Below are 72,089 nucleotides of genomic sequence, written 5' to 3' on the forward strand. Positions count from 1 at the left end.
TAGCTACTAAGCTATGTATTTAAGTAGCAAGGAAAATATTAGCTGGTTTCCTCTGTGATAAGAAAGGACAGAACAACCTCCAATAAAACACTGTCAACTCCAGAGCGCTACCTAGGCTTGCATAATATCGCTGAAAAATGAATGTGCAATATTGGAGAGCTTTTCTCCTTGTGGTCTTTGCATACACACTACAGTAGCCTCTTAGTTTATGTAAATGAATTATAATAGTTGCCTTTGAAAAACTTTCCAGTTGTAACTTAAATTTACCTCAGTACCTATAATTGCCATAATTAGTGTACTGTTAAATTCAGCCAACAGAGCAGACTGTTAAAATAAAGTTTACAGAGGCTGATAGCGATAAAGATATTTTACAAGGGATGTACAATTTCAAAAATGAGACTTGTCTCCCAGCTGGTGACCATCTGGCGTCCATGACTGTATGTTTGAGTATTAGTCTAAGTCATTATTGTGTCAGTCTTCCACACACACAGACCACCCAGCACCTTACTGGCCCTACTGCTCAATGCCATAACGGCACCTTTGTTTCTCCCTCAGGAGTGTCATTTGTGCATTGCAGACTACCTAAGGGCTGTTTCCTGCCCACGTGTTCTTTGGCCTTCTGCAAAAACACAGTCTCTCCGGGGGAAGAATGAGGTTTAATATTGCTGCAACAAAACTTTAGGAAATATATCCAGAGTTATAATTAATTACATTAATATACATTTCCAGTCCCTTTTGGAATCTAATTATATTCTTGCCCTCGACTCTCTGTAGCTATGACTTCCACAAGCTAATTACAGGTTGGCTGAAAAAGTATTTCCTCCTATCTCTATCTCAGTTGTTGCTTTGCACATCTTATCATGTCCATCTCCTGCTATGAGTGGTCTGTTTCCAAGTTTCTTGAGCACTGTCAGTTTGCTTTAAATAGCTCCTCAAAATGCTTTCTTCACAAGGCAATAATCTTTACTGCATATAAATTGCAGTTGAGGACACTTCTGATTTACAGAAGAGTACTGTAGTGATCTGCATGTGGATTGTGTAAAAAAATGAGCTGGCTAACTATGTTTGTGTTTCTGATCTTGACTTCAAATTAAGCTGAAAAGTCTTGGCTGAGCTATCTGTGAAGTGGTCCAGTTTATTCTCTTGAGTCATACTGATTCAGCATCACTCCTAGATGACATGTTTTTATGCTACAGAAATTTCATTTGTCAATAATCAGATCAAAGTCCTGCATAAGTGTTAGAGATCTACGTCTTTAATTCAGACACAGGCAGTCCTTGGTTACTGGTAGGACACTTGTTGGCCTCTAAATAGAAGGAATCTTCTCAGGCAGATCTAATAGCTCCTAAAAGTCAAGGCCAAAATGCCTAACCTCTATTGTGTGCATGTTTGTGTAGCTACAACTCTTTATCCCTCCAAGTGTGTACTCCCTCCATTCTGGTGTAAAGTCCTTTCTTACAGAAGTTGACCGATAAAACATTTATTTAAAAATGTATTTCCGTATCCAGATATATTAAGGGTACAATTGCTCTCCATATTCAGGCATGTTTTTCCATACAGGTTTATAAGAGGACTTGGCATCACCCATATCTTTATATATTTGATTTATTTTGAGAACTTACTCATTTCTCCCTAGTCCCCAGCACCAAATAATACGGGAGGGTTCAGTGCACAGAAAACAAAAAGAAGCTAAAAGCAGAGAGAAAGAGGGGCTTAGTTCTTGAATACAAAATAAAGTAAAAAGGTTCACCTAGGTGCACATTTAAAAATGCATTAGCAACATTACAGCTATATATTAGAAATAGATATGTATATAGAGCCTATCTTCACCTTGTGCCTCATTTATACCTTCTCATTTACCGTACATGATACTAATGACATTTGAACTTCTAGCATCAGTGGTTGAGACCACAGATTTAAACACCATGCTGAAGAAAGTTACCTTTGACTGAGACCTCCGTCCAGTGGCAGGCCCACCAGTGCTGACCAATATACCAGTGAATTTCCTTTGAGAGCACATGGAAGTCAATGAGGAACTGTCAGGGCACTGCCAGATCTGAATGTCCCCAATCTGGGTGATAGTATGTGCTCTGTAGGATTTGTACAAGGATCCTTTATGATCACCATCCAAATCTCAAACAGAAGGGAAACAAGCAAACAGTGACATCCGTCTCACATGAGGTATGGAAATGAGTTGTAACAAAATAAACCACTGCTCAGTGGGAGGAAGAAAAAAAAAAAGGATTCAAACCTGGCCACAAAGGCCTTGGGCAAGCATTGTGCAAACAGCAAAACTTGTAAATAATAAACACATCTTTGTAGTTCTGAAGCCAGTTAGATATCTAATGGCATGTTGGTGCCTTATTTATCCAGCAGCATGTGTGGTCGTCGTCTTCCTTTCTTTGGTGAAAGATCAATCAGACTCTGCCACATCCCCTTTTCCCTGTCCCAAGTAAATAATCACATCAAGTTCTCTAGAGCAGAAAATCAGGCTAAAGAGCCTAGGGTCTCAGAAATACTCTCTTTTATGTGGTAGAGGTGAATCACAAGCAGATACCACTTTACAGATTTTCCCTCTCCTTTGTTTTCCGTAGTAAAACTACAACCCCTCTGCCTGTCCATTTGACCCTAACTCCTGGTTCCTCCAAAATCCCAGCAAGACTGTTTCATTTGAGGGAAACAACAGCAGAACTACTAGCTGCAGAAGCTCAAGACTTGCCTGATTCCAGAGTCTCATGAGGTTCCTCTCCACCCACAACTATCTATACACCCAATCCCCCCCAAAACAATGATAAAACATGCTAAAGAACATGCATCTGTCTGTGCAACAGCAGAGCTTACTCTTTTAGAGATGAGAGGGCCTGGGGCCAGTCAGTTCTACACACTTATGAAGGTCAGCTGTTGTTTACTGAAAGAAGTATTAGAAAAGAGATTGCAAAAGAGAAACAGGCTCCTACCACAGGCCCTGAAGCAGGGGGCTCCGAGGGAGGCACTCATAATAAATAGTAGAGTTTCATTTGAGCACTTCCCTGATTTTCATGAGTCAGAAAAATTCCCTTTGAAAGAGATGTGATAGCAAGTGCTCCCAGCACTGAATAAACAACCTGATTGCTCCAAATGTAGGAGGGACTGCCCTTCATTTAGTGAAGGGCATAAATGCATACTGGTCCCAGCTAAGAGGGAAGGGTTTCACCTGGAGCCTGACCACTTTAGCCAAGACACTCTGTGCCAACCCAGCCAATGTTTTACCTGCTCTTGTCCCTGTTTCTAAGTAACTTTTGTGTTGTTAATTTCTGCAGACTTACAGGATGGCACTTTTGAACATTATTCCTCTATACTGTGTACATTTTTTTTTTTTTGTTACACAAACGTCCTATATGCTCTCCATCCTCTAGCTTTCTTACTCCTCTGAAGTAGATAATGGGGCAATCTGGGGCATCTTCAGCTCCTCTTTGCCCCGAAGTCCACTGCTGTGTGACGTGTCACAGGAAAGGAGAAAGATGCTAGTCTGCCTGTGTAGGAAACCAAGAAAGAGTGCTCCAAACTGGTCACTACCTCTTATCATAATCCTCCAAAAGGTCGGAGACCTTTGTCAGTACACTGAAGTATTTCTGATGACTCCCTGGTACTCTCTGCATGAGGTGGGGAAGGCAGGCACAATGATGGGATTTTCTCACAACACTTTTTAAATCCAAGGAAGGATGTAGCTTTTTCCTGTTGGGGGAATTTCCAAGAGCAGGAGTCAAAATCTCATTTCTGGTATGTATAATCTCTTGAGTCAGTAATATCTTACCCAAGCAGATAGAAAGTTGGCTTTGTTTCTTTTCTGGCTGTATTTAAGCTCTCCAGGTTCCCTTTGTTAGCATATTCAGTGGGCATCTCCCACAGCTCGCAGGCATTTCAAGACAGGTTAATACACTTTGGGACTGACCTGAAAACAAGGCCTGAGCAGTCCTTTGAGTCTCTCTTAATGGACCAACTTGGCCTGCATTAGATCAATTTACTCACTATGCACAAATACTTAGGTTGAGTTTGTTTATTAAGCATATCTGCTCTTTTTGCACCATAATGTTGCTAGAAATGCATGGATATTAGATGGTAGACACCACAAATGGGAATCTCTGGGGAATGGCATATTGCAGAAGCAAAATGAGGATGCATAAAATCACACCCTCTCAATTCTTCCCACCAGAAATGGAGAATTAGTAGTCTCAGCATATCAAACAAGAAAGGTGGTGGCCTGCAGGACTCAGCAATTCAGACTAATTCAGCTCTAAGATGAATTTGATTTTAGCATTGTAATAAAAAATTAATCCTCCTTTTATGTGACAATTTTGGGTTGGGTATCTAATATAAGCAAAGCACCAGCTCGCATCTTCTCAGGTGTTATAATTGTGGAGCTGAGCTAACTCACAGCCGCTGAGATCTTTTCCAACCTTCTATTCCAGGGCCGAGAGGCATAACAGATTGAATATAGCTACAAATAGCTATAGGCTTTGTCCTGTTTTCATGCATTTATGATTTCATCTTAAAGTCAATGCTGTTATAACATTGTTTACTGAACGTTTAATTTGCTGAGCACACAGAATTCCAGCTGACGCTAATGTGAATTGCAGGTGCTCAAACTGCTGAAAAAGATACTGTCCCTTTTGTATTTAAATATATGTTAATAGGGATCCATCAGGTTGCTGTGCTTCCACAATGATTAAAACATCAAAGAAGTCAATAAATATATTCATAAATAAGCAATAATTTGGAAAAAAAAAACAAAAACACATTAAATTGTACTTCCTGTCCTTCATCCCAGTTCTTCCTGAAGGGCTTGATCAAAACTTCCTGACGTCAGTTAAAACCTTTCTTTCTTTTGCATTTAGCAGACTTTGAACCAGGCTCTAAATGTCTGAGAAGGGAGATGAGCCTATATCACCTGAACACATGCCAGTTTGGGCCACCACACTCCAGTGCAGAGAAAGTCAGCATCCTCCGGAGGATGGAACGTGGGACACTGCGTGTTGCTTTCCCAGCTCAGTGTTGGAGCAACAAGTCCAGAGACCCTGGCACGTAGCAAAGGGGTTGGTGCGCAGCAAATCAGGACAGGGCTGCAAAAACACGTTTGTAGGCAGGGGCTTGTTCACCCTGCCAGCTCTGCAAGGCAGAGCTCATGGGCTAAGCACGAGGCCATGTTAACAGGATGTCAGGGGAGATTATGTATCATTTCTGCCATTCATTTCCCTTCCTGGACTTCAGCCTAACTCTTCAGTTCTTTTCAGGACATTTCAGAAAGCATTACATAAAGTGAAAACCTCAGGCTTGCATCTAAAATCCAAAATTAGTCTGTTATTCATATCTCCTGGTTACCTTCAGAGGCAGATAAAGAACGAATGACGCCACTGGCCAATACTCACCAACTTTTTGGGGGTCATCTGGCCTTGGCTATGTGACTGAGAAGCTGATCAAGCAAGGGAGGACAGACAAAGGAAAAAAATCTCCCCTACCCATCACAGTTTAGTGTAGGAATGCTATGGAGTAAATCTGTACTTTACACAGTAACTTTACTTTTACAGCCTTGTCTGTGGGAATACATCCTTCAGCCATCCCCCTCACCTCCCTCCCCTCACCACACGTCACGGAGAGAGCTACAAGATATGGGGGTAAGGAGGTGGCTGCTTTGGGCCATAGGTTGGTTGTTTTAAGATTTATAGTTGTGAGAATAGGATCAGCTATTGCCCTTCAAGATTTTTTAAAAGCAGTTATTTCTGCATCTGTGAAGGAAACAGAACATTAATGTAAATTGTGGTCTTTCTCACAAACTTCCAACACATTCATTTCTTGGCCTTTCCTAGAATGAAAACCCAGCTGGTGTGTTGTGTACATCCTAGGACCAAGTGTTCACCATGCCTCTCTACTGATTCAGAATTGCAGACTTCTGGGAGGAAATTTTATTTATTGTAGGGGCAAGAATGTATTGTGAGTCACCATGTTTTTCTGCTGTCTGCATTAAACTGGAGTGAAATTGAAATCATACTTCAGTCCCTATTTAAATGCCTTTTCTTGGCAGGAAGAATGAAAGTTTGGCCGCCGAACTCTGATTGGCAGCATGCTGCTTGGTTGGTAGCTAACTCTCAGCATTATTGGGTCCTCCCCGTTGTCAACAGGACGGATCTTGTCCAACAAAAGCAACATCCTGTCAGCTACTCCTTCTTCCAGGAACCTGCCTTTTCCTCCCCCGCAACTGCTCTCTTTCTCCAGGTTCAGGCAAGAAAACAGTAATGCATGAAAGGGATAGAGCTACAGAAGGAATAGCCATCAGAGCTTAAATTTGTGCTTCTTATGGGCCGTATAACATTCTTCCCCATTCATAAGGTCATTAAGAGTGAACGAAATGCAGCCTCTTTCTTTAGATAAAGGGGAAAAAAATACTTTCATGTGAGGAAGTCATAAGGAAAGAAGGGGAGATATTCTTAGGCCTCTCTCCAAATATCTCAGGAATACAGTCTTGAGAGTGCAGCTACAGGAATCCCGGCAAGGAAAATTGAGTTATTTGGGACAGGGAGGGCAGCCAGCCAGGTAATGCGAAGACAATGCTTGGCTTCTTGCCAGCATCCTGCCATGGAGACAAGATCCCACACTTTAAGGCTCTTAAGGGCATATGATAATTTATTTCCAGATGTTAGAAAACAGCTGTGTAGAAGTGGAGCATGTTGGGAAGAATGAGAAAAGGAGGAGGGAATGAGAAGGGTTGCAGAGGAGGTTTCAGTTTCTCATTGCAGGCTGGACAGGAGATAATCCCTTCTTTGATGCTCTCTTCTCTGGGATTCGATATTCCCCCTTCTTTAGCCCAGCAGATTGGAAGAGAGAAGGCAGAGAGACCCAATCCATCAAAAGGAGGAGGAAACAGAGCCACTCATTGGGATGCAACTGGCAGAGCGATATGAAAGCCCTTCCATTACCCCCAAGGGAGACTCAGGACCTCAGAACATACGGGAGCAGGAAAAGACCAGGTGTTGCCAGCCAAGGAACATGAGTATCTCTCTTCATAAAGGAAATATATGGGAAAGAGATTGCTTTCTTTCACAAGGGGAAAGAAAAAGGCTGAAAAGCTGACCTAGAAACAGGGGATAACACACACAATGGGGAACATGCAAGAGAACTGATGACAGCCTTAGGCATGACTTCAATATAGCCTAATAATTTACAGGAATGGATTAGTTGAGAACATCCCATAAAGAGTGTACAGTGTTTTCAATTAATACTTAGGTATATACCATGATTACAAAATACCTTAGGGCTATCCATTTTTCAATGACGTGTCTATATTAATCCTGTACTTTTTTTTCACTAAGTAATGGCTGCTACTGACTGCTAAGAATGTTCTGCTTCAGTAAACTTTGATTTCATTTGCAGTTGTGCATTTATTAGGCAAGATTATCATCATCCAAGTTTCCAGGGTTGGGAATTCATTTGAAAAATATGGTCTATTTGCATTTAATTATCACATATTTACTGAGGAAAAATATAAACACGCCTGTTTTAGGCAAGGAATGGAGCCAGTAATGTACTGCAGACTTGGGATTGTGCTTTTTAATATAATCAAACTACTGTTATAAATAATTCACAGTTTCCACTGTGGAAAAAACTGAATATAGTTTTCCTGATAGCTTGGGTTTTTAAAAAAAATGTAAAAAAGCAAGGATATTTTACAAAATACTAAAATTACTGGGACAAATTGTTTTATCATATGAGATATTATTAAAATTCACCTTGAAAGAGGATGTAAAGGGAAAAAAATCCCCTCTATGAGAGATAGCTACCAGTTCCAGCTGTTAGAAGAAGAAAAAAGAAGAAATATATTATTATAAGACACCAAAACTAAACAACAAAATGAGAAGATGAGGAAATGTCAAGTTAACTTTTGGGAAACAAATCCTCTGTTCAAAATTCACATAGTTCCAGTCACTGCACAGACCTCTTACAGTGTCCCTGATATAATTGACTCACAAAGTGGAGATGAGGGATTCCGACTTTACATCAGAAAGGCAGAATTATTGAACTGATATTAGATGAGAGAAACAAATCTCATGGCATTTCAAAATTCCTGCATGAGTGATTTTCTTGCCCAGCTGCTGTGGTGTCCTCTGTGCAGATTTTGGTGGGCTGAAACAGAAAGAACAATCAGCTTCTTTTTAACAAAGGACTTTCATCCTTCCACAGTGAGCTAGAGGGACTGCCATTGACGGTTACCAAGCTATTAGTCAACACCTAACCAAAAAAACCCCTCTCTCTATAGAACATGCTGCACTCGGATTGCACTAGGCTAGAAAAGATAGACCCTGTAGGGTACTGGTGGGCTGATGGGTGGGTGCTGGCTGCTGAGTCAAGGAGCAAGTAGCCTGGGGGCAAGTACGTAAGACTGAAGTGAAGAGTTATATGCTGGTGAGAAGTAAAGCTGAAGATGTCAGTAGGGTTTGTGAGGCATTTCATGGGGCCATGTAGAGGTGGACAGAAGGAGATAAGCGGCTCCTTGCACTCCACTGGTAGCCTAGACACCTAGCTCACATGTAAACACCTACACTGTCAGAAACCTAAGCAAGTGTCTTATGATATTTGAGATGCATAAGATGTGCTGGTGTGGCAGACATGACACAGACCCTACATAAGACCTGCATTTTCTCAACCAGCAGCTGAAGGCTAGGCAGGCTAGTCCAAGGTGTCCCAAACAGTGCCAGACACCTATGTTTAGGTAACTGAATCGCACCTTGGGTGAGGAACATAGGTGTCGCTCAGTGGCTCCAGAAAGGAGCCAAGAAGCACTCATATTACTGAGGAAAAAGGAAACATGCCATATCAAACAAGATGGGGAAACATCCCATGTAATCACAGCTATGGAAGGGCCAGATGATCTTTTATGACAGTAAATTCAGGAGTCAGCCCATGAAACTTCCCCAGATACCAGTCATTTCATGCTGATAATTCCCCTGCTGTGATCTTGTTGCATTACAAAAATAAATAATTATTACCTAAAAGTTCAACTTTAAGCAATTTCAAAGTGGGTTAACCCCTTTTTAGTTTGATTTTATTTTTAGACTCCTAGAATATTTGCTGGAAAAGTATTGTAAATATATTTATTGCTACTGGTTTTATTTATTATTATTATTGAACAAATGAATACTAATGCCTGTTTCTGCTACTGCAAGAAGCATAATATTCCCTTTGAATATATTGTTCTATAATTACTAGGGGTTTTTTTTCAGCTTCCTTCCTCATCTTTAGATAGTGTGAACATTGTCAGATTCATCATGTCTGTCTTCCGTAGCCTTGAACTTGGGGTTTGGTGTATCAAGTAAGATAACAATTTCTCTACACTGGTATGTTCTTCCAAAGAAATCAACACTCATCGAGATGCTAATAGCATGAGACAGATCCAATTTTATATTTTTACTAAACATTTCAAGAGCCTCTGTCTTTGCCCTAACCATATCATTCCTTGCTTTTGAAATTACTTGCATAACAATTTTCTACTTCTGAATTTGATTTCTTCTATCTGCCTTTTTAAAAAGTAAAAATGATATAGGAATGTGTATGTTGCCAGAAGCAAGTGAATCTATACCATCAGCTAAAGATTTGTGACAACTAAAACTTCAGTCCTAGGTTTAAAAGACATAGTTGCACAACTCTTTTTTTCCTCATTCAATTCACCACTACTGTCAATAGGTCTACTTAGGTGTGTAAGACTCATTCATACAAATAAGTACTGGCAGTTATGTCCCATGAAGAAAACAAAAAAGGCTTCAGGCAATTGGCCAGCTGATTGTTGATGACTTGACATTTATACAACTCATTCTCCCCATGAACAATAACATTTATTGTGCTGAGAGTTCAGGAACTAAGTATAACAGGAACCAGCAAAAGATGGCTAAAATTAAAGCAAGGCAGAAAGGAAGGCCATAATGCAGAGCCATGGCTGTTATTTAATTTCCCTTCAGAAATGAGAGGGAAAAACAGGACCATTCTTTCATCCATTCTTCTGCTCTAAAAAAAAAACCACAAAAACTACGCAGATACAGACCACAGAAACTCCAGACCCGAGGTCCTGGTTTGCAGAGATTCAGCTTCTGCCAAATGGGCATAATTAAGAGCATGGGATGACTGTAAATGAAAGCAAGACTTAATATTAAGTATCTCATCCCAATATCCAGTGGTACTAAAGAGAATGGCATCCTGAGGACTGAAACACACACCCATCTGTATGCATACCACAGTATTCAAAGGGAATGAGATATGGCAGCCACATAGAAAGACAACAAGGAAAAAAAATTATCACTGTCTTTTTTTTTTTTCTTCACTTTTCCTGAAAAAAAACCTAAAAGATTTTGCTCAATAAGGAACCAAATTCTGAGAGAGCAGATGGTTGTTACTTTTGATGAACAGTAGGTAGTTTTAAAGTTTTTGAAAATCTTTAGATTTTAATTTAGGAATTGGAAAGAAAAGTCATTCAGTGGACCTATAGAACACCTAAAATGAAAGTCTGGTCCCAGTGAGGTCAATGACTGGGCTTTTATTCCCTTCAGCAGGTCCAAGATTTCCACCACAGAACTTTTCAAAAATTGATGTAGAACCTAGATGGCAGATTCAGCCTTAGTTTTTCTCAATACTGGCAAATATTTGGCTAATTCACTTATGATATTCAACCAAAAGAGTCTTTAGTTCTAAGAAAATACGTAACTGATTAGAATTAACTAGGAATAAGAAGCAGAACATATGCCTATGGTTTATGTCAGTAAGTTGATTTTTGTGATTGCCATAGTACTGTATGTAAAACATAAAATTGTAAGTCATGAAGAATACTCCTAAAAATAGAGGAATCAGCTTGATTTTAACCTGGAATAGCTGGAATATCTTGATGCTGGTTTAAGAAGGAGCTTTGTGCAAAAAACAGTTTCTCCTTTAAAGTTTATGTTCTCTTACAGCATCTGGTCTGCAGTATCTTGAAGAGAAACAAGACTGAGAAAATGAAGATACAAAAGGTTAATGTCAGCAAACCTGTCCCTCCACCTGAAAAATATCTTGGATATGTATGGCTTCATATTTAATCCCTTTTCTGATAGTGATTAGTAATTAGCAAAATCCTATAAAGAAGATAATACTTAACTATATCAGTCAGGAAAGATGAAAACAATCTTTCTTGTGAGCTTTCTGGCTCATGCTCACATAGAAAAATATCGTAAGAATTCCTTGTCATACAGCATTTCACAGTCCTGCTTTCAGACATTCTTCAAAACAAAAACTAAACAGCTGTGAAAAAATAAGCTACAAAAAAACCCAAATAAGCAAAAATTCCCTGATGTGTTTTGATCTTATTAGATTGAGGTTGAGTAGTTTGGGTCAATTCTTCTTTTATCAGCCTGATTCACATGTTGCTACCAAATATGCTTTAATACAGTGCATTTACAAACTATCGCTATATAGAACAGAAAAGCAAAACAAAACTGTTAGAATGAGCTTATTCTTACTGCACGCACACCAGCCCTACTTCAGCAAAGAAAAGACTTATTGTTTAACAGATTGAGACATATTAAAGCAAAATCAAGCGACTTGCCGTCTGCTGGACAAACTGTTGACTGGAACATTATAATTTATGCTGATTTCAAAAGGCCAAATCTTACAAAATCTAAATAAAATTCTGCTACAGCGCATTCAAGTTTGATGGAATGTAGTAAGAGCTGGGGATACTGGTTGTGCTATAGCATAAAGCCTTAACTGTCTTGAGGCAATTACGAAAATTAAAAATTGCCCTCTGTTTTCAGTTTCTGTGTGACTCTCCTACACGTGGGGAATAGGAGGGGCGGATATATCCCTTTCAGACCGTGGATTTTGAAGGGGAGAAACTCTGCAATAGTGACTTTTCTATAGCAATAATTTGCTTCCTCAGATCACTGCACTCATCAATTCATGATTCAGGAGCCACAGCACCATTCACGGGACAGCAGGAAGCAATTGTGAGGTAGGAATGGGAAGGGAAGGGAAGGGAAGGGAAGGGAAGGGAAGGGAAGGGAAGGGAAGGGAAGGGAAGGGAAGGGAAGGGAAGGGAAGGGAAGGGAAGAACAAAATTGGTAGATTCAGATCAGGAAGAAGACAGATGACTATGGAGACTGAAGTTCTTTCTACCAGTTTGCTGCATTCCTTCCACCCAAATTTTTATCTTTTTTCCTGTTGGCATTAACACCATCAGTCACCTGAGTCATTCTGCCCCAGAAGCTCCCCAGTGTGAAAGGAAAATCTGTGCGATGAGGCATTTGCAACCAGCTCCTTTCTCACTGGTGACTCTGCTTAACCCTCTTTATATGAAAGGAACTACAAGGAACAGGCTGATGAAATAGCCCTGTGTCATACAGCATAAGAACAACTTGTTCCTCACCGAGCTGAACAGAAGACACCACAAAATGGACTCGGGTTTTGTCTGTATATAAGTACATTTATATAAACACATAAGTAATTTCAAATTGTATAGATATATAAATATATACATTTTAGTATATAGTGTATACTATATGCTATTAATTATATGTGATATTTATGTACATACAATATATTTTAATAACTCTATCTTATTTATAAATATAAATAATCATATAAAATACTTACAATGTGCAATTAAATATTAAAAAATAATATGGTTAATTGTTCAGTACCATGGCCCAAATGATAACGAAACTCAGCATCAGGCACAATTATTTCTAAACACAAGTGTGGAATTTGAAAGAAAACTATCCTCAACATATCATGGGCCAGAAACAGGAGCACAAGTTCTAGGGAGTGAAACACCATTACTCCTGAAGTTCCCAGTGCGAAATGGCCATCTAAGTGTTTTTCAAAATGCCCTGATAATGTGCATTTCATTCTTTTTATCTTTTATTTCTGATGTTTGGGATATTTTGCAGAGGAATACTGAGTTGCAAAGCAATAATGTATATTATTAAAAGCACTAAACCACAAAGCTTTTAAAAACTGCTGCTCTTAAAGGATATAATTTCTAGAGGTCTAGAAATTACAGGGAAGTTTAGTCTCCTGTTCTGTCCTTCTGTATCTCACCTGGAGTGACCAGTGAAAGTTGGCCTTGGACATAGATACCCAAAAAAATGGTGATGGCATGGAACAAATTAACATTTTTTCACAGGGAAAGTACCCAGCCAGGGCTGCATTCCTTTCAGTGGTCATATAAGCCCTCAGCAGTTGAATGAAATAAGATTACAACACAGTAGTTAGAGAGTTGTGATTACAACATTTCTTGGCTTTTGCAGTTCAGTTCAGCTTCAGCACTAAAAATAACAAACAAGTCAGGCCTCCAAAACACACACAGGTTGTTTAAAAACTGTGAACTTTTAAAAAAATAACACATCTGAAGACACTTTATGCATTTCTGTCATTTTAGCTTTATTGTACAATCATAAGAGACATAAATCCAAAGTTTTAACCAGGGACAGAAAGAAAAAACTCCAGAAGATGAGGTCTTAAGAAAAATATTAAAACTACAAAACTTTTGTTAAAAGATGAGAGGAGACAGCACTACAATACAAGCTGGAAAGATGTTATGTGTGAATCTATGAAACCCTTGTATGTGTTGACTGCTGCCTGGGAGTTGTGCATTGCTATGGGAGGGGGAAAAAATGACACAGCAGCAACAAAAAAAAGGGACCGTGGAACGTATCCAGCTGTGTGAGGGGAGGAGACAGTGCTCTGCATTCCTCTTTGTCTAATTTCACATTTTATTTTAAAGTAAAAATTAAATTATTTTTAAAAAATCAATTAACCTCTATTCTTCCCACCCTAATTCTCAACCTCCTCTTCATGAAGGTTGTTCATTTCAAGTAGAAATATGAAGTGAAAGAAACCCCAGAAAGAAGGGTGTTTTGTTATAATTAACCTACCATAATTAATAGATCGGTAAATGTGTACTGCATTAACCTCCAGCAAGTGCTAAGTACAGGCAATTTGCAACAATATCCCTTTACAATAGCATTTCCTATTGCAAGAAACACCATACTGGTTTATAAACGAGAGGACCACATACCTTCACCTTATGAAGATACTGAGTTTGCCCTTGCAACACTTTTTTTCGCACGAAACTATCTAAAGGTTGGGTGGGGGGTGTGTAGCAAAACCGAGCCGTGCTGCAGCACTGCCTCTCAGGGGTCTGCTGAACTACACAGCCCTGCACACCCTGACTGCTACTGCAGTTACAGTGCAGCTGTGGAGACCCCTGTGGCAGCTCCAGCCTGATGCCCACCTGGGTCTGCCAGCTGGCTTCAGATGAGAAGATGCTTTGAGACCCCAAGCAGGGGTTTTGCAGGCTGCCTGCAGCCCACAAGACACCCTTGGAGAATTCTTGCTCTGGAGTATTTGAAATTGGGTCCAAACGTTGGAGATGAATCGATGTGGGCAGCTCATTAGGGCGGCACAGGCACCTTGCAGCCACAGCTTCGTGACCATGACTATCATGACAAAAGCCTTGTTCCTGGCAATATTTCCACTACTAGTCAGGACTGAACATAAATAAATATATTCACAAAATGAACAACAGCAATAAACCCAGCAGAACTCCACAAAACGTCAGTGTGGATCAGGAAGGATCACTGTTGACACTGTCACACCTTGTTTGGTTTTATAAACCAGTAAACTATGCTTATCAAACCAGTAGATTTAAACTTTTCAAAAATCTTCTGCTATTTCCTTTTTCTCATAAATCTGAAGAAGGTGATTGCTTGCTCTTAAGTATAGTAATATAATATGTAATGTAATACAGTGTTGGATATAATTAAAAATACTATTGCTTTAAAAAAAAAACTTCAGAAAATATACTGGATGATTTCTCTTGGACTGATATTCCAAGGCATACTGGGAACATCTAAGATGACAAACAATACATCAATTTATGAGATTTTTATGTGACCTTTTTCAGAGCAAGACCATGAAAAGAAAATTATTCCATTGTTTTCATTTACCCTTAATAGATTATCTTCTGAGTATAGTTGCTGAAGTAGATTATTATATTTTGCTTTCCTTTCAAAAGCTGGGTTAAAACTTGCTTAGGTTCTGTGAGAAATGGGTTTTGCAATATTAGGTCAGTTGCAGCTAAAGTTCATACATAAAATTTGTTCCCTTCGTACAGTAAAACCCCAAAGAATTAAATTAGAACAGAGCAGATGCCTTGTCTGAAGAATAGGAGGCTGCTGATCTCATAAGATAGGACATATTTTACTTGATCCTAAAACTATTCAACCATTCTAACACATTAGTTTTACTTCAATAGTCAGAACGACCCCCAGTCCTAGAGATATCCAGACTTTATTATGCTGCTATATGCAAACATAGAGAAAAAAACCTGTCTTTGTCCCAAAGAACTTGCAATCCAAGTACACGTTTTAATAGGATTGGCGTATGAATAGTTATACTCTACCTTATTATCTATAAATGTATAATTGTATGTATAAAAATACCTGTTTGTACACATACTTCTTTTATTTCCTATGCTTAATGTTCCTGTTCAAGGCCCATGGAAACCAATGAGAATGTAAATTATTACATTGATTTTCTTAGACTTTGTGTCAGGCTAGAAGTAGGATACTGCTCTCCTGATTTCTGGTGACTACAAGGTTGCCATCTATATTTGAGCTAGATGTTTTGGCTCCTGTTTTAAAAAACAAGAGAGTTCCCAGGCAGTGGGTGTAGGGTGCCACTCACCTGATCAAATATCAGTGTCTACTTTGGGATGAGATTAGTTGCTCTGTAGGCTCCACAGGCTGCGCTGAATGGGTCTCCATGAACTGTGCAGGAACTGAGACATCCTTCCTGCAGAAACCTAAAGCTCAGGGGGCTGAAACCCACCCAAGGGTATTTAAGAAATCCAAGGACTGAACTGGTTGGTTCCTTTGTTATTTTTTTATATATGCAGAAGGTAACACAAATTTTCCATTACAAAACTTGTATATTTTCATGGGCAAGGATTTCCTGAAAAGGTGAAGGAGAGGGTCCCACCACCTCCCATCAGCCTCCCTCTCAAACAGTAGGCACAGCATGTTGCAAACCTCCAGCCTACAGAAGTGCCAAACCTTTCCCCAGCTCTTCTTGCTGAAGAAATAAGCTGTGATGATCTGAAGCAACTGGGGAATACGTCACTATTTCCTATTTCAGCTTCTTATCCAGCTTGGTGCAGAGATATGTGAGAAGCAGAATGGTACTGTCCCCCACCCCCTCTCTCATTTAGGATTGTTCATTTATGCGTGTGCATGCACACCCTTATGCACACATGCAGGCACGCAAACTCATCCATCTCCACTTTTACATAAGAGCCTGTTTGCTGAAGAAAGACAGAGAAAAAGTTCCAAGCCTTTATTTATTCAGAATACAATTTTGCAACAGTTACATGTGTGATTCGTCATGGGTGATGGGGTTGCAACATCAGGCATGAACCAGCCAATCTATAGAGAGCTGTCTTGAAGCAATTCATGTACTGCAATACCGTTGGCTAAAGATGAACAGGCTGCCAGGATTTTGTTGCTATTTTTGTGGGAGGAGAGAGTGAATTATATCATTGCTTGGACATCATATCTGTATCAAGGCCGAATCTTACAGATGTAGGCTTTGATACTCTGCTGATAACTGTTAGTTATGCCAGGGTAATACGGAGGTGGGCATACACGAAACACCTGAGCTGCACTGATGCTAAATGGATTTTTTTATATGTCATTTTAAATCTACCATTAGACTTACCCGTCCCAAACCCCATACACCCTTGTGATAGATATGGGGTGGCCCAAGCTGCAAATCCAGCTCTGATCATCAGCTGGGAGCCACACTTATCATTTGTTGTGTCCGCATGTTTAAATCCCAGGAAGCAAACACATTTCAAGCTACTATCATGACACTATTTTCATCTTTGCTTTGCAGACTAAACAATTAGTTTTAGATCCTCAGCAAAACTATAAAACCAAATAAATATTATGTAAGGGCAGTACATAAATAGGTTATAGAAGGGCAGAATAACATCATAAAGGGAAAGTATTTGTGACTCATTTATAAGTGAGTTTTCCTAATGTGCAGAGTACAATTGAAATAAATGGAAACTTTAAGAAATATTCTACATAAGGCAGAGTCCAAAAATGCAGAAGGTTATGCAAGGCTAACTGTAAAAATAAGCAGATGAGTCCTCTAAAATAATATTGCAACATTTTTTGGCTTCCATTTATTGGTTGCCATAGGATTTTTACTCAGTGAGCAACTGCTAAACACAAGGTTGCCTCATACCATAGCTTGGCTTTTAAGAGAAGAAAAACATTAACATTGTTTAATGAACACACTTGTCTGGAGAAGTATTAGCAAATGCTAGGAACTCATTTTCCTACTGCCTAAAACCAGAGAGATTTGCAAGTGTTGTGTTTATTGTGCTGTGCCTGATTTGAATCTTCCTCTCCGACAACACGCAGATCTCTCTTTCAAATAAAAAGCAACTTGTTTTTGAGGAAAGTTGTGGGGGGAGAAAGTCTAAGAGCAAACAGGCTAAAGTGCCATGTACACAACAGAAGGGATCACAAGGCACCTTTAATGAGCTATTTAGTTACACCAGCTACTTCTGGAGCCAGGGAGCACATCCTCTGGTGGACACTGAAGGAAAGAAATGGGAAATGCTTTTCTAAAGCATTTAATTTCTCTACTTAGCAGGCTGTAGTTTTTTATTTCACTAGGTGCACATGTAGGTGTAACAAGAGGAAAATAAAATAGTGACAGGCTATAAAAAGTAAATAAATGCATTTGCTCTTCATCTTCTATTCAGTCTCCCACTATATCTTGATATATCAACATTCCTCATTACTATTTTTTATTATGATGATTTATGCTGTCTCTGCAGTTGGGTTTACTTCTGGGTTTTATCCAGCGACTGCTTGATGTAAAAGGCTTAAAGCAGCCCACGTGTGGCCGTGGCTGAGTGCTTACTCACATATTACGTAAGGGTCAGGCCTCCTTTGGCCTGAAGCCCTTCTGGGCCAACAACGTTTGCAAGCTTGTTTCACAAGTGGCCATTTCTGAAGAGGGAAGGAGAGCATTTTCCCACATAAGTTACACATATATTTACATTTTTAAAGGTACCCAAGTGTTGACACCTAGGAAACTCAAGCTAATGAGAGAACAGTGTTCTGAATCTTAGGTTTTCAGAAGTTAAGGTCTTCTGGACCACCCTACATGCATGTCCATATAGATATGCCCACCCGCTGCCATCTGAGATGCTCAAGGGCACCCCACCACATCTCCAGTGCTCTCTTCACAAGAGGTCCTTCTTCCATAGCTCCTGTGTCACATCTGCAAGCCTTGTGCAGATGCCTTGGATACCTGGTGTATCTCAAAAGGAACAAGACATTTCTGTGTATGCAAATGAATTGGGACTCTGGCAAGCAGGGAGGATTAATCCCATCTAACTTTAGACATCTATGCCTGAGCTAGTCACACTGAGCTCCTTTTATAGTCAGAAAAGAGAAATATAGTTGTCAACATTTAGCTGGACAAATCCCACACCCAAATTCCACTTGTGTAAGCCATAACTCCCAGCTTCAATAGCATTAGATGGTCTGAATCTTGTCCTCCCTGTACATGTAAAGCTGGCAGTGGGTTTCTCTGCCCCTCTGTGAGGAACTTGATTTAAGAGATGAGAGGCAGAACAAAGCTTGGGCTTGTCTATACTGACTCCAGAAGTGCGGTCAGCCTCCCCTGCTGTGCTCTGACAGGGTAACCTTCTGTTGTGAAAACAATCTTGGAACAACCTTTGAAATTGCCCTAAATATCACAGTCTCCGGTCTAGTTCTGCAGCAAAAGCACGATGATTCCGCTCCAGACAATGAAGTCTACAGCCTATCTACTAAACTCCTGAAAGAAGGTCTTTCCTAGGTCTCTAGGGATTATATCTGTTATTGATTCAGCTGACTGGAACTCACAGTAAATTGATGGTGTCAAGAAGTTGCAAAGAAATATTGAAAGATGTAGTTTAGACACTTTTTTTCCGCTTCTCTGAACAATTGGCATCCGACAGCTACAATGTTAGAAACATTACTTATGGATGAGAGCAGCAATATTTAGAGTCTCTTAATCCCACCTACCATTAGAAAGAAGATGAGAAGCCTTCTACCCTTTAGCAAAGTCTGGTGCTTCTGGGGTAGATAGCCTTTGGATATAATACACACATTTCTCCCTTACTTTTATGGTGGACTCGCCATGGTGGCCTCCAAATGCACTCTGAGTGACCTAGCAGCACAAACCCCAAGGTAGCAAACGTCACTTAGAATTGCAGTTGTCCTAAATAAAAGCCAAGTGTACTGGCAGAGTAGAAAAAGTCAGAACATAAAACTGTTTAAACACAATGACCGAGGGATTTTGGTCTTTGTTCTGCAATTTAGGAAAACAGATTACCAGAAGTCTATGTTTGCTTGCATAAAATACCCTATATCTGCTACATTCGTTATCTTCGGGACTTATTTATACGCGAGACCATCCAAAACCTAAAAACTTAATTTCTCTAAGTATTACTAACTACAGAAAATGGTGATGGTGTTGTTGAAGAACTGTAGAAAAAGGAGCAGAATGATACGCATGTTAAATCATAGAGGTATGTTATCAATAGATTTCAAGGCATTTTACAAAATCAGTTATACAATCCCAGCTTACTTGATGGAAAAAAATAAGGCACAGGATTCCCCTTGCTCAACTGGCTAATAACTAGAACTCAGAATACCACTTGCCCCTTGCCAGGTCAGCATGCAGAGTTATTCTGGAACAGCTCAGCAATGCTTCTCTTACACAAGGGGCAAAGGGCATTATCTTTCTTACCTTTACCTATGCAGACAGACTACTCTAAAAGAAAAAAAAGAGGAAGGGCACAATCACTCTGCATCTCCTGTGCTCTGAGGACATAAATGCAACCTTGACCTTGTCCTGGCTTCCTACACACAGGCTAAATTTATCCTGGAAAAATTTCATCCTGCAGCAAAATGTGGGTTATATACTCATGGCCTGATCAATCAGTAGGGATGAAATCAGGTGATTTTGACTACTCCAGTTTTATCAGCTGCAGTCAATAGCAAAATGTCTGTGGATTTCTCTGAATCATGCATTTCATGCTGCCTGATGTTCCTTTTTTAAATTAAAGACAGCACATCGCTAACTTTCTGACAAATCTCGCTGCTGTCCTGAGGTTACATGAGATCACTGGTTATTCATGTTAGCAGCTCCTTAGACAGAGCAAAGACTTGACATTCTACACAAAACCAAGAAAATGTTTTTTTTTGACATTTCTTATCATGTTAAAAAGAAAAAAAAAAAGAAAAAAAAAGAAAAAAAAATGTTTTTTCTCTCTTTGCCATAAAGTCTCTGTTGCAATCATGCTACTGCTCTTCCAAGATATGTTCCTTCAACTGAATTATAGACTTTGTAAAAAGTAACAACTGGTAAAATATGCCTGTACTTCCTCATCTTGAGCATGTTGATTTGATTGGCCTTGATTTGAGCTACCAAGGAGAGTAGGCACGTTACGTAATTTTTGAAGCAACGTTTATTCTAATAAAAAGTTTGTGTGTAGTAAAATCTTTTCACCAAATGCAGCTGGAGCCCTGACAGAAACTCGGTACCCAGAAGAGTTGCAATTTTTACCCACAGATACACTCCATCTTACAGCTGCTCTAAAGGCTGTTCACATGGATCAGGCACATTTCTTGCTAAAGTGAAAACTAAAACACTTAATTAGCAATTACAAACACTTAGAAATTACAAATAATCTGCAGTTATGGTGATTACACATAGGAGGGAGTAGAATACGACAAAATACGAAGTAATAAAATGCCCATAGGTGACCAATAAGGATGAACTCCTCTCTTCTAGCAGGCTGATATCAAGCTTTTAAAATTAAACTGTAACTGCATGAAATTGAAGGTTTTTTCCAACACATGACTGACTAAAATGCATGCCTAAATTTTATCCTTATTTCCAGTGACTGAATTAGATCAAATTTTAACCATAAATTGTTATGAGAGAAACAACAAACTAAATAACTTGGAAGAAAAAAAGAAGATGTCCAAAATAAAGGCTGGATTTCATCCGACAAGTGGTCACTAGTTGGGACCAGTGGTCCTCATGGAGTAATGAGACTCCTCTTGTGGAAGCACACACAAATACCGAAGCCAGGTACTCAAGAGCAAACACTGAAATTGTCCTTTTAAGGGTAAGCATAGAACATAAGTGTACACTTAATGACATCTTTGTATAGCACAACACGTGTGGGTTGTTGAGTCAGGTCTCAGCACGAGCAGAAATCAGACACTTATCCACCTGTGCCCCATACCTTGAAGAACTTGGCTTGACCCATAGAGCACACTACTCCTAGGTGTCCTCTTAGTGCAGGTATTCACAGTTCCAGGTGGAAGTGTCTGGTTTTAAGGATACATTTGGTCACTACTGAAGGGAGGAAGATACCTCTGTTCTGTTGCTGCCCTCCACATCTCCAGCACGCTCCTGCAGACTGGGGAAGCGGAGGCAGCGTAACTTGGACTCCCATGGCAGCAGCCGGTGCTGCCTGCACACTCCAGGCAGCAGGCAGGGGCAGCAGGCAGGGGCAGCGGGCAGGGCCAGAAGGCAGGGGCAACGGGCAGGGGCAGCGGGCAGTGGGCAAGAGCAGTGAGCAGCGGGCAGGGGCAGCAGGCAGGGGGCAGGGGCAGTGGGTAGGGCCAGCGGGCAGGAGCAGCAGGCAGTGGGCAGGGGCAGCAGGCAGTGGGCAAGGGCAGTGGGCAGGGGCAGCAGGCAGTGGGCAAGGGCAGCAGGCAGTGGGCAGGGGCAGCAGGCAGTGGGCAAGGGCAGCAGGCAGTGGGCAAGGGGCAGCAGGCAGTGGGCAAGAGCAGTGCACAAGGGCAGCGGGCAGGGGCAGCAGGCAGTGGGCAAGGGCAGTGCACAAGGGCAGCAGGCAAGGGCAGCGGGCAGGGGCAGCAGGCAGGGGCAGCGGGCAGGGGCAGCGGGCAGGGGCAGCAGCCTCCCGCCCTGCTACTCGCCAGCCGGCAGCAGCTCTCCTGCCTTCCTTGCTGACCGATTACGCACTCTTCGATGAGCACGCAGAAGAGAAGACCAGCATTTGCACTGCTGTGTCACAGCATCCCGTTTCCCTTTGTCACTTTGAGTGGCTTTGAGGAGGCGAAAAGTTCAGATCTGGACTTCCCTGACAGGGAGGCTGCCCAATACCCACCTCAAACAAACTGATGTTTGGAGATTAAGATGGGAAAAAGTCAAGCCCAATGGTAGCTCCACAGATTTTTACAGAGGCCTTATTGAGCACGAAGTGTTTCAGTCTTTCCAGGACCGACTCCGGTGTCAGAGGGCGAGTGGGAAGCACGGACAAACACCCCGTTTCCTTCTTTGTGTGCTGCCTTTGCAGTATGCGTTTTGCTAACCTAATCAGATGAAGATAAACACCTTGCAATATACTGTATAACTGACGTCAGCTTTTTGTGTGCTTGGAATGATGTCAGCACCAGCTTTGCAACTACGCTTTAATCTCTTGAGCAGAAATGAATGCAGCAGCTAACCTATTACTTTCCACAAGCTGCCACACCAAGATTATTTTATTTTTCCCCTGCAGGCTATGGATGTTGTGCGAAGGAGGCAGGAGAGCCAGAACAACGTGATCCACTCCTGTCCTGAGCCATTTTTTGAGGAGTCTAAACGAATTTAAATTGAATAATAACTAGAATAAATGACACCTCTCAGCACACAAGTCAGGCTCATTTAGGCCCTTAAGAAATGGATTCCACTCATTTACATCAGCGCAAATAATATCAAATGAATTTCTCAGGATTTACACTCCCATCACTGTAAATATATTTTTCCTCACATTTATATACACTCACCAATAAACTTAAAACTTTCCAAGCCAAATATGGCCTAGAGTTTCAAACTTCTATAGGGGCCTCTGAGGAGTTATCTCACGAGGATCAAAATTTCAAGCAAATAGCCTAAATTGGCTTAATTCAGAAGTCAAAAAAGCAGAAATGGAGGCATGGAAACTGGTACCAAGAATGTAACCATCAAGGACATTGGAAAAAGCAAAAATCAGTGCCAGAACTGGCCTGATTTAAGGTTTTTTTTTTCTTTTTTTGAGAGAAATTTTCCTCAGTTGTTTTTCATGTTCCAGTGGAATTACACCATATTACAGGTCATTTATACCCCGCTTTACTTACACTTTGATTTCAATTTGTTTCATCGTGTTACCAATTTTCAACATTTGCTTCTACTGAAAGAATAGGAAAGTTACAAGCTAGTTAAGTTGTTAGCTACACTGTCACTTATTAAATTAGCAAGTTTTTCATAGAAACCTTAGACAAAACTTTAAGAATAAAGAACTGATCATTACTAATTCTTTTGCTATTCATTATGCTATTAGTCACAGAGCTCACTCATACATTTCCAAATTTCAACATAATCATTTCAGGATGAGGAGTATTATTTTTTCCCCTTCCCAATAATTTTTCCTTGGCATCATCACATTTCATACCCTTCCCCTCTGACTGCCAGGAAAGTGTGGTTTGGGGTTTTAGGGGCTTGGGTTGGGCTTTTTTTTTAATTTTTCCTTTTCAGAAACACAGGTTTACCAAGGTTATTTCCTCTCTAAGAGAATGCATTTTTAATTGACTTGTTTATCCCCATAACACATGCACACCTCAGTAAGGCTAAGGGATCAGGTTATATGACATCATGGTGCCAAAGGAATAATTGTCACTTGTTTGTGCAGTCCTGAAGAAAAGCCTGTAGCTTGAAATCACACACAGTGCTGCACTGACAAAATAAACGTTGTGGTAAATAACAAAATAAAAAAATTTCTCCTTCTTTTTTTTTTTTTTTAATTGGGAGGGGTAGAGGAGACAGAGGGGCTGGGGGGCCTCTGCTCCCAAAGTCTGCCATAGGGTCACATTCTGTGAAATGGTTTTGTTTGTAGACATGGCTTTTCACCCTGCACAGTTGTGAGAAGATCATCCCTTTCCCCAGGACCCAGAGGCAGCTAAGCCCATCCGACAGTCTCTGCGCAGCAAAATCCTGCATCCCACTGCAGTTGCTACCCAAATCGAGGGTTGAGCAGCGCTAAGAAAGCTGTTGAGGCATTTCTGCAGGAAGCAGTGCTGTACCCCTACTCCATTAACAGCACCCATGAAGCAGGAATAAAAAAAGAGCCAGAAATCAGCTGTTTGAATTACAGATCCCCCTCTCAGGTTTCACTTTAGGGACAAGGAAGCTCCGAAAACAAGGCACCCCTTCAGCATTTTACAAAGCTGACTTCAGCTGCCAAAGGATTCCTCCGCAGCAACACCAAGAAAGCTTTTGCCTCAAATAAAAAATTCACTGCAAACGAGCAATCATTAGTCAGCCGCATTTTTCGTATAATTACTGGCAGTGAAAAAGCAAGCGTGCAGGTTGCTGTAAAATAAGGTCTAACTACTTCCACCCAAACAGAACAGAAGCCGTTCACATAAGTTTTAGTGGGGGAGAGGGAAAGCCTCAGCGCTCCCCCCACCCCTTCTCTATGACTGATTACAATCTGCTTTTTTCTATAAAGCACATTTATTGTGGGAGTTTGATTTGAAAGAGTTTCAAGCAATTTAAACTTTGGCTGCAGGCTTACAGATCATTTAAAAACTGATCTTCAAGTGTTTCTACATGTTAATAACTTTTCTGGTTGGTGCTATAATCAACCTTCTTAATTTTCAACCTACTGACTGAAATATTCAACACATGCCAGGAATTACCTAGGATGAAATCATGTAGCACAAAGTTAGCCCGCCTGACAGTAATCCCTGTGCTAGCAGTTCTGGTGCAATACTTATTTTGAAGTGGAGAGGTTTGGAGCTGGGGGGTTTCTTTAGGGGTGATCATCAGCCACCTATAGCTTTTTCAAACCATAGAGCTGCTGAAAATAGACTGACTGCATCCTGGTTCACATCAAAGCCCAATTCAAATGGTCTTTTCTTAATGGACTAGGATTCATTTGTCCTGCCGTATGTTCACAAAGCACCTTATTACTCCACATGCACTTCTATGTGGTCTCATTACCTGCATCTATTAATTATTATCCAAGATGAATGACAGAAACAGAATCCGGCCTTAAATAAAAGACAGTAAATTAGGAGGTGCTGTTTCAGATTCATCCTTTCTGGAATTGAGGTGCAAATGCAAGATGCACATTTCTCTAGGACTTTGGAAAGTGCAAGTGCCAGCTTGCTCCATTTTGGTATCTCTCTTCATCAGCCAAAGAGACAATCACCATCGCCAAAAAGACATAGTTCTCACTGCACTTCAATACCCTCCTCGAAAAAGGTAAATGGGCTTGGTAAGTGGTAGGAACAAGCCAAAAGAAAATAAACAAAATAAAAGCCAGTTTCATTCATAGCAAGCGGTAAAATTTTTGATGAAAAGGCTTACAGTGTTACCTTGTAAATGTAAGTGCTAAGCTTTCTCAGCTCACAGGTCTGGCAAGAGCTTGTTAGCAGCACAAAAAATACCAGCTAAATGATCCTAACAGAGCAAACTCCTGCAGCACCTCAGACATTCAGTAAGAACATTGTTCACCACTGAAGTTTAGTTAAATATGCACAATTTTATTTATTGAAGAGATTAGGACAAAAACATTAAACCAAATACATGACAAAGCACCAGAGGCAGTAAAACCCCACCATGCACATCACCAATCTTTCCTCCTATAAGGTACTTATAAAATAAAAAAAAGTCCTTCTTGACACAGCACCATCTTCAGAGTGTAAAAACATTACTCCTTTATATTCTTAGTTACCAAAATAGAACCAAGGCAGGTCAGCTGCAGCTAGCTTTGTCTCTTGATAAAGAACTGTGAAACATCCTCTTGAGAGTGGGACCATAACTTTCCTGCAAGGCAGGCAAATAGCATCCATACGTCAAATGCCAAGTAGCTGTACGCACATGCCACATACTATAATTAAGCACAAATTCAAGTAACATTTACATACTACAGAGTCCACATGTACCTACCCAAAAAACATGACCACTTCACAAAACGTATACAGGCAGTAATATCAGAACAACTGAGGTACTGGAAACACAAATATTTATGCCAAGAGATTTCAATATCATACAGCAATATAAAAGCAGTAATAAAAACATTTGCCAGTCTAAATCAAATAAAGCTATCTAGAAAAAGAAGCTAAATAAAAAGTTATTTAGGGACAGAAATACCTGAACAGAAAAGAAGTGTGTTAACTACAGCATGTAACATGTCATCCCAAGTCAACCCGTAATTGAAGTACTGGCTTAATACATCACTACTGTGACATTTTCTTCAATAAATAGAATAAGTCTTGACAATACAAAAGGTGCATATTACTGTGTATGTTTCAAGAGGAATATCTGTAATATAAATGTTCAGCTTATTAATACCCTCTTATTTCTTATTCTGGACATAAACAAAAATCAAACCCAAACAATTCTTTTCCCGAGTTGAGAGGAATTCAAAGAAAAAAACCCACAATACTCTTCTTCAATAATAAAGAGCCCTCTATTTACATGTGGGCCAGTCAGTTAAAGAAGAGATCGGTTCTCAGATAAAGACACGATTAAGGGCTTTCTGCCCTCTCTAGTCATATACGTGCAGCATGGCAGATATGGAAGCCAGTATCTCATATCTTTAAAAAAAAAATTATACAGTTTTCTTCTTTTTTTTCCCTATTATAGCAGTAATGCATCTGGAAGTTCGAGTTATAATAGCTTCCTGCAACAAACCATTTGACACAAAACAGAACAGCTTGTTAAATGAGAGTTACTTCCCCTTAAGGGAACAAAGCATTAAAATGTCATTTCCTGACAAGAATATTAAGTAGTTTATTTAGAAGAAATGAGTTGAAAATAGCTATCAAGAGACATGAACTGAAATTTTGTTTGTTTTTAGCACCCACTTTTCATGTCCGTCTTTGTGCACCTAATTTTTTTCTTAAATTAATCCCATTAATTATTAGACATCCGATTAAAAAAAAATGTTAGCCAATTGTACTTTCCCTGAATAATGGCTGAAGTTAAATATCTAACAGTGCGATGCCAAGATGTGAGCTGAGGCAAAAAAGTTTCTATTTTTTGTGAGTTACCACTATTTTTAATGGAACAGAAACAGGAGTGATACAGCTGCACCAGAATTGGCATGTGCAGTCTCCTTGGCTCCAAAAAGGTGAGAAGCTACAATTGCTCCATGCTGCCTTTTCTCCTCCAAATCAATCTAACCTGATAGCAAGCTCCCCCCGCCCCCCCAATCTGTCCCCATGCTACATTTGTTATATTAGCTCCTTGTGGAGGTTCCTTCTCAATCCGAGGACCTCTGAGTGTCTTTTGCTACCAAGCTAGGCTGATGCAGGATGTGATTTAACACGGTCAGGAAGGGCTCCTTCATGTGTCCATCTCCATGTTGTGTACCTTCTGAACACCAGTCTTTGTGCTCAGTTAAAGAATGGGTCCAAGTCTTCTTCCATGTTGACATCAGGCACCAGCTGATCTGATACTTCCTTAGCACCATATCCTGAATTCGATACATTAAAATCTGTAGAAAACCATGGATGGTCCAGAATTTCCTGTGAAGTCAGCCTTTCCGATGGCTCCCGACGCAGTATGCTACGTATGAGGCATTTTGCCTTGGGGGATAGAGTTTCTGGAATGTTAAACTGCCCACGACGGATCTTGCTGAAGAGGGAACTAGGCTCAATGTCATGGAAAGGATAGCGTCCAACTAGCATGGTATAAAGCATGACACCTAGACTCCATACGTCCGCTGCTTTGCCAGAGTAGCTGCCATTTGTGTTCAAGATCTCTGGACTCACATAGGCTGGGCATCCATGCTTATCAGAAAGAGAGTCATCGTTTCCTCTTAAAATATAAGCATCTTCTAGGCTTTCCAATTTCACTCTAGTCCTGTGGGCAGAAAAACCAAAACCATCAAGGTAAGCAAACATCAAAACACAAATTCCTAGCTGGTTACAATTACATGGTTATCACAGTAATACTCTACAAATTCAACAACCGCAGAAGCGCATCAGTTTAAAATCCCACTCACAGCACTTGTTACAGATAATTGATACTGTCTCTTCTGTACTGGTTAGAGATATTAGAGACGTATAGGGAATACTGCCACACACCCAGCTACAAGATTTCAAATACAGTAAATGTCCAGTAAACTCATTAGTAAGGTCTTAAAAAGACAAAAGTAATTGCCATATTCATGTGTTTGGTAAATTTTCCATGGACATGATTTCCAAAAGGAGACATAAACCTCAAAACTTTTTCTGTGTTGGCTGCACTCTAATGTACCTGTGTAGGACTCATGCCCAAATACAAGCCTAGCCCTAACTAGACACAGTTATTTTGACACCTTCACACTGGTGAGCAGTGACTTGCACCTGTAATTCCACAAGGTTTAACAGGAATAAAACGGTCACTCTGACCTAAATGATCTCTCTGACCAACCAACATTTTTCTTTATCCCAGCATTAAGGAAGAGCAATTTTAACAGATTTCAGTCTTCCTAAATAGACTTTTGGGCACAGAGAGATCAGATGAGCTGAACGCCAAGATTAACAGCAAGCTTATCTACCCAGCCGAACCCGAGGAGCTCCTCATGTTGGAATGAACAGAGAGGCTAGCAAAGGGCTTGCAGAGACATGACAGGGATGCCTTATCTAGATTGCAAACTCCTCCTGCCTGCAAAGCACTGTGAACTTGTCATTGTGCTGCAGTAATTATCTCTGCAAGAGAATTTTCTTCCCTTATGGATATCACACAGGAGCAGAAAAAATGATGCCGAGTTGCTTGTCATAGCACTAGATGAACATAACCTTTCTTTTCTTTTAATTCTCACTCCTGGCGTCTGTAACTATATTGAAAAATCTGTCCCTGTTAAAGGCATCCAAAAGGATTACCAATTACCCTTTAGACTATTTGCCAGCAACGGCTGGTTTTGAGAGCAGAATCACTACAACGCAACAGGACTTGTCCAGTGCATCTGGATGGAAGAGTGATCCAGCAGTAGTGCAGGCTTTCTTTTCAACAACTTGGGATCATAACTCAACTTTGGGTATTACTGTCCTCGTCCCTCAACCTCACCAGTCTGTTTGATCACTCTTAGCCGTGTGTCATGGCCACGTTCCCATACCACAGACATTCATAGGCAGGGACTGAACTTCATCCCAGAAAGCAGAACTCGCGTCTCTTGACTAAAGCACATCATTTAACAGGCATTAAAACAGACAAGGAGAGCCCTGTTTCTTAAATGTTTACTGAAGACAACATTGCTTGGGCTTGAGTTGCAAAAGGCAGCTGGGCCAGCTTTGGCTTAGACTTGGTTCCAGGGCAGCTCAGCGCTATCTTCTTTGAACCAACAGAAGAGCATTTTACTCCGTGGAGTACTCCAGAGGCAACTGTGCCATAAACTCTCATAATGACACTTGGACATTTTCAACAGCTAGAGACGTTTACTAGCAGAGGTGAAAGCCCCTTTGGCAACGTGCCTCGAATCAGGAAGTCATAAATACAGAATTCGGAATACCTGGCTCCCAAGCACAGTGTGTCAAGGCAGCTCCTTCTCTCCTTAAATAGGCCAGTGTTTTCTCCTCCAGTGAGGATGCTGATGGGGTTTGCGCAACACACCTGCTTCCTGATTAATTACCCATTGCCAGCCTAACAGCACTTCTCCTGGTGATGGACAACCCCCTCATTAGCACTCAAACAATACTTTACAGCAGCAATACCTCACACAGGAAGCTGGCTGCAAGGAAAAATTTAACTACAATTATCAAGACCACAGCAATTTCCCTCTGTACACAGCTCAGAGGGTCCGAAACAGGAGAGTGACTAGAGAAGAGTCCTTTCACGATGCTCAGCTTCGACATGTTCCTGCACCTGCACAGCATAGGAAAAGCAGTTAGGAGAAACACCCAGAGTAAAAAACATGCCCAAGGAGGGCAGAGAACAGAGAGGAGGAAATGAAAGGGAAGGCAGGGACATGAGTTCTGGTTCCATTTGCATTGCCCACCTCAGTTTTTCCATAGAAAAGTATGTGTAGCAATAAAACGGTGAGGCCAGCTACTCAAACATGCATTAAGTCAGTGAACTTGCCAGACAGGAAAGCATCAACTCACTCCTGCTAACTAACAGAAGCAGAACACACACAGGGAGCGGGACAGATCATGCTATTTATGAACAACTTACAGGAGGGAATACACCCCCTCCACACACTCTCCTGCCATCCCAGTGTCAACAGCGCAGGGAAATGCTGTTTACTCTCCCATCCTATTTCACATTTCTGAGAGTTGCCAAAGAATTTAGAGAAACTGTTCAATGAGAAGCTTTTATATTAGAGAAAATTATTGGAATTCCCTAATCTCTTATTTTCTACAATGGACGCAGTACAAAACCACAAAGAGCAGACTGCAAGGTGTGTCAAAAAATTCATCTTTTTCTCCAACAGGAGAAATCATTTCTTGATAATAAAACAGAAGCAGCATAAAAAAGCCTTAACCCTGTCTTGCTTTTCTTGCAAGGTGCTGGAGCCTGCAGCCCTCCACGCATGCTACAGTGGGTTTTGTTTAAGCAAGCAAATGGAACAACAGCTGGCCCTTATCTGCCTGCTCCTCCATAGGCTGTGGCCAAATGAAGCAAACACTCAAACCAGGTTTTTCATCCTGCTGAGTTGACAAGCTTTGAGGAAACAAAAGGTCCCAAATTAAACAAAAACACAGCCTTCAGTCCTCCTTCTTCCTCCTCGCCAGCCCCCAAACCTCCAACCAGTAACGCCCTCGTGTATAAGGTACAAGCGGTGAAATGGCTCCTCTGTGACGAGGCAGTGCTCCAGCGCAGGTACAGCACTGGACTCGCCACTCCGCGCAGGTACGCATTTCCCTCGCAAACTGCAGGAGCTGCATCTCCTGAGCACGTACTGCCAGGTACACGGCCTCAGTGTGACTTTCTCCCCCTCCCAATTACCAGAAGCAACTTGGGTGTTCTCATTTTCATTTGTAAGGTCGGATGTCTTTGCAGAAGGTGACAACACGGGTTTTCCATCCTTACAGCAAGGAGAGCGCAGGAGCAAGGCAAGGGCTCGCCGGCTCACCTGCTTGGCACAGCCGGTGCACAGAAGCGCTCACAAGCTTTTGCTGCCAGGGCCCTGGCTCGGCTCTGCCGGAGCCCCTCACCGCGAGCCAGCACCGGGGCTGGGAAGACCCACTCCAGCCTGTTTCCACCAATGACGGATGACTTCACGTACCTCAGCCTCACATACAGAACACAGTCTGTAATCGTACTAGAACTGGATGATACGCAGGTGTAAACAGCAAGTCTCACTCCCCTTTTTACAGTCATTTCCCGTTTTTTCATGCAATCAAAAAGGAGCAGCCTGGCTCAGGAGCCGCTATTTCCCAGCGCACAGCACCCCATCTCTGCAAGAAATAGCTTCCAGCTCTGGCTGGCCTTCCCTTCCTCCACATTTCAAGCATTGCCTAAAAGAGCTCCATTTTCTGCAAGCCAGAGAGCTTTTTTCTTTTGGGTTTTTTTTTGGGGGGGGAGGAAACAGGAAAGAGGGGAGTCTAAATACACAGAAATGCAGAGACATGCTGGATGAGAAGCAATCTCTCTCTCCCCCACACACTCTCTCTCAGAGGAAGCACTGAAATCAAATATCCAGGAAAAAGAATAAAAGCCAACAACAACAAACAGACCCTCAAAATTGCAAGTAGTTTCTGAGAATACAGAACCTCCACAGCAAAGGGTGGGGAGTGCATCCACTTGCAGAGTAACCGGACAACCCTAAATTCGACACTTGGCAGGCAAGGGACAGACTCAAAACCAAACACTGAGATGTGAAATCACAATCAGCTTTGAAGTGCCTCCCATCACAGAGCAGAAAAAGGACAAACAAAAATCATTCCCTTTTTTTCTAGAAGTCACATTTCTAAAAAACTCTCATTCTCTAAATAATTAACTCACATCAGTCAACTGAAGGACCCCCACAAGAGAAAAAAAGTTTTCCAAAAGCATCGGCATTCGAATTCGACCATTCAAATGGTTGCAACAAAATTAATCCCTAAAGTTCAAATGTAAGCTACTGCCAAAGCCGGATGAGAATCACTTTGTACACATACTGTAGGGCAACAAAGACTTTTGTCAAGGCTTACGTAATTACAGTACATAATTTCAAGTTTTAATGCAGACCCTGAATAAGCACTTGGAAAAAGAGCATTATGCATCTATCAGATCATTGATAAAACACTGCATTAGTCTAATGCATTAAAAAAAAAAAACACAAGCCTGAATCATGGCTATTTAAAAAGGGGAAGCTATTCTGCCTATGAATGCTTTCCCATTACTGGTGAATGAAACCACAGAAGTGCAATCAGAGGGCAGCAGCAGCACTCAGACGGGAAATGCGTCTTTGTCCCCATAGAAACCGTCAGGGAAACCCATGAAAAACAATACCACTCTGAATTTCTTATCAATATGCCATTCATTACTTGACTGCATTCAGACTTTGCTCTTCAGTAATGTAACAAAACCTAATCAATTAAATGTCTTCCAGAAGATTCTTCAATGCAACCTCCTGAGTTAGCACCCGTCTCTGGCAGACGATTTAGTTGCACATCCTACACTTTTTTTCAGAGTGATTCGCATCATTCCTCCCTGCAGAGCTTAGGGGCTACTGGCAAATTGCTATCCTGCCTTTTGACACCGAAGTCAGGGCTGTAAGAACCCAGCATTCACACTTGCTCTCCAAAAGCAAACACAATTTCCATACCAAAATCAGTGGAATTATTCAGAGGGCTCTAAGCTCATAAGGCAGGAGAAAAAAAAAAAAAACAACCTGGCACATTTAAAGCAGAAATACTGACTGAAAGTCTGAGTGTTTCAGAGGAAAATATCTCAACTGCAGTGAATAAACAGTCAGTAGTAAAGGAGCCCATGCCTGAATCAATGAAAGCAGTTGCTTCTAGTCTGTCCCTGAAGCCATCTGTATGGGAAATAACACCTGAACCACAGCTGAGCCACTGTTACCATTTTGGAAACACTAACTGCAGACCAGACCCACAATTTTAGCACAGCATCATCCCCGAGACGACAGCAAGATCAGCTGCTTTGGGAGAAGATGGAAGGAGCCATCCTGCTATGGACACTCCAGGTATATCATCCACTTGCTATTCAGGCTGGGTCAAAATTAGATGATCCAGATTTACAGCTTCTATGTAGCAGCCTGATGCCTCCAGAGATCAGAAAACAACTGTCATTGCCATCTGAATTGCCATTTCATTAACACGACTACAGGTAAATATAAAATGGCAACTTTTAAAGGGAAGAGGTGCCTCACAATATCCCCCCCTACACATAAAAACTGAAGGCACCCAAGCAATGCCACCTCATATTTCAACATTACTCTGACTGAGGCCAGGAAAGCCTTTCCCTAGGTAGAGGCACTCAAGCCATCAACTGCCCAGTAGATCAGGGATTGCTCCTATGTGGCCAATAATTCACAGGTCATTTAATCAAGGTCAGCTGCTAGCACCCCATCATAAAGATGAATGCAATCATGCCATTAGTCACAAGTAAGAAAAAAAAAAAAAATAAAAGGGAAGCTTGACATTGGAAACAGTTATCTTTTGTTAATTGATTTTTTAAACTATGGGAATCTCTCCTAAATAATGCAGAAGTAGGCTGCCGTCGCGGAGACAGTGAGATGGGGAAGGCGGCTAACGAAACCCCGTGCAGATGATTTGTGGCTCGGTGCAAAGGCTCGTTCTGAACTCAGAACTACCCGATCTCCTCCGGGGGCAGCAAGGCACACGGGATCAGAGGGGAAACGCTATGCCATCAATTTAAATCCTGCTTCTTTCACGGTAAGATCCCTTCCAGTGCGTAACAGCTCACAGCCTGGGAGTCCACCACACAACATCCTACGCAACTTCAGGGGAAAAAAAAACAAAACCTGCACAAAGGCTGTCAGACAAACAGGCTCTTGCATAATGAAACAGGCTCAAGGATATGTTTCGAAAGACAACTGGGACTTGCAGGCAGTATAGGTTTACAGGACGAACCTTGTTCCTAAGGGAAGATTCCCTCACTGGTACTTCCGCAGAATGAGGAAGCCTCTAAAAATTACATGTTCCCCACCCTTCCTCCAAAGGGATGCTACCAGCACACTCAGCCCTGCTCCGCACCCCCTTGCTGACATGCAGGACCCAGCAACTTAGGGCTTTTAACCTGTTTTAAGCTGTCTTTTTTTTTCTACAGACTTCCACTTAAAAAATGCTCTGAGACCACCCCCTCGCACACGTCCAGGAGGGGCTGGGGGCCCAAAGACCTCAGCTTTACAACACTCAAATAGGATTGCTGGGAACAGCCTGTCCTGTATGCCATATGCTTAGTTTCTTCCATGCCTTTATTGCCTTCGGAGATAACATGTTCCCCAAAAAGTAGGTAGGTAGCAATGTGTGTGTTGGCATGCGGGCTCTGAAATCCAATGAAGACCCTTCCACGGAGAGGCTCTGTTGCAATACTGCGAGGAGTCCATTATTTGATAAGCACCTGGCTCACGGCAGGTACTTCACCTCACTTTTTTAGATCCCATTGAAGGTCAGAGTTTTAAAAGGCTCTGCTGTTTTAAAAGGCACAACTGTATGCTGTGTTCACCACCTTTTCTAGGTCTTTTCATACAACCCATGGTGAAGCTCCTCAGGGAAAGGAGACCAAAATTTTTTTAACATAACTGTGTTTGTGAAAAAAGCCCTACATTTTCTGAGCCTGCAGTGGGTGCTCAGCACCTCTAAGATAAAGCAGGGCCATTATTTCACAAGGCCACTGGAAACCTTTTCCTTAGATGTCTGTAAACCTGTCTCCAAGCAATATACCTCTACCAAAAAGCAGGTGCTTATGACTAAATACGCCCCAGGTTGGCTCCTGTTTACAATCTCTGCCTTTCCTCTCCCTCCCAAGCCTGAAGTAATCTCACGGTGTGGTAATAAGGACAATTAGACAAAAAGGCAGTAGAAGAATTTCACCATGACAGTCCACTGCAGCTGCCGCTAGCTGGGCTCCCTGCCTCCCCTCCTCACCCCCAGCACAGACGTCCACAGACATCCTCAGTTTTCACTCAAAAATCAACATAGAATATTTTGCACCGAGTCTATACATGGAGGTTTTCACGTCTTCAAAATGACTTGCTCTTGAACTCTTAATGCAAGATGTCTCAAGAGACATCTACTTCCAGGGACTGCAGAGCACCTATCCTCGGAGAGATCAATCCCGTAACGGGCATCTCATGACAGGCACTCAACCACGCCGACCACATCTGGCATTACAGCCAACATGGAACACAGCGCTCAGCCAGAGGCACCTCTCAGAAAGTTACACAGCGTGGCTGGGGAGGCCGGGCAGGACATGGGGACAACCTGCAGCAGTACAGCCCAGCCTAAAGGCAGGCCCCCAAGCAGGGCTCCCCTCCTGCTCCAAGCACGGCACGGGGCTGCACCTCAACACCACCCTTCAGCAGCGCTAGTACACAAGGCTGCAAAGGGAAAAGACTGAAGAAAGAGTGAAGAAGAAAAGATACGCGTCCAACTATGAGCCAAATACAAAAGACAGCACAGTCCAAGGGTAAAACCCTTCTGCAAACTCCAGAGTCGGGTACTACAGCACAGGCTCTCACCACTCGTGGTCTCACTGAAGGGCCTTGAGCTGACTCAAGGTCCATTGGAGCTCCCGTCCTCATCTTGGGGCCAGCCAGCAGTCAACTTTTCCCTGGCTTTTGCTTTTATTTATGAACCTTAGGCATAGCACTTAACCTCTATGACTATCTATGCCCTCGGGAGGAGATTTAAGCACTTCACAAGGCTGGTGCGATGTTCAAAATCTGCAGATAGCCTCCCACGCCCCGCTGGGAAAGGTACTACATACCCAACAAATCCAAAGTGCGTTGCTCCCAGGAACACCAGGAGAAAACAGAGGCTTAGTAACCAAACCACATGAAGGCAAAAAGGAGCACGAACCCTTCCGTGGAAAACAGTTGTGCAACTGCTTCATCCTCTATCATAAGTTTGACAGCAGAGATTTGCTGCCTGTGAAGAAATTTGCCTTCCTCCCCATATTCTAGGAATAATAATTTCTGGGTTGAAATCTGATCTATGATTCTCCACTATTGAAGAAGTTATGCTCTTTGGTCCTGTGGCCCCATTCAGGGTAATGTGAAGTGCTTAAATGACAAAACAGATGAAGACCGGTTTTATTTCTACATCTTCTGGTATTTAAAGAGCACTCCTGTTTTGTTTAATTTTCTTCCACTTTAGGGCTCTCTTTCTAGGACTTAGGGAAAGCGTTAACTTACCTGTTCTCTACTGAATCGTAAGTAAAACAGCAAGCTCTAACACCATGGGGAAAAAGCGGCCGACTGCCTTACAATTTGACAAATGCTGGGGAGGAAACTTACTGCTAACTAGAAGAAAATGAAAGATCTACTTGGTCAGTATATGCGTTATTTTTTGTGGGATCAGGTTTGTATCACTAGGATTGCAAACAACATAACTGGGTCACCTTAAAGCATCATCCACTCAAAGCTGAGAAATTCTAGAGGAAAGAAAGAAAAATAAAAACATTCTAAGAGCACCAAATAAATAAGTTATGCTAACACAGGATTTCTAAATTAGTGTATTGTACTGGCTGCATTCCCCTGGCGCAGAGCAAAAAGTGTCAAATTCTATTTGTTTTTACTGAATCCCACCTGCCTACCATTTCTCATATTTACTCAAAGAATACAGGAAAATTACAATATCTAAATACCAAAATTATTTTAATTTTCCTTTCAACAAGTATGATGAATGTACAAGGTCTTTAAGCTTCAAATATTACGACAGCTAATATTTTAATATAATTAAAGGCTTAAAAACGCACTAAAGAAATTAATAATTCCCTGACAGCAGAAATGTTCTTGTATTAAGAAAACCATTGGAACAACCAACACAGAAATGCTTGATTCAATTCTGAGATCTTTGAGGTGGCTCTTTCTCAAAGCATCTGCTATATATCAGACTGATGAACTGCTTTATTAGCTATATACTGTGTATAGTGCTATTTTCAGCACAGCTCAAAAAGCCCTGCAACATCCTTATGGGACATCAGCTAGGAGAAGGACACAGTCGCTCTACTCAAGGGCCTCCTACGAGGACAGGCTGTACAAGGGAAATTTTAAATACCATGACATGAACACAGCAAAAGTAATCAAAAGCAAAAGCCCCACAACATCAATATTGACCTGGCTTAATATCCAGGACAAGAAAAAATGACCAACATGCATGGAAGCAGAAAACATACAAAACCACGTTTTATCTTAGCTCATCTCTACTGTTTTGGATTCAAGTTTTATTTAGAAGTTTAAGGACCCAATTTTTAAAATATTCAAGAATCTTATAGGTACTTTAGAAAGTCTGGTGAGACCCAGCATGGCAAGTCAGTGTTCTTTTCCATATTTTCAGTGCTCTGAAAGTCACTGCCCTTCTTTAATGGATGTGCTGCTGCTTGCTAACTCAGTCTTACAAAACATTTCCAGCCATGCTGTAATGTCTTAGAAGTTCGGCTTCATCAAGATCAGCTGCAGGTTTAAGGAGCTTAGCTCTGAAATTTCAATACTAAAAGACCACAGACACACACACACATATCCCAAAAAACACAATCCCCCAACGTTCTTTTAAACGAAATGGAAAGAAAAAAAACAAAACCAAAACCACAAAAGACCTAAGGTGTTTGGCAACAGCACACATCATTTTCATGGAAGGCAATTTACCATATCTTCAAAATTTCTGCAGTTCAGGATTAAAAGAAGCTATAGATAAAGTACCTTGAAACACAGACAAATTATTTTTGTTTGTTTCTACACTGTGGAATTTTGGATTTCATTTTAAGTGCTGATGTATTTACACATATGCGTAGTAAGACATAACACGCCACCACAGTCTACCTTTCATTTAGCACATCAAGAGAACACCACTAGTAAAATTAGGACCCCTGCAAAATGCTCAGCACTACCAGCCTCCAACATTACTTTTTTCCACCTTCTTACTTCCCAGTTCATTACAGACATCCCAAGGCACTGCAGTCTGCAACATCCAAATAACATGCATTCTGAGCAGCGACATCAGGAGGAGCAAAGAGCACTCATGACTGCTGCTAGATCAGGAGCCTAAATCTTTGCAAATTCCAGCTGTAATTTAGATAATGGAAATGAGGTGGAAAGAGTTTCAATGCTGTATATACCAGTCTGCAAAACTCCAGGAGCTCTGATTTCCTATCGAACTACCAGGGTATCATTAGGAACAATGAAAAGAGTATGTACTAAGAAACGCTTTAATTGATTTTGTTTTTTAAACAAACGGAACTGCTTCCATATATCCTTCACATTCTCTCCGGCTCCTCCAGTCTGGCAGCTCTCAGCTAAGAGCAGAGAAGTATCTTACTAAAAAAATAAAAGTGAGTTTTCCATTCATGTGTTGCCTGCATGCTGGATTTCCCATCTTTTCTTCTACCAAAATAAAAGCTGCGAGAGTCTTCAATAAGAGACAGTTTCAAAGCAGTAGGTATTAAAGGTGAACTGCAGAAAAACAGCCTTGAAGAAATAGTTAGGAAAAGAACTACTGAGAAAGAGCTCCACTGAAGAACAGGCAACACGCAGCAGCGGAGTTCATGCACGTTTCTCGAAACATCATTTTCACCTCTTTTCTTCCTCCTTGGTTCATTACCAGTATCAAAGAGCAATAGATGGTGCAGCACCCATCTCCCAGGCACTGCCGCCGACGGCAGCTTCTGAACGGCAGGCTGCTCAGCACGCGGCATCCTCACAGCACCAGCACCTCAGGGAAAGGCGAGCTTGGAGTGGTACAAGCAACACACAAACACCTCCGTGAACCCAGAAGGACCAGGAAGATTTTTCAGCCTAAATATAGCAGCAGATTGAAAGTGATGACTGATAACAGTCTGATGATCAGAGCATGTGAAAAAAAAGACAGTCGCTGTTTGGTTCTATTTCTATCTCACACTATTTCATCTTTGTTTATTCAGCAGAGAAAGGACTACAATACCTCTCTACTTACAAATCAACATTACATCCAGAAGAAAACCGCATTATGATTATCTTAAAAATAACCAGCCAGTAGTATTTGACCTTTAAAGTGAATTATTGTTTAATTAGAAGACATTGTTCAAAAGTGAGTAACTGTGTGATTTTGCAGACTGCAGTTACGTTAAAAACATTCATAAAAGCAAACGCTGCTATTATAGTATGCACCACTCTTCTTGGGTGGCAAAAGGATTTGGCCCTGTGCCTCGTGTTGCATTCAGTTCCTAGTAAGCAGCAGGGTAGAGGTTTAAAAGTATTCAGCAGGGGCCCACGTCTGCGCCCACCGCGCTGCCCTGAGCTCACGCTGCCTTCGCTTAGAGCAGAAAGTTAGGGTGAGCCCTAGGGCTTCTCCGAGTCCCATCCTTCGTACAAAACCACACAAGTTTATATACATCCCCAGGAAAAAAATCCATTTTAACATTAGGACGTTATCAGCTACAACAGAAAACAATCCCTTCCTCAACTCTTTCGTACAAGTTTCCTTCTTATCTGCATCAAAGGTGCTATAATGGTCTTTAATTATTAAACTCAGAGTAAAAGTTGTGAAAGTGCAGTTTACATCTATCTGCTTTGCATTTCTCTTTGAATGGACGTTAAGCTAGTTTCATTTTAGGCTTTTTTTATTTCAAGAGGAGGAAAGGGTAATCATATATATTGGGGCTGCGGTAGAAAAATAGGGAATAGCTATTTGCTTTGCAGAGAATTGCCTGAACTGAATTAAGAAGTGAAAATATGCCTTTTATTTTTCAGTTTGTAAAGAGATTAAAAGGAGAAGTTTATTTTGCAAAACTCAACTTGTAATAAAATTTAAGTAGAGAATATTTAAACAGGATAGATGGTTGTCATTTTATTTTAAGGCCAGGAATTTCTCTTTTCTGACTGAATTAATTAAGTTTTTTCTAATTCTCAGACCATGGACTTACTGAGCCTGTAGAAAATTTACGTGTCTCTGCTGTTGCTTATAACTTCCCCAAACAGCCCCAAATGGAACTGATATGCACTGGTTATTTTTAACAAAGCTCTCCAGAACATCCATTTCACTCTGCAACAGTTTGAGCAAGCTTTCAGACAATTTACAGGATTTAACTAAAAGGGAAAAACATCTCCCCATCCTCTACCAAGAAACAAAGAAGCAAAAAGTCATGCTCTGCCCCCGTTTACGTTCATTTTTTTCTTAATGGTCATCTTCCAATTTAATTCCTCTGCCTGACATTAATCTGACAGTGTTCATTACTCGGTGCTTTATGTAGAAGTTGCAAGTGAATACATGATGTAACATAATGAAAACTGATAACCACAAGGAAAGAGATACGATGTTTCCACAGGTACAACAGTATAACTATAGCTCAGCATCAGAAATAGCACTTCAACAATCTACCCAGAGCATCTAGTGTTATTTCTTTCCCTGTCTTCCCATACTCCTTCCCCAAATCATTTACCAACCATTTATTGAGAGACAAGAGTGCGCCAGGAGGAGATTTAAAAAACCAAACAAACAACAAAAAAAAAGAGTAGCTCCCCAAGCACCACAACAGCTCTGATACTAAAAACAGGTACCCACACAGCAAGGCAGTTTTAGTCTTAGTATGATCAGTGACCACGTAATACTCTCAGAAGCAGTCTCCAGACCCTTCCTAGCATGGGAAGTCAAAAGCTGTCCTCAAAGCAGTCCTTCAAAGCACTGGTGGCCCTTCCCTCCAACCTATGTCCACATTAACCACTCGGCTGTTCTTCCTCTTCACACCTCCTCACTGGAATGAGCCATTTCATTCTCCTTCTCTCTTTTAACGCCAGCAGCATTTATGATAATGGAGCTCTTACAGACATCTATGCAGAGCCTTCCTTCAGGAGATGTCCCCTCCTTAGGGACGAGGGTGCTCCTCTAGGTGGAAATGCAGAGGCCACGCACAGATGCAAATGGCACTCTGTACTTACTTTACTCCAAAGCCTAAGCCAGAAGGTAAAATGGCACATCCATCCCATGGTTGTGATCAGGTTGCAGAGGGAAATAAAGAAAGTGTAACACCTTGTGTACCACAAAGGAACTGTACGGTGACAGTGAAAAGGGCACAGCATCCTGTAACTCTGAATCTGACCTCAGGCACCCCCACCTGTAAAGTAAGGGAGACTCTTACCTTTCCTCATCCTTGAAAATAAACTTTCGCAGCTTGAGATCTCGCAGTACCAGTCCACCATCATGGCAGTGTGCAACAGCGGAAGCTATTTGATAGAAGAGTTTGGCTGCCTCCTCTTCTTTAAGCTTCTTGCAGGTACGAACAAACGAATGCATGTCCCCATAGCTCCTTTCAAAGAACACATATGCTTTTGTCTCCCCAAGAATTATTTCAGTAATTTGGTTGATATTTTTATGCGCAGGCAGACAAAAACATGGTGCTAATAACTCCTGGTAGCAGCCAATATCAAACACCTGCAGGAACAATGACAGTAAAGCCAGGGTTAGCGACACGAAGGACAGTGAAGTTACGGTACATCTAATTCCGTTAACAGAACCATCTCTTAAGTACAATTTATGCTGCTGCTGAAGCTGCACCGATGTAAACAGGATGTCACAAGCCCACGGCACTGAGGACAAGACAAAACAGACTAGAGAACCCCACACAGAACATCTGCATAACCTTGACGGGAAAGGCTAGTCTTCAAAACTTGTCGCAAGAATAGTTTCATTAGCTAATAGCTGATCAAATTTAGAATGTAATCTGAATTAAGCTCTGAAGACCAGTGACATACAGGAGCAGTACTTAGAAGGAAACGTGTTTATCTTCTATTTTCCATCCAAATAAACTCATAGAGAATATGGCCAGCAGCTTTGTATAGAGAGAAGCTGTCATACTAAATCCACCCTGATCCACATGCCTCTCTCTCTTGAATTTATTAACCCATTAGAACTTTAAGGATTTTCAGGTTTAAAGTATCATCTAGCACTATTCATATTTACTTCCTGCCTTTCTTTCATGTCTGACAAACAGCAAAGTCACTTTCACTTTCAAAGTCTCAGTTTTACAATGGCTGTTTATAAGATCAGAAGGACAACCGGGGAAATAGCCCTGCCTGTTGGAGTGCAGACAAACATCCTTCAAAAGGCAAAGACAAAACCACCCTGAACTCTCTGCATTTCATTCAAGTGCCCCATTAAAAGCAAAGTGTCCCTTTACTAGTAAGTATGTTATCACTGATCTTATGAATGAGCTGTAAGAATTAAAACGGCTGCTGGGAAACCCAAATATAAAAAGTTACTATAATCTAGTGATGATGAATGAATCAGTATTTGAGTCAATTGAGAAATGCCCACATCACAAGAAGAAAGACTTCATTGAGAATAACAGAAGTCAGCGTGCTAAAAGAGAGTATGAGCAAAGTATTGACAGGAGTGATTTTTATTTTTAATTATACCTGCTCCAGAGGTATTACAAAGCAAGGGATTAGCACTTCCACCAGCATAAAAATTCTATTAATATGTAACTTACTCTTGGGTGCTTTGTTACTTTGGTAAAAAGAATTTAAGGTAGTCATGTGTCATTCTAACTGAACATAAAAATGAAGAAGTGGTATAAATCTCTAACAAACTGGTTTAAACTGCAATTGTTTTTCTTGTTTTTGTGTTCTAGTATTTGTATTCCAATAGTGGGTACTTGTATCCTCTCCAAGAAGCAAATCTCCCTGCTTGCTTTGAAGCTTTAAAAAGCTTTCAAAACTGAATGAGAGAGATAGAGTTCAATCAAAATTTACCTGAGGCTTCAAAACCCGAGTCATTTAATGCTTCAGAGTGCAATCCTAACAAACTCCTTCTGCAGAAAAGGACCCAAACCCCAAGAAATTGAGACACCCCCTCCTCACACACCTCTTTCTCCCCACCCTGTACCTGTGCTGCTATATTCCAGCACAGGCAAAAACAACCTTAAAGGCAGACTGCCAAACAGATCCAACACATTTTACGGGGGGTAGATTAGCACTGAGGCATTCTGGTGACATGGTGTGCAGAACCAGGGTGGGGAGGGGGTGTTGCTAAAATCCCTGGTGTGTAATTCATTCCAGAGGAGAATTCATTGACATTTGGATCTCAAAACTCATAACTACTACATTGTAAGTGAATGGCTCTTCTACAAAGCGGCTGCTATAAAATAAAATCTAAGCAGGAACATTCGTGTAGCTCAAACCCTCATGTGAAAAAAAGCCTTTCCAGAATTCTCTCCTAACCAGATTATCCTGATATAAATTAGTTACATTTTGTGGTTCTCAGACGACGTTAAATAAGTAGGTCTGGATATGTACCAGTACTATGTTTGAAAGGGGGGAGATGGGAAGGGCTATCATACTGCTACAATCTAGACTACTTTTTATAAAGGGCTTCTTTGTATCCCAGCTTTAAGATCCCTGGCCTCAGTTCAGCAAATGTCCAATAAGCTGCAGTTTGATTTAGTTCTTGCTGGGAATTGGAAGTGAGAAGTTACCATTGTTTGGATGCCACAAAGCCTTGAAGCAAATAACGGCATCTGTACAGTCAGTGGGTGCAGCCAAATGAATCTTGAGAATCATCAGTATGTGTCTGTTATCCAAACCAATGTTTCTGCAAGCAATCTTTAAGAGCATCCTCAATAAGATACTAGATAGCAGGTCTCCTAGCCGGAAGGCTACTTCACAAATAGTCATGATACTGCAGGCATTTTAAAGCACGCATTAAATTAATATGAGTTCGGGACTGACAACTGCGTATTCACAAACTAGCAATTCAAGCTAAGATCATATTTTTGGAGCACAGCTAGAAGTAGTGCCTCACACATATGGAAAACCTGGTATTATTCAAATGTCAGGATCAGCTCAAAAACATACAGCTTAAAGGGAAGGAAAAAAAATAAAGTCCACTCTCTGTGAGCTGCAGTTATGCTGTTCATACTGTTATCAAAACAGTGCCTTAATCCTGCAAACCAAACAGGAAACAAAGAAGAGCATAGCCCCCGCTTTACTACTTGCTATGCAAGTTCACCTACAATTTCATGCAGAGCAGCAGCTTTGTGGGATCTGTTTATTTCATGAAAAGATGCCAATGTCCTAGAGTGCTGCACTGTACTACTGCACCGAGCAGGGCTTTCATTCTAGAAATTCTCATGTTCTGTTTCAGTTTAGTAACAAAGCATTCAGTTCAAGCATGCAATATGAGTCCTTTGCAAAGTCACGGGCCCTTTTTTCCCCTAAATAATCACACAAAGTCCTAGGTTGCCTTAACATCAGGTTTTATAACTCAATCAGTAAGCATATTTAAATTGCCCTCTGAACTCCAATCTTTACAGATAGCAAACAGGAGCAATTATTTTCACTTCCCTGCTACAGCCTGGTCCATAACTTCTTATGAATCAAGTACGAGAAAGTATGAAACAGTCAGCAATACTATCATTAATCCCTGGAATACAAATAAGCTATAATACGTCTACTTTTCCATTTTGCAGTTAGTTCGACATTAGAAATTTGCCCAAGATAGCCAAATAGCTATACAATTCCGTATTTTGGGAAGAATACAAACACTGTAGCGTGTGTTGCAAGGTTGCAATTCACTACGTACTTATAAAAACTACTACTGGGTACTGCCTCAGTTTGCTGGGCATAAGTCTGGCTCACTACAGACAATGCAAATCGCAATTTAGGAACAAAGGAAAAATATTCCCTCAGCCCGAAAAGAGAAAAACATCCCTCCACAGACGTGCACGCATGTGGGTTTCTTTTTCCCACAGCTCACCTTTGAATAGTAGGAGCAAATTGGGAGGAGGCAGAGAAAAGCAGGCAGGCTACAAAGAGTGGGATAGCTATTTTGTCTGCTCTTCTAAAAAACGTAGGTGTGCAGGTTTTATTCTTGCTCAGCTGTGCAATGGGGGAGGATGCTGTTTGCAAACAACCTCCACGGTGAGGGAGCTCAGGCTGATTAATTCAATGTGGATTTTTTTTAAATCACTTTTAAGACAAAGCTGATGGCAATCTCCCCCTGCTTCTCCATCCTCTTCTGTACCCCAACTCACAGAATAAGGGACAGGAAAAACCAAGGAAGCCAGCAGGTCCCAACACCTTAAAATTAGCTGGGGATTCCCTACTCCATTTTGAAAAGTGAGAGTGAGAAAGATGAGGCTTTCTCCTGATCTGAACTCACGTTAAGACCTACTTGAAGGACGGCTCTTTCCAGAACAATATCCCCCGGGTAAGAGGCAGAACTGGCTCCGGGCCACCGCTCTAACATGGCCATTGTCTAGAGAGAGGGAAAAGTTACAGGATGCGCCTTTAATCCTGTCTCCCTGCCTTTTGTTTCTCAACTGTTTTAATAATTGAGCTACACGACCGTGCGTGGCCCTCCTGCAAGACACAGGAAACCCACACGCGACAGCGGGCTAACCCAGGGGGAGAACAAGGAGGAGAGGTATTACCTTGCAAACCAGCTCCTCGCCACTGTGCAGATGTACGGCTCGGAAAACGTGGTCTCCCTCGAGAGGCTCCAACAATAAGTATTTCCCGATGCAAGAAACGCAATGCGACAAGTTCGGGGTCTCCGGCGGGCTCGGCGAGCCTAGATTCGGGCTAAAACTCTGGCTTGGCTCGATGGACCGTATGGACGAGAGCTCCTCAAAATCCTGGGTTTTATTCCGCGGTCTCCCATATCGTGCTATCGTGATAGGGGTTGACCTTTGTATGTTCATGAGTATGGAGAAGACCAGCCGAGACGCTGCACCGGAGCCCTGGCGTGGAGCGCGGTCCCTCGCCCGTCCAGCTGCGGCTGCCTTTGTGTGGCGGGGGGGGCGGGAGCGGGAGCGCGGCGGCGGCGGGCGACCAGCCTCAGCGCCGCGTCCTGGGCACAGGGAGAGAGCGTTCAGCCCGCGGCCCTTTGTTCCCGCCGGCGGCCGGGCGCGGAGCGGAGCGGCGCGGAGCAGCGCGGCGGCAGGGCAGCGGCGCCCGGTACCCGGGGCGGCGGCGGCAGCGGCGCGGGGCGCGGAGCGGCGCGGCCGGGCCTCGGCGGCCGCCGCTCCCGCGGGGCGCGCAGCGCGGGCGAAAACAAAAGGTTAGGTAACGCGCTGCGCGCAGCGGGGATCGTCCTTTCTCTCTCCTACGGCGAGGCAGAGCCGCGCTGCCGCGGCCGGGCTGTAGATGGCGTGGGAGCCGCGCCGCTGGCGCCCGGGGCGCTCCGAAAATGCCCCGCGAAATAGCGAGGGAGCATTTAACTTGGAGAGGGCAGCGGCCGGGCCGACAAAAGAGCGCTCGGCGCGACGGGAGGCTCGGCAGAGCCGCCCCGGCGGATGGGGCCGCGCACCGGCCGCGCAGGCAGGGCGAACAGCAGCAGAACGCGGGGCAGCGCGCACCGCTCCGCGCCGGCCAAAAGGAACGCGCTGCCGTTGTCGTGGCCGCCTCGACAGAACAAAAAGTGCAACCGCGGGCGAGGGAAGAGGAACGCTTTCACGTTTCCACTGCAGAGCGGGATTTTTGTTGGGGGGCTCGCTGCCTTCGCGGCGGTTTAATGTAGTTCACGCACAAAGAAATGAAACACCAGCACGGCGAGAAGGGGGCTGACTTCTTACTGCAGGGGCAATAAACGAAAGGCCGGGGGTGGGGAATAAACTGGAATCGCTTAAAAAAATGCAGGGAGCAGATTTCGTTTGAATCTTTTCTTTTTTTTCCTTGGGGGTAGGATAAGGGCGAGGAAAGGGATGGCCGCGCCGATCCCCCTCAGCAAGGCATCGTCTCCCCCCGGCGTATTAATCGCTACTTACGTGGCGGGGACGCTGGCTGCCTCCGTGCCTCGCTGCCGGCCGCCGCACGCCCGCACGGTGCCCAGCGCGCAGGCTGACTGCCCCGCCGCCGCCGCCCGCCCCGGCCCGGCCCGGCCCGGCCCCACCGCCCACCGCGCCGCGCCCCGCCCCGGCCGCCCGCCCCGCCCCGCCCCGGCCGCCCGCCGCCTCCCCCCGCCGCCAGCCGCGCTCGGGGTAAACAAGGTGAGACGTCCTTCCGCAGCCCCGCCGAGCTGCGCCGGGCCGTGCCGGGGGCTCTGGGGGCAGCCCGCCGGGCTGGGGCCCCGCGCACCAGCGCGGTGCTGACCGCCGCTCCCCCGCCGCCTGAGCTCCGGCAGGTCCAGCCTCTCGGGGGATTGCCCTTGCGGTTGGGGGTGAGATGTCAACTAATTAATTTTAATATAATGACAAATTAATAAATAATAATAATGCCAATAATGGAATAAACGCCCCTGAAAGAAGAGTCCGGCCCCCGCCGCCCGGGCGCGGATGCCGGGTGCATTACTACATGTGCTGGCGCCGGAGCTCAAGGCGGGCGTGCTTTTTTTCTCAATGAAGAAACGTTTTTTTCCGGGCAGCGTGGGTCTCCGCGTACTTACGGGAGCAAAAGCGGTTGCTTCCCGGTGCAGTCGGGTGGGAGGAGTTCTCCCGGCTTGTCTTAATCCATCCCAAAATTAAAACGAGGCGGGGGGGCAGAGGGAAAACGTAAACCCTTTCGCTCTGCACAGAGAAAGCCATGAATGAGGTCGGTCTGTCCCCGCCCAGCACCACTGCGGTCTGCTAGGCTTTTTCACCCGCTCCCCTTTTATTGTTTAAATAACAGGAGCTTGGATATATATTAAAGTGTGATGAGCGGCTTCCTGAACTCATAACAAGCCTGGCGTTTACTCCCTAGAGTTTGTCAGGGTGTTGTTTGTGAATCCCTTTAAAACAACGGCAAAAAAAAAAAAGCAACTAAGAAACTAACACCTCCCAAAAAAAACCAATACAACGTAAACCAGCAGTAAGAAGAGGACAGGGCGAGCAGGGCTCAGTCCCGGAGCTGCAGCCTTTACAGGGCGATGCCAAGGGGCTGGCCGTGTCTTGGCTCCCCTTTTCCCACCCCAGCACAGGAGAGGGTCAGAACTGGGGGAAGGGTTGTTTTGGGGTGAGGACCTGTGGGTTTGGATGATGCTTGTTTTCAAGGGGTAGGGGGAAATGAGCATGCTAATAATGAAATGACCCTGATAGAGAAGACTGTCCTGAAGGTACCTGCTTTGGGTAGAGAGAAACGCCTCTGAACAGGGCTCCAATGAGGCTGTAGGGATTCCTTCATCGGGACGGGTCTTGGCAGGGGAGTCTTCAGAAGTGGCTGTGGTGAGGGGTAGCTCTCCTTCCACAGCATTGCACGCACCTCATCTCTCATCTTCCACACTAGGAGCTCTATGTGCCCAGTTATGCGGTTATAAGAGCAATACCACTGAGAAGGATTGTCATGATCTTAACTTTGGCATGGAGAAGATGAGCCTCTGGCACCAGAGACTGCTAGGATCTGACCTGGTGAATGTCCTTTAGGTAGTAGGGAAGGACACAGAACCAGTGATCTGCAACAACCTGTAGGATGACCTGCAGACCCGGTCTTTGCTATCTGCTGTAAATGAAAAGGTGGTTTCCTCCCATTCCTCAGTTATTCCCATCACCTCTGAATACTCTGTAACTTTTCAATACCATTTTTAGAAATGGGATGAGCAGTGCCGGATACTGAATCATTGCAAATAAGGACAAGCCATAAAGTTATGCAATACATTCTCCAGTCTCACATCCTGTGATCCAAATCAAACATTCTTTTCTTAGTAGATGGCTTTTTACACAATTTCTCCCTTCCTCTCCCCCTGCATACTCCTTCTGACTATGACAAAGCATGAGAGACCTAGGCTCTTGCATCAACCTTTGTTCTCTAGACCCATGTTTTCTGTTTAACTTTCTTAGTTACCCAGCATCAGCTGGAGCCACAGTCCCTAGTAGCTCTGGAAAGGCTACCCAGAGCCTCCAAGCCCAACAGGAGAAAGGAGTGAAAGGAGAAAGGGATGAAAAATCTAGTTCATTCTAAGCCTCTAGTTGGAAACTCCTGATTTATAATGGAATCTGAAGAAGTGATTCAGGATGGAATGGGATACACCTGACATAAAGATAAATATTCAGTTTTGGAAGGAAGAGATTATAAATTTCAGTTTCTGGATTTAATTCTATCCTAAAAGGCATGGAGGGATACATGTAGTGTGACTGGGAGTGACACAGGTATCTCTCCATGGGATCAGTTTCAGTATATTTTAATAATTTTACTTTCCTTTTGTTTAGAATCTTTCCCCAAACCTAACACCTTGTAAACATTGCTTCTGCTCTCAGATATGTCAATGAAACTATTGCCATTTCAGCCCAATGTTAAAGGAATAAGTTCTGAATGAACAAATCTTCATATGCCTCGTAGAGACGTTAGGTGTACATAATACTATGCCTATTTTTACTGATGTAGGTCTATGTCAGTCAGCTGAAATTGTAGAGCAAGTTCAGCATACAACATGCGAGATGTTAAAAGGAATCCGTTTCTAAAAGTCAGATCAAAGTCTGAAGACAAAGTCAGCAGTAAAGTTTTGTCTGCCTGTCTTGCATAGCTGTGGTGCTTACGTAGGAGGCATGGATCAAACGAGAAGAGATGCTTGACTTGAAACACATTGGCCAGGATGTCTGGGCTAAAGGGATGCCGTTGGCTGGTCCAAGCCTAAATGTCATGTTCACGGTACTTGGAGACTCTTATTTGAAATAAACTGTGTTGGTAGTGGCAAGTATTGTTTCATTATATTTTCTCATTCAATTGAATGAGAGAAATTCTCTGAATATGAAATATAAAACGGTTACTGAATCAATGTTTCCAAAGAAATAGCCAGCAGCATGGCATACGACAAAACTATCACGATCTCCCTATGACCTTTCTGACGATGCTGATACGTGTCAGAATGAAGGTTGCCTTCTTTCCCCCAGGTGAGCTGGGGTGGATTGCTTTTAGGACTGTTTACTGACTGACTTTTCACCTCTGGACTTCATTGTGCTCATCTGCCTTGTCTGGAAAATGTCGCCTAGAGAGACAATCCCATTAGAAGTTTCTTTATCTTTTAAGTGGGCTCTGCAATTGTCCACTTCTTTGATGACTCTGTCCATTACTATTGTGCTGAGTTCCCTCTCTGGAGTGGCTCTTCCTGTGGCAAATGCAGCTGGGGGGGGGGTGGTTTCCCTGGAGCCTTATTTTACCTTTTCCTATTCTTCAGTGTCCCAAAAGTCTCTATGGAGGAGGTCTTCCATCTTCATGCTATGGGAAGTATCCACCAAGCTCTCCCCTTTTCTGTATCTGCAGGTAAACAGCAATAATAGGTGTAGAAATTGGAGTTTCCTGTGTCAGGGACTAAGAAAAAAAATTAAGTAAAAAAGCATCTAATTGTATTGTAAACCTAACCTTATGCAAAGAAAAGTATCTTTTCTGTAACTCTGACTTTCAATATGTTTTATCTTTTAGCATCTGCTTTTGCGTATATAGACTCTGTGTGGACAGGAGCCAACCCCCCCGCAAGCCAATAGCAGTCTTTCTTCCACTGATGTCAATGAGCTTAGATCAGAGCACAAGTCTTGCGAGTGATCAAAGACAGTTCTACATAAAAAAGACTTCCTTTTCCAGGTCAGTCTGCTCCTTGTCCCTTTACAGAAAATATATTATCAGCATACAAACACAAGCCAGAACAAAAAGGATAATAATTTTTGAAGTGGTAAAATAAAGACCTTCATTTTATTTTTTGCTGATTTACAAAGTGCAGGGCTGAGCCTATTGGGAACATTAAACAACTATTAAGTGTTGAGAACTGTCATACTGAGAAGACAGTCTTGTTCCAGCAAAATTAATCCAAGTAGCTAGCTCAAAATATGCTTGCAAATACCTCACCACCAGTTGTCAAGGCTGGATCCCCATGCCAACTGGGATATGCTTTTCTGTTTTTTGTAATTGTTTTTTTTTTTTGTAATCATTTACGCTAGAACTTTAGTATGTTAGTAAGGAAGGCTAAGCAAAATGATAAATCCTGGGACAGTAAAGGGACAAGTCTTTTCTCCATACATCAAAAAGGGCAATTCAAAGACATGGAGAAAAGCATCTATTCTTTGGAAAGAGGTGCGATTTTGACTTTTGGTATGTGAGTCCATTTTTTATTAAATTAGCTGCTGTCAAGAGGTAACTTGACAAGAAATGTACCCATTTGCATGAACTGCATGTGTGGGGCTTACATGCGTGTGCAATAAGGATACAACAAAGTATGTAAGGATAAATACCTGTGTGCCATATCTGTAGTCAGAATCAAGCCTTAGGCTTCATTCTTCACTCAAACAATAAAAAAAATAGGTGTTATTGAATAACTCAGTGCAAGATTTACAACTGACTACAGTGCAATAAAAAAAAAGCACTCCACAAAGTAATTTATGTACAGAAGCCAGTTAAATGAGGTAGAGAGAAGCAGGTCCAACATTTCTGCAAGCTGCCTTCTTGTTATATTGCACAGAAATTGTAAAGAAAAAAAGCTGTTAGCTGAAGTGCTGTGAGGTTTGCCTTCATATGTTTATTCATCTGGGACCTAAGAAGTTCTTAGTTGTCTGCAGGACAAATCTCTGCGTATGGGAGAGTGTTCTGCCTAGGAGGCAAAGCAGTCCTTGGCTCAAGAATCAGTGATCTTTGTCTCTGGTTCCGGATCCCAGTAATGTATTAGATTTTTCAAAGTGATAGTATTACATACCCAAGTTTTAGCTGTGGCTGTGACCACAATGTGTTCCCAGCCTAACCATTCCTGGTAGTTTAGAAATCTCCATCTGTATGTTGGATGTGTTGCTGATAGGTCTCAGATAGCATGAGCAAAAGCAAATTGACCTTCTAAATCACAACACTGCCCTCCAAATCAGACTGTCAAGACTGTGGGCTGTTGGCTACCCGAGTCAGACCTTACATTTCTCTGTTACCACTAGCTCTCATTATTCGCAGATGGCACCATTCCCAGAAGCTAAAATGTGGTTGTGTTATGTATATCCATATCAATGTTATCCCTCACTAATTGAAATCAATCTTACATGGTGGAATTCTCTTCTGAACGGCTCCCTCTTTTAGCTTTATGAAATTACCTGAGAAAAAGCACTCCCTCACTGGTCAGACGTAAGTGGCATGTCTTTTATCTTTCCTGCATTTTAAGTTATGTTAGTATTGCTAAGAAAAGACAAAGGGTGGGCTTACTTCCTTCGTAATGGGCGAGGTGCGTAGAGCACACCTATGGGTGTAAGATCAGGAAGAGAAGTGCTATGTTTGCACATTCCAGGGAAACCCTTATATGCAAGAGGAGCTGTGAAATATTATGACTAGTTATTCCTAACCTTTTGGGATTGAACAGACTCAAGTGAACTCCCAATTGCCATTAAGGTCTCTTTTCTTTTAGAGGTATAATGTCCATTTTTCACTTTAGGAGAAAGCTGCCTTGGGAAGTTATTTTCCAGACAAGTACAGAACCTGAACCAGATCCCTCTTAGGCAGCTTTTGCTACCTCAGTTGCACCCATCAGCATGATGCTGGTAGAGGCGAATGTGAGATGGAAACATGACAACTGGATGTGCTTCTAGGAGTTGTTCTCCAAAACCTCATTGCAATCTTGTGTTGCCAGCTTTTTGGGTAGCACTGAAAAATGAACAGGTTCCCAAAGCAGAACTAGAAAGAAACACTACCCCCATCATTCACAAAACACCTCTTGATGTACACAAGAAACTCTCATTAGCTAAATTTGGATTCTAATCTTCACTCAGAAACATCTTCATTTTATTTACTTAAAAACATATGCTGATATAGTTTACACAGTTGCATTCACAGATGTTAAGGGCATAAACCATCTTATGACCATTTCTGACTCTTCAGCATGGGTCATTAGCTTACCTGGAATTGATTCCTGTTGAACAAGAGCAGGACTTGAAAAAGACTAGACAGAAAAGACATGCAGCTCTATCACAGTGAGTGGTAAATGGTTGCAGTAGTTGCCTATCCTTGATACAATGGAAATTACGCACCTTCAGCTTTCCATTGTATATACAATTTCCTTGTATATTTTTCTACCAGAGCAAAAACTCCCATATTAGACAGTGTCTGTTCCATATGAAAGCACTTACAAACCATAATCAAGTTATTCCTTAGCTTTTACTTTGATACACTAAATCTAAATAGACTTACCCTGTGGAGTCACTCCATTTTACAGCCTTTTTTTTTTTTCATTCATATTCTTGTGGTTCTTCTCTGAACTACCTCCAATTTACCAACATCCTTCTTGAGTTGCTGATATCAGGACTGACATCATTCCAGTAGCTTTTACCAATGCCAAACGCAGAAGGAATACAACCTTTTTACTCCCCTTTGATGCTACCCTCTTGCACACAGGAAAAGATTGCATTGGCCCTTCAGATTTCAGAGGGCTCTGGGACTCAGCTGGTTTTCTGCCAGGACTCCCAGTTCATTTTTCAGTCTCAGCTTCCCAAAGGAGAACCTTTCTTATGTGAGAAGGGCCCGAGGTGTTTGTTCTTAAATAGATCTTTTATGTTGGGTTATATGTGAAACACCTGTTATTTCTTTTGCACCTGCTCCTCAAGCAATGCCAAAAAGGCATTGCCCACTTCTACCCACTTCCAAATTTTGGTTCATTCAAAAATATTATTAGCAAAGGCACTGCTTTCTCCTGCATTGCCAATAGCATTATGAATAAGCACAAGGCTGATAAGCAGTCCCTGCAGAAACCACTCTCTGATAGCCTCGCATTGCATTAGGCTATTAGATCTAGTGCTAGCCAGCTTTAAAACAAGTTGGTTGGCCAGGTGTGTTCATCATATTAGTTCTGATTTCTGTCAGAATCTCTCGTGATACTGTATGGCAAATACATCCAAAGTCAAAGTATACAATATTACCACAATTGCTTTTATCCACCAAATTTGTAGTCTCATAAAAATAGCACATTAATTTGATAAGATCTTTCTTCCATTAATCTGTGTTGATTGCCATTAATTAAATTGCACTGTTTTAATACTTTATTAATTGACTTTCCTATCAGCAACTTCATCACTCTGCCTGGAATAGACGTCAGACTGACAGGCCTATAATTACCTGGTTGCCCTATTTTGTCTGCAGAAGTATTGGCAAAATATTAACTTTCTTCCAGTCCTTCCTCAGAAGGATGTTGGTTTTAGCCAATGGGCGGTCTTTCTTAATTATGGCTTTTTGAAGATATAATGATTTTTTTTCTGAGTTGCTGTAAATTATCATTCACATTTTTGTTGGTTTAAATTTTATCCTACAGGCTGGCTGATAGATGTCTTCATTTTTCTTAGCTTTGTGGAACAGGATCTTTTAAGGTAATAAGTATAAATTTTACCGGTTAGGACTTTATCCTGCTTACACCTAAAACATGTAAAATGCATTTTAAAAACACATAAAACATAAAACCAAGTCATTATCACTTCCACCTAAGCAAACTCTAAATTTTGTTAATATTTCCCTGTCAGGATGAGGTCTAATGTAGAAGTTTCCCATGCCAGATACAGCTCTTTTTGAGTCAGGAAGTTGTTTTGTGTATTTTTTCTTGAAAATCCAAGAATGCTTTAGTACTTGCATCATGAGACATCCCTTTGCTCTCCCTTCAGATTTATCTTGCCAAGACTGAAAGTGCCATATATAGTGAAAGGCTTTTAAAAGGCTAATCGGGAAGGTCACCCTACACCCAGAGGTAGGGCTGGTTAGATGAGCCAATTCTGGGTTGTTTGGAACAAAGCCTTGCTTCATGCTATACTGTGAGCGTTACCACGCTGCTGGCACTGAAGACTGAACTCCATGAGAGCACTAAAACTGGAGAATTTTCCTTGAGTGCTGGCCTGGGTTTCATCAGGACATATTAGCCAGGGAGACTTACTGTCTGTCATGATTCTGGCTCAGCACTGTGCTGCTACTGCCCAGGTGTGTCCTAGCTTTCAAACGATAAGCATCAGATCTGCCATAATTTGGGGAAGAAAAAAAAAAAAAAGAATCAGATCATTTCATTGTCCTTCTGCGTCTGTGCTCTGTCTGCAGGTAGCAGAGGTCTCTTTCAGGTCCTGTGGAGCATGAAGAGTAGTGGCTCTGCAGGCACCAGCCTGTGCCTCTTTGTTTGCAAAGTGCTTCCTGTTTGGATTTCCATGAGCATTTTTTTACCCTCCACTTGCTTAAGTAATGACATCAACCAGACAAAAAAGTATATGATCTTACTTAGAATGATCTTTTCTCATCTTCAAGCATAGGAGTTTTGTAGGCAGACTGAAAACATAACAACGACCATACAAAGTCAGACCAGTGGTCCATCCAGCGCAGTGTCTTCTGTCTGACACAGGGCAACAGCAAATGTCCCTGGGAGAGGACAAGAACAGTGCAAGCATATAATGACACACCCTCCTAGCAGTCTCTTGGGCCCTTCTCCCAGTGATTTGCAGCCCATTTGCTCGCTGAACCAGCCTTTCTATTTGATATCAATCAGCGGATTTTTCTTCAGCAAATTCTTCTGATTTGCTTTTGAGCCCTCATGTGCTCTTAGCAACCGCAGCATCCTGTGGCCAGGCATTCCATAACTTAATTGTATATATGAAAAAGTAACTCTTTGTTTGAACTTGTGTCATTCAAGCCTCTTAATTTCATTTGATACCCCCTCGTTACTGCGTTAGAGGAGACAGCAAACAGTACTGTACTTACTTTCTCCCTGCCATTCATGATTTTATAGACCCTGTATTATATCCCATCTCTTTTCCCAGCTGAAGAATCTCAGTCTATTTAATAATTCCTTTTATAAAAGATCTAATTTCACTGTTCCTTTTCTAATTCTGCTATTCCCTTTGGGATGAGAAACCAGAATCCCACTCAATATTCAGGATACAGCAGCAGTATGGATTTACAGTGGCACACTGTTGGCTTCTGGTTTGTTCTGTCTTTCTTTCTAATAGTTGTTGATACTGACTTGTTTTTCTGACCACTACTAATTGCTATGCTAAATGTGACGGTCTTGACTATGGCTGCATGTCATGATTCCAAGATTTTTGTGTCCCCTCAGTGATTAAGACCAGATCAGAGCCCATTGCTGGGTCAAGGTTATTTTTTCCCCTTTGTGAACTGCTTTGCATTTATCAACATTGAATTTCCTCTGCCATTTTATTACCCAGTCATTCTGTGGCATAAGGCGCCTTTGCAGCTCCTGAGAGTCAGCTTTCATTTTTATTACCCCACATGCGCAAACATTGCAGACACATTACTTGCTCCCATTTCCTGATCGTTTTGAATATAGCCTACAGGACAATATACGTACTAGGTGTTCGGTATTGGGAGCAGCTGGCACCACAGAGTATTGCCAGAGCCAACCTCCAAGGCAACGTATGGATGCAGTCCGTGAAAAGGGGCCAGACTGGAAAAAGAGAGCTCAGCCTTCCTACAAGCTTTTTGGAGCTTCAGAGATAGCCTTGGCTCCTTGTCTTCCCCTTGAAAATGAAGTATGTAACTGAGGCACCTAAGTTACAATCAGTCACCTTGGGCTCCATCAGTAGCCAGCAATGGCCCTCCTTAAGGACAAGTTAAATTTAAATCCTAGGTGAGCTGAAAAGAAGTTTTCTGTCTCTTTCCATCAACCATAGGAGAAAATTCTCCATTGTTAAGCACCCAACTCCAATGAGATGGGATAAATCCAGACTTTGGTTTGTAGGCTTTTTTTGGTGAATTGTAGACTGTGCAATTTTACAAGCACAGGGAAAGCAAAGTTATATGGTATCACCTAGGCTGGAACACTGGCTATTTGAAGCATGTTATAGCTGATCTATAATTCACATGCTTATTTTGACAGGCTGGCTCTTGTTAGTTTTCAATGGGTGTGGGAGGAAATAGCAGTGCCTAAAACTTGCACATTACTAATACCATTGCCATATAAAACAAATATTTGAATAGGAAGTTTCAGAAATGATTCAGTGCTCTAGCTACAGAATATCCTACAGGAATTTTTTATAGTAACAGAATTAATGAAAAGCAAATCCTATTTCTTCACCATGGGCATAGGGTGGTCCCGGTGCAGCAGAGCCAATGTGATAGTCTATCTCAGGGGCAGAAAAAGCAGCCTCTACAGATTGCTGCCCCCCTGGGTGACTGAAGCTTACTTTGAAAGGACTCCCTGAGCTGAGAGGTTGCTATATGCTTTTTAAGTGACTGCACCAGATCGTGTGTGGGTGCAGCAGACAGGGCCTAAAAACCCTGAGCTGCAATACAGAAGCAATTGAAAAGCCACTCTGTTGTTGCCGTTCTACCAACTGCAAAGGAAAACTCTTCCCACCCCTACAGACTATTCTAACCACATCCTTTGAAGGTACTGAAGCTATTTCACTCACTTAGCCCACAGTTTTCTCAGCATTAAGTCATAACTTGAAAGCTACGGGCTGAGGAGATAATTGTTACGTCAGTAACAACATTTCATTCAGACACTGTCAGAAGCGGAGGATTTCTAGGTGCTGAAAACATGATATGACCACCAAACAAAGAAGCCAAAATATCACTGTAAAAATAACCACCTTCGCACCATGGCTTTTTAGTTCACTGGGAACAATTTGCAGGAAGTTTGGTCTCAGATCTCTTTCATATCTGAAGTATGGCTGTTCCACCATGCAACGCTCTAGGAGTATAGTTAGGATCAGCCTGCAAACAGTTTGAAGCAGATATTGTGCCTTTTTGTGTCTTGTGCCTACTTAATCACAAAATATCTTTGAGATTTCTCAGTTTGTGTCTCAGATCTCTATTGAAAAATGGGGAAAAAGCATTTCATTAAATACTGGAGTACTGTGGTCATTTCAGATGCAACAGTAAAAGGGGACACATGAATTTGTGAATCTGAGACAAATTTGACGCATCCCTGGCACCACTTTGGCAACCACTGCTATGTGCAGTGACACAACGTTGTCTGTGAATTTCAACAGCTTGGCCAAGGAAAATTTCTATTTTTTCAATTTTCAGTAACTTTTAAAATGTTGATGAGTGTATAATAGGTTTTTGACACTGGAAAATCCACCTCAGACTGGAGAATCCCCTTTATCTTTTTGAAATAGGAAAAGCCTGTGTCTCTATCTGTGCTTTGTTCCTAGAATCATTTTTAGATTGAAACGTAGTATACTACTATTTTTTACTTGCACCTTTTTTAATGATCACATATATATGATACTGCAACAGGTGGGGTTATTTATACACGTGGAAAAAGATGTTACATCTGTAAGTTGTTCAAGATCTTAAAATAACTTGTGTACTACAGGAATCCTTTCTGTTAACCTTAGAAAAGGGTGGAGGTGTGGGGAGGAAATGAACATAAAGTCATTTTATTTCTGTCTCACAAGGCATGAATGAATAACTGTTATCATCTAATCTTTCGATGTGGGTCCCCGGTCTGCTACTTACAGGCATTTCACGTTACTTATTTTTCTGGATGGAAGATGGACAAAGGAATATTGAACAGAGAAATTTTATGTTTTCAAAATGGACTTGAGAAGTGTATATTTTTCCAGGTTTTAGGTATGTGGAAATTAATGGAAACGATCCCAAGACTAAAGTAAAGAGCTGTCCCTTCAACTGAAAAGCTTGTAACATCCTGCAGCGGTGATGCAACAGTTTGCAAGACTGACTGAATAGCCAAGTGTAATTCTGATCCCTCTACTTTGCCAGGCTGTGACACTGGCAGATTTCCAGAATAAGCCAATTTCAGAACTGTGGAGCCTCCAAATATGATCTTCTGTCAGTCACAGAGATTTCAGCTCCAGGAAAGGAAAGATTGATTGGCAGATTATAATCACTACTGTATGAGACAGTGAAAGAAGTGATCTTTCCTATAGCGGGATGCCAGCTACTCTGGGACCAGTCATCACCTTGAACTGTGCTGGGAAGCGGCGGTGACTTAGCTCAAGTATCACTATGTCTCATCCTGCTCTTGTGATGCAAACCACTGTTTTTTCAATAGGTGCTACAGCGGCAACTCCCAACCTCTGCTGAAACAATCAAAATGCTTCAGAGTTTCCAGAGCCGTCCCTGTTCTGGGCTTTCACTTCCCTAAAAAAAGAGAAATAAACAATGAAGCTGAAGCTCACACATGATTTTTGGGCTTTTACTGCAGGACAGAGCAGCCGTCCCCGGACCAGTTCCTGGGGAGCGTTCTGCCCTCCCCATCCCATCGCGGGGTAACAGCGACGAGCCTCTGTGGCTCAGCCCAGGCAGCATGTCGCAGTAGTTGAGGCTTCAGGTCACAAAGCTGTGGTCGGGGAAAGTTCATAATCGAGAGGTGCAGTAGCACCTCGCACTCCCGTGGGGTTCCCATCTCGCATAGGACCCAGTGCCAGCATGCAGAGAGAGGGTTGCTCAGGCGAAGGCTGGTCATAAATTACCAAGGGAAGTTCCTCAACACAGGATGTGGGACCAGGATGGTGCATGAAATCAAATAACCCTGATAAACGCACTGGCTGTAATAAACAAATAGACCTGAATGTATTTGCTCCAAAACAACTAAAAGACTGTGTTATTTAGGTAGAATGATCTTCATAACCTTTTTCTAACCTGACTACTCAACATCCCAAATTCTTTTTCCTTTCTAATCCTAGAAAATCATATAAAGGAATATACTGTGTCTGTGGCAAACCTACATCTCTTGGGTGGTCCTGATAATGGGATACTTGGTTAGACACGAGCTTTATTTTTGGTGAATTTTATGGCTCCTGCCAACACTTTAAGAAGATTACCATTTCTGGTAAGGGCCCAAAACATTAAAGGAAGAATAAAAAGAGAGCAAGTTCTTTCAAGAGAATAAAGCTGATGCTGTGGGCAATTGGAATAAGCTACATCAGCTTTCAGAGATTAAACAGGAAAAACTGCAAAGAAGATTTACCAGTTGAAACTCTGTGTCATTAGAGATCACTTTTTTGCCATCAAAATAAAATGAATTTAAAAAATGAAACTGTATGTGTGTTTGCTTAGGAGTAGGAACAAACAACTATTCCTCCACCTACCGCTCAGCTGCTGCTTTATATAATGAATGACTACTCATTTTTAACATTTTCGGTGTCTTATCTAAATGAAAAAAAATGAAAGGACAATTTTAATTCAGAGAAATGCTGCCCATCTTGATACCTGTAATTATCTAATATAACTTAATATTATGGGCAAAACAGTAATAGTCTGGCATTCGGTAGTTCCTTATGACAATTACGAGCAAAGTTAGTTGACTGTTGTTAAGGTTGACTAACTGTGTTAGTCAAGAGGAACGTTGTTTTTTGTTGTTGATAACCTTATCAGACTCCGACCAAGTGAATTGAAAATACCCCTGCCAGACATCTGTCTCAACCTCTTTTTATGTGTTTTCTTTTGGAAAATTTCAGCTAAAATGGTGTTTTGGGAAAAAAAAAAAAAAAAAGAAGGACAACTGTTTATGTTTGGCCTCATGTGTGTCATTGGTAGGCTCTTTCAGCCCCACGCTTAAGCAGCAAAAGCTAGAGGAAAAGAGAGAGGCTTTTTGTCCTGCCACCAGAGAAATGTTTTTGGTGGCCCCATGAAAAAAAACTACCTGGTCAAATCATTAGCGTCCTACTACCAAAATATTCTACTTTTGCATATGCTTAGTAGAGATGAGACCTTCACTGAAGAGACCTCTGCAATGACCATGTTCTGCCAAGAGCTACTGTGGCTAAGCAGAATTTTCTGTGCATTACAGAGGATGCTATAGAAGTGCCAGACAGGAACCAGCCTAGCTCCTTCTCCCTTCTGGACTCTCCAGTCATTCTACACTATTAGATGGGTATAAAATGACAGAATAGGACAGCTTCCTTCAGCATGTTGGGTTTTGTGGGTCAGCTTTAGGAGATGCGAAACTCTTCCTATTGCCTCTGTTTACCCGGATCACTTGATTGGAGGCAAGGATCAAATTTAGACATTATCAAATGTCTCTGCATCAGTTGCCAGATAGTATTATTACAGAATCTCCCAGGAGCCTGATGCGGACAAGCTCTGTAATGATTATCTATGGAGAGAGAACCACAAAGAGGTCAAAATGAGTTTAGTATATACTTTATAAAATAAACTACAGATTTAAGGTGATTTGTTAATAAAACTGGAGTCCTTACTTTGAACAAAAGGGCGAAAAAAATGCATCTGTACAGCTAGCACTCTGTACAATATGGAATTGCTGAGGGAGGAAAAAGCTAAAAACTAGTAGAATTAATATTAAAATTACTAACATTTATATATGATAGAACAGTATTCTTAAAAGGTTTATCTCTTGGGAATTTTAGTGAGTAGCACAGTTGTCAATTGGGGTGACTAGCCTGGCTCACTGTGAATAATATTCAACTTCTTGCTCTTAAAGAAGAGGTCACTGTTTCAGTGACAGAGAAAAAGAAACCATACCATGTAATAAATGTTCAAAATATTGATTGTATTTACCAGCAGGTAGGAGGAAAATAGTACATATAGCAGGTAGATACAAAACATCCCCTTCAAATTATAATTACCTCTCTCTCTCAAATTAAAGGGTCAGATACCAGAATACATGCCGGGAAAAGTTTGGATAAAAGATCAAATCTAGGGCAGATTGATCAATTGATTGAAGGAACTTGCAGTGAAAATTGCAGTGCTTTAAGAACTCACAGGATACTTGGGGAATAAGGAAATATTCTGAGAGGGTGGTTTTTTAGGAGGGAATAAAAGAGATTTCGAAAGTTAAATCTCTCAGCTTTCTTATTACATCGTGTTTACATAATCACATCCAGATGCTTTAGGCAATAGTCGTTTCCTGTGCTTACAGTTTGCTGTTGTCTCATCATTCCTTTATTAATCTTTTTGAGGATTAGCAAAACAAACAAGATAACTGTGAAGCCAAAAACAATTTCATGCTACTTCCTATGAGAAATTGTTTTCCAAGGAGCAGTGTTATCTTTTTACATATCCTGGATTTCCTCACAAAACGCGTTGGGAATTTTTTGCTATAGGTATACTTTCAGTGTCAGAGGTAGCAAGGCGCTGAACTCCTCTCTCCTCAGTGTCGTGTGTAGGTAGGATTCTGCATGCCCATGACTCATTGCAGGAACAAGGCATCATTTTTTTTAAGTCTTCCGTCCAGCCTTTGTACGTAAGACCATGCACACCTATAATGGCCTATAAACAACAGCACCTTTCACATTATTGTCTAGCTAAAAATAGGCTATGCACTTACTATAACATGGCATTTACCAAGCAGCTATTTCCTCTGCATGTCAGCAGAATAAAATACACATAAATAAAATATCTTCTATACACTGAAAATAGCACTCTATAATCATCCCAGCACACAGTACGGAGTTATTGTGCAATGACAGCACACCTTGTTGAGTGATAGTGCAGGGCTGTTGCCCTTTGCCTAGCAACATACCAAAGCATGGGATCAGAGTCTACACCCTGTCTTATTGCTCAATTAGGATCTGGCAAACATCCCTCGATCTTACCCTGGCCCATATCCACATATTTTAGTCACATATGTAACTTCACATTGATGTTGTTAAGGGTAGACCTGGTTACATGTCTGCAGGGTCTGGGGCTGTTTGTATCTTGGATTCTTTTGCAGGAATCAGACCCATTGAAGGAGAGAGGGTTTCCTGGCTAATGCGGCACAGATAGCTAGCATTTAACAGAAAGTTAAGGTCCTCAAAGTCTTAACCGATGAAGAAGCCAAATAAATTGAGTTGAATATTGCCACGGAAGAGCTGCAAAATAAGGAAGAAGTTAAAATAACCCCTGCAATCTCCTTGACAAAGTATCCTGCATATTACATATATAAAATTATATTTAAAATGGAAAATACATATTCACAAGCATAACAATTAAATCTTTAGAAAACCCTGGGGATTTTGTTTTACTTTAGGTGTATTTTAAGCTATGTAAATGAAAGGCAGTGGTTTTAAAGCGTTGTCAACCTAAGCCTATCATTATTCAGGACTGGGTTGGTCATGGAGAGTCCCGGGGAAGAAGGGATCACTGCCTTTCTTCCTGTCCTGGGAACCATCATCTTGTTTCATTTGAGTCGGAGGAGCCACCACCTTGAATTCAACCTCTGTGTTAGACATGCAGCTACTGGGAACTTCCTCTACTTAAAGAGAAGTTCAACTGCAAAGCGTGTCTCATTTTCACGAAATAGTAGCTGCAGAGAGTGAGGAATGGTAAAATATCTAAAAACACTATAAGGCCTAAGAATAAGTTCCCACTTCTTCTAGGTTTATCCTTAATTTTCTGTAACATTTAGTATTTCTAATATTGGCTTGAAATAATTTTAATAGTTTCCTGGTAAAATTTGACCAGTAGTTAAGGTGACACTTCCTTCATCTTAAGAGTCAGAAGTGCCTCACTGTATACTCAGGATTTTGAAGTGAATTGGACAAGAGCTGGAAAAACACAACTCCCATCTGGTCCCTGCTTCTCTCCAAACTGAAATGTGGTCTCTTCCGGTAGGAGTAGAAGCCCAACATCATGAAAATGTTTCCATAGATATTTTCTTGGATTTTAGAAGACCTATTTGTAAAGGATGTTTCAAGTGCCTTTTTTATAGTTTCCACTGAATGGTGTTACAAGCCGTGATGATCACAGAACCATCAACTGAAGTCTCAGTTCAGCCTTACCCTTCACCTGGATGGAGCTCAAAGCTGGAGTGGTACCTATGTCTCCTTAGTGTGGGTGACAGCCTACCTGAGTATCAAAAAAATTGAGGTTTTGCTAGCGCATGCAGTTGCAGAAGAGCCCCAAATCCCTGAAACAATGTCCATCACGCTCATGGGACAGAAATGTATCATAGGCAAAGTTGTAGACAATCAAAATGGATCTAAAATTAGCATCTTTACAAAATTATGGAATATTTTCTGACAATAAACAGGAAATGGAGGTAAAACTTTTAATTGAGTCCCACTAAAATTGCAGGACCAGCTCAGCCCTTGCTACAACTCAGTGAAACCACACCAGTGAGACACTATAACTGATAAATAGATTCTCCAGCATCGACTAAGACACAAACTCACAGTGAAATTTTTGTATTTGTTGGGACACTTCTGTTTTGTCGTGTGGTTGCTCTGAGGTGTAATCAGGAGTGAGGTCACATTGCATCCTTACTCCCATTGGGGACAGCTGACATCATATCTCTGTCCTACACAGTTCCATATTTTCAAAACACTTTTAGCAATATGAGAGCTTTGAAATTTCTGTTTCTCTGAAATTTTTCAAGAGGTCCAAAACCTATTTGTGAAGCCAAACAGATAGAATAAAAGTGAGACCGATGGTCAGGTAAGTGCATCATGGTTACGTTGACCCCTATTCCTTGGAAAACTAGATTAAAAAGTAAAAGAAATTATGAAATAATAAATAATAATTTTTTCAGCAGCTTTATAGCTTTAATGAAGAGCAGAATTATGCCTTCTCATAAAAATGTAATACTTCGTGATACCTTAAAGGTGTTCCTAAAAGAAACTTAGATTTTTTAAAAATTGAAAAAGATGCTGTTTAAGAGCCTATTCCTACAACCCTGTATAAATAGACTGTACTCACACCAGTACAATCATTGCCTCTTACATGTTTGAATTAAGGTTTCTCTTGCAAACAAGCACCTGGTGTTTCCTTAACAAAAATAAACATATTAAACACACCAGAGGTTTTGAGTGCTTCTGTGTTTATATTCTACAAGACCATCACTCTCATGTATATATCTTTACTTCAGCTTGTGGAAGATGGAAATTGTTTCCTTTTGTGGATCTGGCCCTTTTTCTGCCCCTGCCTTATCAAAGGTATCGCAAGAAGTTGGTGATGTACAGAGAAGGAAACTGTAACTGCCCAGAGGAAAAGGACCTGGGGGTGCTGATTGACAGCTGGCTGAACATGAGCCGGCAGTGTGCCCAGGTGGCCAAGAAGGCCAATGGCATCCTGGCCTGTATCAGAAATAGTGTGGCCAGCAGGAGCAGGGAGGTGATCGTGCCCCTGTACTCGGCACTGGTGAGGCCGCACCTCGAATCCTGTGTTCAGTTTTGGGCCCCTCACTACAAGAAGGACATGGAGGTGCTGGAGTGTGTCCAGAGAAGGGCAATGAAGCTGGTGAAGGACCTGGAGCACAAGTCTTATGAGGAGCAGCTGAGGGAACTGGGGTTGTTTAGTCTGGAGAAGAAGAGGTTGAGGGGAGACCTCATCGCACTCTACAACTACCTGAAAGGAGGTTGTAGCGAGGTGGGTGTTGGTCTCTTCTGCCAAGTAACTAGCGATAGGACGAGAGGAAATGGCCTCAAGTTGCGCCAAGGGAGGTTTAGGTTGGACATTAGGGGAAATTTCTTCACTGAAAGAGTGGTCAGGCCTTGGAACAGGCTGCCCAGGGAAGTGGTTGAGTCACCATCCCTGGAAGTATTTAAAAGACATGTAGATGAGGCGCTTAGGGACATGGTGTAGTGGGCATAGTGTGTTGGGTTGACGGTTGGACTCGATGATCTTAGAGGTCTTTTCCAACCTTAATGATTCTATGATTCTATGATTCTAACTGCATGCAAAAAGTTGGGACCTTCCTCTGTTGCAGTTAAATTGTTCATCGCTTGAGACCAGAAAAAAATTTTACAGGCTTACACATACCCTCATTAGAGCTGTACATGACAGTCAAAAACCCTTTCTTATTCTCATTAGAGTACAACAGTGAGTGACGAGGCCAAACCTTTCAAAGCAAGGTTTTCAAATACAGATTACCCAAGTCATACGTGACACCTCACTGAGAAACTCAGAAGCTCTGAGCACCTCTGACTCCCATCAAAATGTTAAGACTGACAGATATTAAGACTGTAAGGCTTTACAGCGTACGATTTTCTAGCAAATCCAAGCAACAAGTTCAGAGTCATCATTGGATGCTTCACCACCATTACCACTGCTGCCACCAATGCACTGCTAGTCATGCCTCTTATACAGGAGTAGATATAATACCCCTGTTTGAAAATCTTCAGAAAAAGAACAGAGAACAGAAAGACCAGCATCTTAGGAGAGAGAACACGCCTTACAAATAGCTGTATCACTTTTGCTGTGTGCTAGGGAATGCATGGCTGGGCACACACCTTCTAAAAGTGCATATTTGTTTAAGTAGCAGGGTTCACCTGGCCTCACACTGAGTGCATGAGTGCCAATTCAGGGTGCATAAATGTCGACTATTATAATCTCCTAGAAGGAAACTATAGTGTAATCCCTGCTTTTACAGGGATTTGCTATTTACTTAAAAGTACGAAAAAGGAATGTATTCCCCATAGGTAAAATTCTCACCTGCATTACAGGCATAAACAAGCCACGTGAGGGCTGTCTTTTGCCCCTACGAGGAGACTTTTGCCTTGTGTGCTGGAGCAAAGGCTAGAACCATTTTGTGTATCTTATTAATACAAGAAATCTCTAGCAAGTAATGTTCCATGTTCATACAATTTGTTCTTAAGATAGCCCTAGTTTCGATACCATCCTTCAGACAGATGCGGATTTATCTGGAAGATAGCTATGTGCAGCTAAGCCCTTTGTTGGCATTATGTGTTTCTGCATCAAGTGGCGTGATGGTTTCACAGTCCCCATCTTCCCTCTTTAAGTCTGCATCTGTGTCTTCTTAGAAATATTGAATATTTACAATACCAGTAATTTGTTAAGAAAATGTTTGGCCACCTGTATGATTTATAAGGGCTGGGCCTAAATTCTGTAGCCAGTTGAACAGGGAGGTTACCGCTATTGTAAGTCATTCCCATGAGTTCAGTGCTACTATTCACTTTTGTGCAGATCCCCCCATTCGCAATATCATGGCTTTAAATAGCGTCTTTGTCACATATTAAAGAGAGAAAGCTCTTTCAACCTACATACTTACCTCAATCTTAAATGTATATAGTGCTGTAAAGGAAAAATTTACTCAATACCAGACTTTCAAGACTTCCAGGATTGCTGCATGCTGCTAAAGTGCAGAAATGGATAAAGGGCGAAGTGTTGGTGTTCTTCCATTTCATTGTAAGTACAAACTCTCTTTGAAAGCATATTGCAGTTGTTTATGCTCTGAAGAGAGCAATATTTTTAGCTTTACCACTTAGAGTACTGGGATGTATTGCAAACTTTTTGATTAAGCATCATAGGCTACAAGAAAAATCTTAGAGCTGTAATGCTTCTAGCACATTTTTAGGCAGTTACCATGCCAACATAAAAATGATGAGCAGAATGAATCCAAGAAGTTTTTTGGAAAATGAAATAGTTAATGCAGGGTCCAAAGTTTTGGAACACTGTTTTCCGTTGTTGGAAGATTTATCATGATCCATATATAAACCTACTGGTTATATCAGGAATTCATCAGCTGTCATTAACTTAGTCTGCAGACCTGCAGAGGTTTCACTCGAAGAAAGCATCTGTTTTAGCCTTTGCAGAGTTTGGAATTGCTGTAGAACCAGGAGCAAACCTTCAAGCAAAGAATCGCGCCAGACTGCATGCTTGAAAAGTGTATGTTAGGTGCATGTTAAGCAGTGAAAAAGAATCATGGGATTCTATAGAAATTCCTAGATAAGATCTCCATAATGCTAGATAAAAGCTCACTATATACAGAGAAACACAAATGCAAATAAATAACTAGTATTCGAAAACCAATGCTGACAACATTTGAAAATCAGACATAAAAGACATTTAACCAAGTTAGGACTGTCAGTGTGCCCACATACCCAGGGCTTTTTGTCGTGGTGACTTAAAGAAATAGCAATACGCTTAGGATGAGAATGTAGTAGTCCTTGTAGTCTCAAAGAAAATGCAACTGATTTTACAAAATGCATTGGATTTTTTTTTCCTCGTGGCAAATTCCATGATATTCAGATGTCATAGTTGTATATTTCTATATATTTACGTGTTTGGGCTACCATATTTTCCAAAGGTGTGTTGTTTTCAGAAATTGGGGATAAAAGGAATGAAGAAAAAAGCCTTTTCGAAGAATAATGTTTGCTAGTGTCAACTCTGCAACCTCATTCCCCTGGAAGACAATGAGATTTGAACAGCTAATTTGAAAGAAGGAAGTTATCCATGGAATTCTCTGTGAAAGAACAGTCAACTCCAAGTCTGGAGAGAACAGTTATTTAGGAACACAAATATAAGTAAAAAAAGACATCCCTCTTACAAATCCTTCTTACAAAAGTACTTAAAAAAAGGAAAGACACAAAGTCCATAATTCTTTAAACGCTGTGTTTGAAAATTAATTTCAATTTACACAGGTACTAATTTACCTATATATTCTCGGGCACTCCTGTCTGAGTCAAAGACAAAAGTGGAAATGCAGTATTTTTCATATATTTTCATATTATATAGTTCAACAAGTCTGGTCTTCAACAAGTCAACAAGTCTTCATGCTTGAAGACCAATCTTTATGAAACCTCCAAAGGAACTCCTATGATAGATCTAGAAATCTTTGAATATTTACTAAAATTATTTTAATAGATTTTTTCCTCAACATCCTATTCCAAAGATGTAATTTCCTATTAAATTTGTGGGATAACCCTCCGCTGCAATGGTAGAAGACAAGAACTTCAGGTGTTGTGCTCTGTTTACTTCAAAACAAGGACTTCAGCTCCTATTCAACAGAAGGTCTCCTTTAATGTTAGTTTATCTTTTCAATTTTGGTATGGGATATTTGGTATTGGATACTGGTCAATGGGATTACTTAGGTTTCCTTCTGTGGGAACAGGTCCAGGCCACTGGCGGGTGGGTGGGTTTGGAGCAAATATACACAGTTGTGAAATGCGTAAAGTGGCAGAAAATCCAGCTGCCTTTCTTTATTCATAGCTTGAGGTGGAACAGGAGGAAGAGAAGGCAGTGGTGGTAAGTGGAGGACACTGGATTTTGCAATACGTGTAGGAAGACAGCCAACATAAAGAGGAAAAAAAACGTGAGCAGCAGCCAGCACACAGGCTACTTTACAGAAGTTAGATGAATGTTCATCTGTGTCTTGCACCAGGTCATGTAAAGCAAGAACAAGGGCGACATTTCCAGCTGTACCCTAGTGTGAGAGTAATTGTGGTTTGAAAATCCACACAACATATGTGACAATAATTAATTAACAGTTAGCCCTTTGTAGTGCCCACAACTCAGTGCTTCTAAGTGTGCGCTTGGAGCCCTCTGTGCATCGATTTACCAAAGCCTCTGCACTTGAAATTCAAAATAATCAGTTTACCCTTTGATGAGTTAATCCTGCTGCTCCCTTCCACCTCCTCTCTCCCAGATCCAACAAAGCCTCAGAAATTTGGGTTATAGAAAATTGCCAAATTGAATCAATTTAGGCCTGAATTACCGCAGTGATTGCATCCTAGGATTATCCTGGAGTATGAGATACTGCCCTCTTCTCACACCACATTGCCACTACTGTGAGTCTGCAGCTCCATTGGTCTAAGCTAAATTTTACTCTCTGGCATAGCCCGGTAGAAATGAGAGGAGATTCTGGCCCTGGTTTTAAATATTTGAACAGGGTAAAAGCCAAGAAGGGTTGGAAATTATTTAGCCTGCTATTAGGGGATATAATTAGACATACTTGGGTATAATTAGACTTGGATTAAATGAAGGGGGAAAAAAAAGCAACATGAAAAAACAGCCTTGCTAACACTGAGATCCCTTATACATGTGAATAAGGCGAAAACGTGTGAAAACCACGGGGGAAATGAAGTAGGTGACAGGATAGGTCTTTTCTCTCTAATATTATAGAGGGCCAGCTTATACCCTTTGTTTGCTGAGCAAGGAAGAAAGGATGTCCCCAAAAACCCACAAGCACAGCCTGTACTTTGTGATCAGGGATACCATCGTACTCAAAGTACCCCCATCTGGCCGTGGCACATTGAACGGGATGTGTCATCTCTCTCCAGACCCTTGTGGGTTTCCTTGCGTAAGGCACAGTGTTATATTAGGTAGGATCTACAATGAGCCTTTTTTACTCCTCCAGCAAAGGTGAGGTTGTTTCTCAGGAGGCTCCGTTAGGAGAATGGCATAGGAAAGAATGATACTGCCGCATCAGGCAATGACCCAGCAGAGAAAGTCCTGAGGCTTTTCTGGGGATACACTGAGAATTAAGGCTTTCTAGCTCCACACAGCAAACCATTCACAACTAAGGCCACAACTTTGCAGTTCTAGCAACTGCGTCTTTCAAAGGTCCACCGCAGACTTTCCTCAGAAAGTTAGTGAAAAGAAAAACAAAACTACTGAAAGAAGATTATTAAGGTGGAAAAATCAAGCACTCAAAATGTAGGGAATTCAACTAACTTAAATTCAACTGTATGCAATCCTAATTCTACCCTTTTGTGTGTTTTGATACAGTCTTTAATTGCATAATCACATACTATTTGGTGAATAATTCCAGACCCAGGGCCGATTTGGGATTGTGTGAACTAAATAAGGCATGAGACCACACACAGTGAATAAAGTGGATAAAAAGGAATATTGAACAGCTGCCTTGTTTACTGAGTACCACCCACTAAATGAGGCAGTGATTCTGGAGAATTAAAAAAAATAGTACATGATCAATATAATTAAATACTCAATCATAATTCTTAAATACAAGGAATAGCAGAGAGGCTATGGGCAAATCAAGCCCCCATCCCTAAATCTACCATTTAGTCAAATCACGCTTGTTTTGCTATTTTTTGCAGGTGCCAAGAGTGCCTTCTCTCACTCTCCCCTCCCAGTGACTGCAGTGCACTTCTGATTCAGTTAAGCTTAATCCAACTTACCCTCAGTATAACAGCTGGAAATGCTTTCTCAGCCTGTTTTCCTTTCATACAGTGTTATAGCAAGGGTGAAGTTCCATGACTGCATGACTAAGGTTATATATATGCCGTATAGAGAACAAAATGCATTTGATCTGGCATTCAGATAAGGAATGTCACTCAGCACAAGTAGTTCTTGTGTTAAAATGTCGGCATGTCATTGATTGTCAAACCATTTCTTTTTCCATCCTCTGAAATACAGAAATCTTATGATGCATCATCTCCATAGATATCATGATACATCACTCAAACATATCTTAGAAAAGTTTCATAATTCCATCGGCCAGGAATGTTTTGGGACGATCTAGAAAAGTTAGCAAACTTCCTACCAAAGGTGTGTGTTTTCTGAAAGTCTTCCATTAAATATCTGTTTTAAAAAGCAAAGAAACATAAACAAACAAAAAAATCACTCCTGAATAATCAAGAGAAAAATATGTTTGAATCTACATGTTTATAATTTTCAAAATATCTTTGTCTCCCACCTGATGGCTTTTAAAAAAAAAAAAAATCCCAGGTCAGAGTTTCCAGCATTAATACCCATGGATACCTTTGCCTAGCGTACAAGTCTCTCTACAAAGTATATGAGAGGAAGTACAACCTCAATGTGAAAGGTGGGGGCCAGGAAGCCAGCAGGGTGTTCCTGTTTGTACCATGCTAGTTTGCTGTCAGCCTTTGGAAATGACATCATCTGTTGGTGCACAGCTTCCTCATTTGTAAAACAGAGATAATGTGCTCCATAAATTTTATAATGCATATTGAACTCTGATGGAAGTCATTGCAGAATTGCAAAGTATCCTTCTTAAAATTTAAGAAGGCTGAAAACCTATGTCAACTGCTATTTTTTCACTGGTATGATCTTAGTGAGACTTCTGAATCCATTGACCCGATTTCCTAAAATGTTGAGGGATACAGGTGAAACTTTTAATCACCTGTCATTTTAAGAATGCGTAGCTGCAACAAATCTATACATCTACTTTAAGCACAAGTATTGAGTATTTTTCTTGACAAAGGATCTGTCGTGCAGCACCTTGCAGAACTAGATCAATGTAATATGCTGTTTAAGAGTAATCCTGAGATACATTGCTTCTCAGAAAAGTTACTACCCTCCACTTCAGAGAAACATACGCCTTATGGTAGGTAAAAAAATCTCTGGGTACCTCTTGCCTTCTTCACAGAGGTGTTATGAGCCTTCATTCTTT

General features: G+C 41.6%; 1 protein-coding gene across 1 annotated transcript; it reads right to left on the bottom strand.

The window, feature by feature from the left end:
• Window positions 1-25,646: 25,646 nt before the first annotated feature.
• TRIB2 (tribbles pseudokinase 2) lies at window positions 25,647-47,071 on the bottom strand. Its single transcript, XM_075145032.1, has 4 exons — window positions 46,981-47,071; window positions 45,646-46,064; window positions 41,356-41,648; window positions 25,647-27,993 (listed from the first exon to the last, which is right to left on the bottom strand). Exons 2-4 carry the CDS (start codon window positions 45,913-45,915, stop codon window positions 27,525-27,527), a joined length of 1,032 nt encoding a protein of 343 aa, XP_075001133.1. The 5' UTR covers window positions 45,916-46,064; window positions 46,981-47,071; the 3' UTR covers window positions 25,647-27,524.
• Between the last annotated feature and the right edge of the window lie 25,018 nt (window positions 47,072-72,089).

Source organism: Calonectris borealis, chromosome 3, assembly GCF_964195595.1.
Source record: "Calonectris borealis chromosome 3, bCalBor7.hap1.2, whole genome shotgun sequence".
Lineage (NCBI taxonomy): Eukaryota > Metazoa > Chordata > Aves > Procellariiformes > Procellariidae > Calonectris > Calonectris borealis.

Excerpts from the sequence above, each read along its gene's own strand:
- TRIB2 (XM_075145032.1), bottom strand. The coding sequence starts at position 45,915 with ATGAACATACAAAGGTCAACCCCTATCACGATAGCACGATATGGGAGA. Across the intron at positions 41,649-45,645 it reads GCGAGGAGCTGGTTTGCAAG|GTGTTTGATATTGGCTGCTA; the intron begins GTAATACCTCTC and ends TTGTTCCTGCAG. Across the intron at positions 27,994-41,355 it reads ATTTTCAAGGATGAGGAAAG|GACTAGAGTGAAATTGGAAA; the intron begins GTAAGAGTCTCC and ends TTCTGCCCACAG.